At 46.5% G+C, this 72,089-nt stretch overlaps 1 protein-coding gene across 1 annotated transcript; it reads right to left on the bottom strand.

Moving 5' to 3' along the window:
* Positions 1–16,712: 16,712 nt before the first annotated feature.
* Positions 16,713–39,627, bottom strand: LOC144164350 (RING finger protein 151-like). Its single transcript, XM_077694867.1, has 2 exons — positions 39,292–39,627; positions 16,713–17,307 (listed from the first exon to the last, which is right to left on the bottom strand). The coding sequence occupies exons 1-2, from the start codon at positions 39,568–39,570 to the stop codon at positions 16,846–16,848; spliced, it is 741 nt and encodes a 246-aa protein (XP_077550993.1). The 5' UTR covers positions 39,571–39,627; the 3' UTR covers positions 16,713–16,845.
* Positions 39,628–72,089: the final 32,462 nt, after the last annotated feature.

The raw sequence follows: 72,089 nt of genomic DNA, 5'->3' as shown, positions 1-72,089 counted from the left end.
ATTTATTTATTTTTATTTGTTTTTTTAGTTTTGTATTTTCTATTTAAATTTTATTTATGTTATTGCTTTTTGTTACTTGTCTGTTTCTTTATTTGTTTGTTTCTTTGATTCTGTGTTCATTTATATATTTATATATTTGTTGATTTGTTTGTATGTTTGTTTGTTTATTTGTTTGCTTGCTCGCTTGCTTGCTGTTTTGTTCGTGTGTTTGTTTGATACCTGCATCGCCTTTGCATGCATTAGAGCACGGAGATGCATAACCCTAAGCATCAAATTTGAGACCAAATGACAAAATATTTCAACAACGCGCGGTGAAAATCGTCATTTTAAACAGTGGATAAAATCATACGTGGAAGATAATTACTCTCATGTTGATCTAAAAGACAAAATGAATCGCGCAAGGCCCCCGCACGGGCACCTTGAGCAATCTTGGTGACGGTACTGGCGATACCGCGGACCCCGAGCCCCCAAACATAAGCTGGATCCAACCGTGCCGATGTGTTTATAGGTGGAGGGTTAGAAACCCCGAACGGTGGCCGTCGGAGCCCAGGTCAAGCTCCGGCGGATGGGCTCCCTGTCTGTTCACCAGGCAGGAAGCTCCGGGACCTCTTTGACTACCAGGGTAAGGTCAAAGAAGAAAGTACCCCCGTCTCCCTGCTTTCCAAAGTATCACATGGCATTTTCCAACCCCCCCCCCCCCAACGTGATCGGCCCCCGAAAAGGGGCCGCACCGAAGTTTCGTTCCCACCTCTTTCAACAACTGTCTTGTCAACAACCATGAATAACTATGCTCGTTTTCTTGTGATTGAGTCAGCTGACTCAGCACGACCTGTCGCTTCCATGTCCGTATTCTTGATCTCTAAATTTCTGCAAAGCACCATAGGTGGCAAATATCAAGCTAAAAAGCTCAGGACCGGAGAAATCCTGGTAGAACTCAATGCCGAACAACAAGCCCGCACTCTTCTTGCACAAACCCGCATCCATGATCTGGACATCAGGGTCACGCCCCACAGGAGCCTAAACATCTCCCAGGGTGTGATTTCTGAGACAGATCTCCTGACAGAAACAGATGCCGACCTTCTCGAAGGTTTAAAGGATCAGGGCGTCACAGCTGTGCGGCGCATCACGGTGCGCAGGGACGACAAGATAATCCCTACCAAACACATTATCCTGACCTTTGACCGCTCGGCACTTCCACAATATATAAATGCAGGCTTCATTCGATGCTCCATACGTCCTTACATTCCGAACCCGCGCCGCTGCTTTAAGTGCCAGCGGTTCGGGCATGGAACCAACTCCTGCCGTGGCCGTCTGACCTGCGCAAAGTGCGCCCAGCATGATCACCCGTCGGACAACTGTCCATCATCAACCCTCACCTGTGCCAACTGCTAGGGACCCCATGCCGCCTACTCTCGAAAATGTGAAAAGTTCCAACATAAAAAGGAAATCATCAACATCAAAGTCACTGAAAACATCACCTTCCCCGAGGCGCGAAAGAGGTTTGCCTCTTTCCCTCTGGGGAGGTATGCCGACGCAGCTCGCCGGGGGGGCGGAGCGGCGTCTGGTTTCTGCGGGGACCCAGTACCGCGAGTCGGACTTGGTCCCGGTCCCGCCCCCCCCCCCTGGGTTGCCTCAGGCAGCCCAACCCGCCTCCGCACCGCTCGCTGAGCCAGCACCGGCTGTGGGGGCAACCACGTCTGGTGGAAGCGATGCTGCATCCTCCACTTCCACTCCAGCGTCCCAAGCCACAGGCGAGGGCTCAGAGGAGATGGACTTGGGGGAGCCAGCGGCAGCTCCCACACCCACCGCACCGCCTGCGCCATCCGAGGCGTCATCTGTAAGGAAAACGCGGGCAAGGAAAAGCGCGCCCCAAAGGGTTCGCGGTCCAAGGAGCCTGATCCCTCAGGCGCTCCGAGGACATTCGAGGATGAAATGGACGTCGGTCCGTTCTTATCTGCGGTGCACCGCAAGAAACGCGTCCCGACGCCAAAGCCTCCCGACAAGCCAAAAAAGACGAGAGTCACAGCCCCGAAAGACGACACATAAACAACACAGTCCAGTAACTCGAACACTTCATAATGGGAAGAGAGAACATAGTACAATGGAACTGCAGAAGCCTTCTGAATAATCTTGACGACGTGTATGAGATTCTGCATAGCAATCAGCCAAGTGTAATGTGTGTTCAGGAAACACATTTGAATTCTAAACACACAAATTTCTTGAATAGTTACCTGGTATACAGGAAAGACAGGGATGGCTGCACACACTCTTCTGGCGGTGTGGCCATAAGCGTCCAGAAATTATTAGCATGCCACCCTGTCACTTTAAACACTATCCTTGAGGCTGTAGCAATACGCTTAATAATATTTATTAGGTTGATAACGGTATGCTCCATATACATTCCTCCTGATGTTACACTTTTGAGTTCTCACTTCGAGGCGCTGGTTGACCAGCTGCCCGAACCATACATTCTAACAGGCGACCTTAATGCTCACAATTCTCTTTGGGGCTCTTCCAGAACGGATGCCCGAGGTCGCCTGATAGAAAAATTCCTTACATCTTATGGAGCATGCCTTTTCAACAATAAACAGCCTACATACCATAACATAGGTCACAACACATACTCACATCTTGACCTGGCTATTGGCTCTGGAATTCTCTTTCCATGTCTTGAGTGGGGTGTGGGCACGGACCCATATGGTAGTGACCATTTCCCCACTTCATTACGTATATAGGTACAGGCCCGAGCAGTCCATCTTCCCATAAAAGGTTTAATGAAGCAAGAGCTAACTGGAATACATTTACAGAGACATCCAAACTACACCACACATTCATAAGACACCTACACGTTGAATAAGCTACCCAACTGCTCACGGCGCACATCCTCGACGCCGCCGAAAAGTCCATTCCCCGCGCAACCAGCGGAGGCCGTGGTGGAATGAGGACTGCAGGCGGGCGCGAGAGGCCCAGAACAAGGCGTGGGGTGTCCTTCGTCGGTACCCCAAGTCGGGTAACCTCATGTTGTTCAAACGGGCCAAGGCGTTAGGAAAACGTGTGTGCCGTGAGGCAAAACGAGAGAGTTGGCGTTCCTTCATAACATCAATAAACTCCTACACAGACACACGGAAAGTATGGACAAGAATACGCAAACTCAAAGAACAACAAAAACACAGCCTGCCTCTGGTCAGCACAACAGGGGACACACTCGAAGACCAGGCTGACACACTCGCACAACACTTCCAACGCGTTTCCAGTTCAGCACACTACACAAACACTTTCATGAAACACAAATGGCCGAAAAGAAGCCTTTACATGACAATGACAGGTCAGCCACTTCTTATAACTCTGAGTTCACACTTCATGAGCTGAGGGGTGCTCTGAGCACGTGTAAACCCTCAGCTCCAGGCCCAGACAACATTACATATACAATGATACAGAACTTACACACAGACACTCTTGTAACACTTCTTCACCTTTTCAACAAGATATGGCTTTCGGGGCAGATTCCAAAGTCTTGGAGGGATGCCATAGTTGTAGCATTTTTGAAAGAAGGAAAGGACCCTTCTTCTCCCGCTAGCTATGGACCCATTGCCCTGACCAGCTGCCTGTGCAAGCTTCTCGAGAAGATGATAAACCGGAGGCTTGTGTACTTTTTGGAGTACAACGGTCTTCTTGAGAGCTACCAGGCAGGCTTCAGGGCAGGGAGATCCACAAACGATCAACTTGTGGCACAAGAGTCATACATTAAGGATGCCTTCATTCACAAACAATTCTGTCTTACGGTGTTTTTGACATAGAGAAGGCCTATGACACCGCATGGCGTTATGGCATACTTACTGACCTTAAGTCGTTCGGTGTCTCTGGTAACATGTTAAATACAGTTATTAGTTATTTGTCAGAGAGAACCTTTCGCGTCAGAGTTGGTTCTGCACTGTCAAAGGTACACGTGCAGGAAAATAGCGTGCCGCACGGTGGAGTTCTAAGCTGAACTCTCTTCATAGTAAAGATGAACTCCCTTGGGAAGGCACTGCCGTCTACAATTTCTTACTCCATGTATGTAGATGACGTGCAGATATCGTTTAAATCTTGTAATATGTCAATATGCGAACGTCAAGTCCAGCTCGGCGTCAAGAAACTTGCCAGCTGGGCAGACAAGAATGGTTTTAAATTGAATCCTGCAAAAAGCTCCTGCGTTCTGTTCTCTAGGAAGCGCGGGATCCTTCCAGACCCAGACATTATACTTAATGGCGTGTCGCTTCCTGTGAACAAGGAGCACAAGTTTTTAGGTGTTGTGTTTGACCAGAAACTCACATTCATACCACACATCAAGAAACTTAAACATAAATGTCTTAAAACAATGAATATCCTGAAGGTTCTCTCCCACCATTCGTATGGTTCCGACAAAGAACTCCTACTACGGCTCTATACTGCTCTGGTTGGGTCTCGTTTGGACTATGGCAGTGTGGTATATGGGTCGGCGAGTAAAACAGCATTGCGAATGCTTGACCCAGTACTACACTTGGGGCTACGGCTTGCGTCGGGTGCTTTTCGCACTAGCACTGTCGAGAGCCTATATGTTGAATGTACTAAGTGGAGCCTTGAGAACCAGCAAACGTACATATACTTACTTTATGCTTTTAAAATTTCATCTCAGAATAACCACCCTTTTTATCCTGTCCTTAACGATACATCCACATCTGTGCTGTTTGTGAATCGCCTGTCCGTTACTCCGCCTTTTTCACTTCGAGCGAGAGAGCGAGCCTCGGATCTTGGTGCTTCGTTTTTAGACGTGTACAGGTCATCCTCTTTAAACATTTTACCGCCTTGGCAAGTTCGCCCTGTGTTCTGTGACCTTTCTTTTATAAAGCTTGACAAAAATCGGGTACCGCGAGCTGCAATACTGCAGCACTTTCTTTCTTTGCAGTTCAAATACCCACTTGCTGAATTTTACAGTGACGCGTCTAAAACCTCCACTATGGTGTCGTGCGCTGCTCATGGTCCAAATTTCAATGCAGCCAGAACCATGAGCGTGCACACAACAATTTTTTCAGCAGAAGCGTATGGAATTTTACTGATTGTACGACACATACTTGAAAATCAAATTCCAAAGTCTATCATCTACACAGACTCCTTGAGTGTTGTTCGCGCACTGTCATTGCATACACCCCCCAAAAACCACATAGTTAATCTTGTATTTAACACTATCATGTGTGTGTATGCAAAGAAGCATCAGCTGCTCCTCTGCTGGGTTCCAGGACACGCTGGGATCGCTGGGAATGAGTTGGCAGACGAGAGGGCTGCGGCTGCTGCACTCAGGAACACTGTAGACATAACAACCGTACCCTACACAGACCTCAAGCCACACATAAGACAACACCTGCACAGAACATGGCAAACACACTGGGACGAACAGACAGACAACAAACTACATCTAATAAAGCCACACTTGGGACGGTACACAGCTGACTCACGCAACAGACACACGGAAGTCGCCTTGGGTAGGCTGCGGATAGGGCACACCCATGCGACGCACTCGTATCTGCTGACAGGATCTTCTATACCCCAGTGCAGCAGGTGCGGAGAGGCCCTATCCGTAGTGCACATACTAATCACATGCAAGGCACTTCACACAACACGACACAAACACTTCAGAGAACTCTACAGACAACATATTCCCCTACATCCATTGTTTTTTCTAGGTGACGATGCCATTGTTTCTATGAAACGTGTGTTTGAGTATTTGTCAGAGGTCAAGTTTCTAAACCTCATTTCCTATCACGCATCATGAAATCTGGCCCTATACACCAGCCATGCTCATTGTCGTTTCGTGATTTCACTTTTGTTTTTACTGACTTTACGTAGTGTTGAAGGTTTCACCCCTCATATATGACTATTTTTTTGGCGCTCTTTGCCCCATTTGGCCTTGCGCCATAAACATCCAATCATCATCATCATCGAATCGCGCAAGGCGTCACGTTTAAAGGAAAGTTATTAATTTGCTTTAAGATTGCTGTTCCACTTTTGGATATGTAGAATGGCGCTTGGATATACTTCTCCCCTTCGATTCTAGTTTTGGAATGATAGATATTGAGAAAAATTTCAACCTCAGGTTTCGTCTGAGGTCGTTCACGTCTTACCATTTAAGTTTACTTTTACTTTCCCTAATGCTTAGTTGAGACTTCCACTTACCTAATACGAATCGCACTGCCCTACTCCGTATGTTTTCGAGCGTATCAATCAGCTCTTTGGCGTAGGGTTCCCAGCAAACACATGCGTATTCCAATATTGAGCGCACATGAGTGAAATGCGGTTGTTCTTTTAAGTTAGATGGAAGTTCGTTAACACTTTGTCTCAGAAAGCCAAAAACACGTGCAGTCGTAACTTTTGTGTTGTGAACGTGCCTATTTACCTTCTAATCACTGGTTAAATAGACTCCTAGTTATTTATATTCTCAGATCGTTTTTAAAGCAGCGTAATTGAAGGTTTACCTATTCAATTGAAGTGAAGGTTTTCTTGTGAAGGGGACGTAACACACTTTCTAACATTTCACGACTTTTCTAAATCAGCACACCAGGATGTGTGAAATTCGAATCATGCTGCAGGTATTCGGAATCACCTTCACTCACTATAGTCGTGTAAACTGCACAGTCATTCACGAACATTTTGAACAAAGATTTAAGGCCAATAGGAATATCGTTTATATATAACACAAACAAAACAGGGCCCGAAACTGACCCTTGGGGAATTCCTGAGGTCACGGAACATACCCGGAAGAACAATATTTGCGAACAGCCGGCAGCTGTCTTAGAGAGAGATACTGGGCTATCCATGCAATAACCGATTCATTCAGTTTATACACTCTAAGAAATGTGGGGAGTAGTTGAACAATCAAACAGCTTTTCTATTCCTGCCAGGGTCGTTTGACACCGTCCGCACCACGCCCGGCGTTAGATTGTTTGTTCGCTGTACCAGGAAACCAGAATAAAACTGCTCGCGCATTCTCCCCACTCTTGATGAAGCTAAGCGGCGGTTGTACCCCTTTCGCGGGGGAGAATAGAACAGCGTACAAACTCTGTCTCGCATCGATGGAGTTCGTATATCCTCCGCGAGAGAGAATAGTACAGTATATCGATTCTATCAACTTCAGCTGCACGGTTTCAGGTGCTTCATAGCCACAGCACCGGGCCATGAAGCAAAGCGTACTTGAACTAAAGTGCAGCGTATTCAAAAGAGCGTGAGAGATAGCGTTACACGTTCAGTAGGAATGGGTCATTTGTGCGTCCTAACGCAATGGTGCCCGTCGGACTACTTGCGCGTTGTGCCTCTGTGCGTTCTTTCTCCGCGCGCGGGGCTGGTGGACGGACGCGTCGGTCCGACGTCTCCGTCTCTTTTGTGGTATTGAAACTGCCGTAGTACTCCTGTACATGTCTGTGAGGTGCGTTTTGGTGTCGGTGGCTGTGTTTGAAGTATACCTGACTGGTGGAATAACATGATTTGCGTGCTGCGGCCGCCGTGAAAACGTAAGTTACCATTTCATTTTTCCGTGCGTGGCATGGCAGAGCTCGCGCTTATTCCCGCCAAAACTTCAGCTGTCGTTTATATCAATTGGCTCTCGTGAGTGGTGCTTAGCGTTGTTGGTTCTTGCGAATAATTACGTGGTCACATACATGTGCTTCCATTTGTGTGACGCCAGTTCTAGCTATCCTTCTTCCGGCTTTGTGTTTTCCGATCAAGCGGCCGTGCTCCCATTGCAGGTTCACGACGTTCAGCATGCTTTGAAGCAAGGCTCGTGTGCAGTATAATAGTTGCGGATGTATTAAGCTGGCTTCATTAAACTATAGCTATAAATGAAGCTTTTGTTTCTGAGGTGTTCGCTAGTCGGCGTCCGAGGCAAAACTGTTAGCGGGGCTCTTGAGGGCGGTAGCGGATACGGGGAGTTTTGCAAACGCAGTCAGAGCGGGCTGAACCTACGTGCTTGGGACCGCACCGATCCCTTCCTCGTCGCCAGTGAGGTGTGCGCGAGTTGGAGTCTGAGGCAAAACTGTTTATTGGATCCAAGTGTAGGGTATACGTTGGGAGCGAGTGGGTCTCGAGAGAAGCGAGAACATAGAGGGCAAAGACCCGAGCGTGCCAGCGGCGGGCTGTAACACGAGACGTGGTTTCGAGGCGCCCGTGGAGCTCACGCAAACGGAGTGGCAGTATCCAGGTTGGGGGCTGCAGTTTGCGGGTACACAACAGTTTCATTATTTTCCTGAGCAACATACGTAAAGATATCGTCGAGCGACGAGGTAATTACACTGCCACTGGGCTTCTCCGTTGGTTCCGTTCGCATCTGGCGCGTCTGACTAGGCAGAAGTGAGCGACGGCGACAGCAACACCGTAACCAGTTTAATACCCAATCAGTTAGGTTTGTAGCGTCGCTTTATTTGGTTACCCCTAAAAATATAGCGCATTCAAAGGTCACAAGATTTCTATTCAACATCCAAGATGGCATAGATGTCTTGCAAAAAAAACATGAACGTTCGTGCTTTCCGAACCCATTGTGTAGTGCGTTGCCTTGTAGCCTCTGGTCCCGCGATGTTAGAAAACAACACTTACGCTAAAAGAACGTTGATGGCACGAAATTTCAGTCGCGAATACTTGTTTATGTGGCTACAGTAGCCACAACAAAATTTCATGGAACCGCTGGCGTGTTGCTTTGATTATTGGACTTTTTTCATATTACCTTGCGCGGCTGCAATAGGAGTGAAGCCCATTTCCGGTGAAATTCCTGACTGTTTTCTCAAGAACGAGCCAAGTAACTGCTACCGTAAAACGCAGTATTGAAAAATAAATAGTGCAGTACGTTTTATGTTTCATAGCGAGTATTAACAAGCTAGAACTTTAGGCTGAATATTTTCACGCGGACATGCGGTAATGCTGGTGCTAGGTGCTGTATTTAGTAAGCAGCGTGCATTTAGGATTATAGTGAACTATGTTTTTTACTTATTGCAGGCGCTACGACGTAAAGGTGTTTCCCGTGGACAAGTGCCTGGCGTTCCACAGCCGAAAGAGGGCAAAGATGCCTGATGCCGCAGACAGCTGTAAGTATTAAACACTTCATCTTTGGTCACTTTGCGATAGTCACCTGGCAGATAAAAATGTGTCTTTTAGCCTTCATGATGTCATTTGCATACACTTTTGCTTTCTAGCATCAACTGACCTTACTTGTGTTTTATTATAAATGTCAGTAGAGGCATAACACAACTGCATAACCAACTTTCTGCTTGGTTAAAATTGTGTCGCTTCCTCTGCATTGCATTAATGCTGTAGCTGTTGCAAGGTGCCAAACACTGCAGCATTTTTTATCAAACTTATTTGGTCACGAGTAAGATGCGATGTACAGCTTCATGATTGATGGGGATTAGGAATGCGGCTGTGCGGCATTTATTTTCTGCTAGCCTCTTGTTGCTCTCCATGATTCGGCCTTGTTACTGTTCACTGATCCCATGATTAATTCCAATAACGAGAGGCTGACAGTTTTGCTGTGAAATTGTTTGTCTTCAAGCCACCCATTTTGATAACACCAAGTACCTGCAGGTGGGCCTGAGGTTGCAGGTTCTCTTGTTGGTCTGGCTACTTTTTCTGGTAGAGGTTGAAAAAAAAGAGGACGACCCTGTTGGTTTAAATTTTAAACAGGGGATGAGGACCCCGATGCTTTAAATTAATCCGTGGTCTTGACCTTTTGAGATGGCTTTTCAGTGGCAGTGCTGTCTATCCTGCCCCTTCTGGTGAACGAAAAGCCATAGGCCTTGCTCTCAAAGCTGGTATGCATATTTTTCTTCTGTATGTTGAGTAACTGAAATCCAGTGTATTGCTTGTGAATTATGCTAGATATTCTATATGTAGGCCTGCCAAGCTGTATCTGTGTTTTATGTGGAGCGTTCATATTTTTTTCCCTCTACAACTGCTTAGGTGGGATTTTTCGGGCCGTGAGTGAGCGAAAATTTCCCATTGATAGGTATGCCGTGCATTTACTGGGTGCGGCAGAAACTGTGAAAACGGCTGCCGCCCCTGCTGGCTGGGACATCTAGTAGTGGAGCTTGGTATTTCGGCACCTGCTCTTGTTTGACAATCAGTGAAACTGCATTATTGTTCTGTGTGATCACAACAGCTGTTCAAGCAGAGCACTACAAAGTAAATGCAAAGTGAGCAGAAGTGCAGTCGCACATACTGCACATGTTGCTCACGCCGTACCTAGGTTACTTTTTTTGTGGGTGGTTGAGGTCAAACACTGATACAGGCAAGGCAAGAAATCGCCTGCAAACGGAAAATCGCACTGGGAGATAAATTCCCGTCAGGCATAAATTTAGCTTTGGTTCATTTGTCCCGACAACAATATTGCTATTTTTATTGCAAGCTTAAAAAAACAATCAGGGTATTAAGTGGAACAGATGAAGCAGGGGCTGGTCCCCAGCCATTTTGCTGCAACACCTCTGACATCGCAGCATTTTGTTTCTGCAATGGGCAGCCACTGACCAAAGAATATGCCAATTTAAACATGAATGGGTAATTGTAGTGCAATGTTCCTGATTGTAGGATTTAACGCGCCGATGCAATGCAGGCAAGGCATATCACTTGAATGTTAACGTACAGTTAACACACTTAAAACTATGCTTTTAGTGTTGTCCACTCTTTGTATCAGGCCTGCAGATTATCTGTCGCTGTAGCGTGAAATTTGAACGTTTTCAATATTTCCTGTGTTTTCTTCAGTTAAAAAAAGGTCTTCTGTGGCTGGAATGGAGCTGAGTGAGTTACCCAAAGATAGTTCTTCCAAATTGAATGAAGTTTCATTTTGTCTTCATGGCCTCTGCAACTGAAGGCTTGGGGAGTGCTAGGAAAGATGAAGCTAATACCGTAAAAATTGTGAGAAACACCGGGCTCAAAAAAACACAATTTAAGGAAGGCTACATATTAAGAACTGCCTTATGAAAGCATAGATATGGCTTTAAAATAAAAGATCCATAATTTGAACTCGAAGGGGACGATAAAATTGTTCGAATTAAGCGGAGTTCGAATTAGCAGGCGGGCACTTGAATGAATACACATCGTGCCACACTGCGCAGGCAGAACACAACGAAGCCACCTCTGGAATCGTTATCGCCGATTAGGCGCTACTACACGTTTGTTGCGCACGTCCCGTGATCGCAGGCCAAAGCAGCGACTGCGGCACAAAGAAAACCTGCACTGGTGTGCACCGTTGCAGCAAAGCGAGCGCGCTAAGCTGTTGTTTTTCTGCTTCATTGCGTTGCATTTCTTGTAATTTTGGTTTGTTTTGGATTTGCAACACATTGTAAACTCTTTCGGCCCACGTCTTCTGCGAGGAGCGAAGGAAACCAAGGGATCCGAGTTCGAATTACCGTTCTGGATAAAGCAGAGTTCGAATTATTAGGCATTTTTCCCCAGTGAAATATACAGGGCTTTGTCGGGACCAGGGCGTCAGTTCGAATTAACTGTAAGTTCCAATAACGAGCTTCTACTGTATTTGACTTTTAGCGTTTAGCTACTGTCATGGAAAAAATCTGCATGAATGGCATTGTAGACAAGTGTGCGACGCACTGGGGTATTAGATACAAAGCCTCTCTTTCTATTGGCTCGGTCGTCCGTCGTCCGTCGTCCATCCATCCGCCGACCCAGGAAGACACCGGCAACACTGCCCCTTCAGGAGCCCTTTAAAGGGAAGCGTGCTCGTCTCGTGCCGGCCGAGGAAGACACCGGCAACACTTTCGCTCCAGCATCTCATGGTCGGTGCTATGTCCCTCCCTTGTTGTGGTGCCGTCCACACCCCCACTGGGCATGCTCGGCTCGTCTCGGGCCCGCCCAGGAAGACACCGGTAACACTGTCGTTCCAGGAGCCATTAAAGGGTAAGAGACCACCGGGCGTTGAGCAAGGCGAGCATGCGCAGGGAGAGTGTGGACGCCGCAACAATTACAAGGAAGGGACATAGCCCCGTCGCATCTAATAAAATTACACCATCTTCCCGTAGGGGAACCCTGAGTAGTATGCGAAACAGCCATGGGCTCAACGCAATTTCCCATTTCGTAGTTCCGGTAAGTGAAAAGTGTGGTAGTTGCCATGAAAACGAAACTGTAAATATTAGGGTAGCTACGTACCTCAACCTAACGGAAACAACGAACTGTAAACTAATGGGCAGTGGAATGGACCCCATGGCTGCTTTGCATACTACTCAGGGTTCCCCTACGGGAAGATGGTGTAACTTTTTGCTGGACTTTGCTTGCCCCTTTTACTGAAGTCACAATGCTCGAAGCAATGACTCATAACAAACACCCAGTGAAAATATTCGAAGCATTCTAGGCACTCAACTAGCCAGCCATTGCTAGCACATGAGCAGTTTCTGCAGACGTTAGAAACTGCCTCATAGGGGAGTGCTGACCTCCAGAACTTCAGGGCCTGAAACTTTTGGTGTAGTAACCACCACAGCAATTCAATTTTTCAAAAAAAGGCAGCATTTTGCCTCATCATTGCCCAATTGTGAATATCACATTGCTGAATCGACAACATAGTCACTAAATTGTTGGCTTCAAGTGCATAGACAAATAATTAGCCATTCGTTTTCTCGAGAATCCCTTTGTACAGTGGTTGGGTGAGGCAGGTCATGCAGTATATGTGTTCACTGAGGAAGGAAGAGGGAAATACTGTTACTTGTGTTACCCCTGGTACTTGCATTTGTGTGCTTTTTATGCAGGAGCAAGGAGAGACTTCCCCTTACCCCAGGATCTTGTTCTCGGGCCAAACTGTGGAAGAATCTGGAGCCGTGACTATGCAGTTCGAAGCGCTCCAGGTGACGGCTACGGACATGCTGGACGGGTTCGCTTTGCTTTTGGCGGTCTACTGGACCTTCAATATCCAGTATGCCCCAAAGGCAAAGCGCACCTGTCTTTTTTTTAGAAGATTCTCGGCCTACCACCGACAGAACAGATGGTTTCGGTTATGAAAGCAGCGACTGCAATACAGGTGGAACGACGTGTGTGAGGAAAGCAGGGATGTCAAAATAAAGCATGAAATGCAGTGTGAAAGCGATTTGTATATTTTTCTTGTGTAACCACAAACGACAGCTTTTTTTCAAAAGACTCTTTGCTATGTTTACTTATGAAGTAATGTTACTGTATTTTAGTTTGGAAACTAGAAGGAAAGAGGGCTGACACTAAGGCTGCTGTGGATGCTAAAGTGTAGCCTAGTAAAAGGTAACATCGTGCTGCCTCTGAAGAGTAGAGTTCGGCAACTTGCAGGAAGTGCATAAATCCTGCTTCAAAAGAATACATTATTTCTCACAAAGAGTAAGCTATCCCTCCTCGAGGAGGCATTGTGGGACTCTGGTTGAAAGAATACAATGATTCTGAAAAGAGTAAGCTAACCCTTCTTGGTGAAGTATTGCAAAATGCTGTTTGGAGGAATAAGGTCATTCTGAGGGGGTGTAAGTTAACCTTCTTGGAAGAGGTATAGCAAGATTCTGGTAAAGAATTGTATAACTCCCTGACTACAGGAATTATTCGACCCGTGGAGAGGGAATTGCCCGATGCTGTTCCCGCTACTCCTGTGAGAACACCACGACCCCCTCTCCGCGAGAGGCTGGCGACTCCCTTGTGAAAGGTAAGGCTATTCTGCTAAAAAGGCACTTGCCTGATGCTGGAAAAGGGAATCGTATATGGGACAAGGACTTCTATTCCCTTTGGGACATGGTGGGAATCCTTTAGTTCTTAGAGTGTAGCCCGCAATGTACTAACAAGGAGGTCATATGGAATGCCGACAAATGCTTTTTTGCACACCAATAAAATACAGTCAACTACTTTATTCATATCTATTGCAAGAGCCAAATCGTGCGTGAACTCAACAAGCTGCGTTGAGAAAGAAAAACCTGACGAAATTCGTGTTTGCTAGGATGCTGGCGATTATGTTTACCCAAATCAATCATATCGCAAGTGTAGCTAAGCTCACCTTCAAACACCGCAACTAAATAACACCATGGTTTCGTAGTTGGCAACGCTCTGTTGTTATCGCATATTTAAAATCACACTTGTTTCAAAATAGGCAGTCAAAATCCGATGAAGCAAAACAGTTCATGGCTTGAAGTTGAGCCTGCAATTGCACTAGCTTAGCCAGTTCTACGTTTATCAGCAACAAAATAGAGCAACATTGTTTTTCGGTGTATAATTGTAACAAGATTAGCCGAAACCTTGCGCTTTCGGATGCTCCAAGGCCGTACTTCGGTCGTTCTTTTTCTCAATATCGGCAGCCGAAAGTGAACTAAATATCTGGCAGCCGGGTACCTGCCATTGTGTGTCTGAACACGGGCGGACGGAGAAATACCGCAGCGCTGGTTGCCGAATGTTGGCTGTTCAACGTATGATCAGCGGCTGCCAGAACCTGGATGCTGGCCGGACATGCCAGAAAGCGGCCATAGACAGGCCGGTATTGGCACACACTTGCTGTGCTGCCTGGGAGTATCTTTCTCAACCCAAAGTTGACGCGGGTGCCCCTTTTTGCTCTGCATATTATCTTCCGAAGTCGTTTCGGAATTTCGCAATCTCGAGCATCAAAAGAGAACTGAATGCGACAAGCTAAAAAGCTGACAAAGACAATCTTTTTGTCGGGTACGAGGACCTCTCCAGCTGTTAAACTTCAACAAAAATGCCCTGGGCGCCAAAATCGTCGGCTACACTGTTTCTTTTATTTATTTAGCTTGCCCTCGACAATGCACGTACGCATGGTGGTTAGAGACAATAAAATTAGCGCCTCCCGAGTGGCTACCGATACAAAAAGAAAATTCAGCGTTGCTAAGGTTCGTTAGTTTTATGCGCGTATTTTTTTTCACGTACGTTATTTTACGAAACGCTATTTCATCATCGCTGGGGACGAGGTTGTGCCCACCGCGTTTCGACGGCCATTGAAGCTCCCAACGGAGCTCCAGCATCTCTATTTGCTCAACTGACTGTTGAATTACGGCCTTTGAGGTGCGCCGGGTAGACAGGGCGAATCGGGAGTTCACTCGAGAGACAACGAGTTCAAAGGCGTTCGAAACGCCCGTCTAGCAGGGATATTATTACACGGCAGCGCGAACACTGTTTGGAACCCAACGGCGTCCGGCGCCTCAGAAGTCACCGGTCTCATTCCGCCGCTGTTTTGTCCTTTCAGTCACAAGATAAGCAAGAAGGCTGCCCCAGCGTCAACGTGGCGCAGCTGTACGCGAGCGCGCAGCCACAAAAACGCTTCATGTAGACACCATCGCCGATACATTTGCTAACTAACCTGTGGCAGGACAGTGGTGCTGCGGTTAGTACACACGACTGATCGTGAAATGGGGCGCTTCATCACGCCGAACCCACAACATGCGCCGAGCAAATTGTCACACGATGGATTGGATCGGCTAAATCAGGTTTTCAAATGCTACTGAAAACATTGTTTCTCAGAGTAAAATAAATACCGTGCAGCATGCAGTGCCGGAAATATTTAGAGAAAAACATTTTTTGTGTGTTCGCAAAGTAAGCTTTAGTGACATGGTAGATAATTCATTCAACGTAACTGAACATGGAAAGTGCCGTGTGAGCACAGCCGCCATTGTGAAGTTCCCACGACCGTTACGGAATTCAACAACCGTTTTCGTTAGCGGCCGTTGCAGGTGTCCGTATAACAGGGGTATTAAGCGCTTTGAACAGTGCGAAACCATTATCGCTTCACCTGGCAATGTTTATCGGTCTTATGTACAGCTTTGTCGTGTTGTCACCTCCTTCTTCGCTTGTTCCTTCGTCGTTAGGTGTGGTCGCTGCATCCATCGACTCCTGTGGTTCAGCCTCATTGGCGGGCTTCCGTGACTGAATGTGAAGTTTCCGTAATCCAAAATCCAAAAAAAAAAAAACGTCGGAAAACTTTTCCTTTCAAAAATATTGACTTCCAGACACTTACGCGCGTTATTTCTGCCGAACATAGCTTTTAATCGATGTCATCAATGTTACATCAGCTTCCGATTATGTACACCGGGTCCACATTATTGTATTGACATTATTTGCAGGGTATCAAACACCGCGACTGAGTTTAGGGCTGCACCTCAAACCGTAAGAATATTTTGTCATCTTTGACGTAGCCCTGTTCTTCTAACTCTTTAAGTTTCAGTGTCTCCAGACTCCAAGCCTCTCCGTTTTTTTCAGCAGTAGGCATTCTTAGCACCTCCAAGGCCTTCCCTGTGGTGTCTGCCGCAACAAACTTATTTTTTCCCAGCTCGGTTGAATGAAGGAATCGTAAGTACAGTTTTTTCTGTATTGGCCATGTGAGTATTTGGTCGTACACTCCCCTGCATATCTGAAACACCAAACCAAGCGACTGGACATTCCCTTTTGTTTCTAGACGTACTCCAGGAAGAATGCGGTACCCGTAAAAATATTCAGGGCTTCCAGCGAAAGTGTTTTTATCAGCTTCTTTTTTAAGTTGTGACACTGACTCGATGTTCCACTCTAAAGGTTCGGCACCGTTAATCTTCTTCATAAAGGGCGAATTTGACGCAGCCTCAAGGACTGCGAGCTTTGCGCTCGCTTCCTTGTAAAAGCGTTTGAGAAGTTCTTCGCTGGCTGCCTTGGCCTTGACTTCGTCCATTATTTTCTCAAGTACGGCTAGTTTTTCGTCATTTTTCTGTCTTTCTGCAGACGAAGCAACCCTTAGCGCATCGACGTCACGCTTAACTTCTTTGCACGCTACCGCAGCTGCGCTTTCTGTTTCCTGTGTCTTTCGGCTTTCCGATGCTCTGAGGTCTGTGACAAGTTCTCTGATACCTTGCAGTGAAGTGTTCGTCGAAGCTAGTTTGTCCTGTAACATAGCATGAGTTTTTCCAATTTCGGCGAGGGCTTCTCTGTTGAGTTGCGTGCTCTCTCTGACCGTGTTCTCAAGCACTGATTGGACTCAATCAGGTGTAAGTCGGGATGCGGTGTTTCGGCGGCTTGTTGCATGACATCGGCCATACGTTTCAGGTGTCCTTCTAACGAAGCTTGAAGCCGAGAAACTTTTTGTTCTAGCCTTCCGAGTACGCTCGTGATTTGGTTGACTTTTGGGTGACCATTGTGGGATGTAGTGCGTTCGTCGGTGTCTGCCTTTGCACACGAGCCAGAGGAAATGTGCCCGACGACGTCCGTGTGAGCGACGCTGCTGTCGCAGCGCGAGCATGTGACGGCGTGGTACTCGCACTCTCGGCTGAAGTGGTCAAGGATCTCTCGCGCCGGACCCGAAGCGCTGCAGCCGGCAGGCGCGTTCCAGCAGTGAATCTGTAAGAACCAACAAAAAGCGGAATGAAAAATCACTTTAAAAATCACAAATACTATTTCCAGAGAATTCACAGTCAGGAAACCCCTGAAGCACCCTCATTGTACTGGCGGCTTTTTTAGTGTTAAAGGTCGTTTTCAACCTATTGTTATCGAAAAAGTCTACGTTGCCGTCCATCCGAATAGCCTAAGTGCGAAGTTCATTGCATTGGAGCTTTTAAGAGCGAGAGCATTTTTGGAGGGGCACTTTACTTTGTTTGGAGTAATGTTAGGTGTTACGTGACTGCCGTTATTGAGAATCGTTTACAGTATGGATAGTTGGTCGTGTTGGTGTCGATTCATCTTGAAAACAGGCGCGGAAAGACGTTGACCACCCGACAAGTCGTGCATGCACTTGATGGGCACTAGTTTTGAGTGCCAAGTTAAAAGATTCAAGAGGCGGAGTTTCCGAATGCCGCAATTACAGCCACACGCGAACAAACAAGACGTGCCATAAAGCAATCCAATGACACGGCTGTTTCGAAAGCTGCCCCACAAGAAAGAAAAAGAGGGGAAAAAATCCGTTTGTTCATTGTCTCTATCATGGCATAAAGAGAGGGGGTTGCGATACGGTGCGAACGTTGTGTTTTCTGCCGAACAAAAGTAGGCCAGATATGTTCTTCCGTTAGCAGACACATTCATACGCCGTGGTGGCATGCAATTAAAAAGAGGCTGCTACGTGAAACAAGCAAAGAAGTTGGTTCCTTGCACCCAGTCAGTGGTGTATCGCCTACCGCTAGCTTGTGGCAAGGTCTACATCGGGCAAATAGGAAGATGCCTGAACATACGGTTACGGTAACATAACAGTTTGCTGTTGGGCAGGCTAGGTACAGAAGTGTAAACCCATTTTCGAAAAAAAAACGTGTAGTTTAGGCACAGGGGCAGGACGCAAAGGGAGATTATGGAAGCTGGCAAAATCAGCCTGGAGTGATCGATGTGCGTGAGTCATACTTCGGTCAGTCTGCAAAACGCCGAGTTGGCGTTTCTGGGACGACACTTGCGGTGATAGCGCACTATACCTAGTAGGTTGTGTTTTCTATGTCGGGGGTATTTTTATTGGTAATCTCTGTACAAGCCTTAATCAGTTGGATTATGTCGGTTGGTTGCCCCATATATTTGTTAATTAATAAATGTTGCGAGTTGCTTGTAGCGCATCGTCCTGTATATTTTTTTTATTGGTCAACGTCTTTCCGCGCATTTTTTCAAAATGAGAATCGTTGTAAGGTTCTGCTGCTGAGCCGAAGTCACGGATTTAATTATCGGTCGCGGGAGCAGCGTTTTAGACGGAAGCAATGAGAAAAAACTCCCACCTAACTTCGCGGGAACCCCTGTGTAGATGCGACGCATAGGCGGAGCGGCGAAGGAACCGCGTTTTATAGCGCGCATAACGTTGAGGGGACTGCGTGAGCCGGTCCCAGTCGACCCCTAGAGTCCAGCGGCGTGGACTCTAGGTGTTTGAGCCAAGGGTGGATGTTGCTTCGCCGGAGAACGGCACACCGGTTATATGCGCAGCGCGCCCGAAGGAGAGGAAACCGCGGAAGAGAGAGTACTGCACATGCGCCGGCCCCAGCGCGTCTGCCGCGGCTATGACGCAACGTGCCGCGGCTATGGCGCAACACAATCCAACACAATCCACTTTATTCCAATCCAATCCAAATCCAATCCAATCCATTCCAATCCAATTCAATCCAATCGGATCCAATCCAATGCCTGTCGCGAGAGAGAGTTCTCTATCGGATAGGAGAGGGGGAGCGGCGGAAAGCGCAGCTGGCGCGGCGAGGAGAATGAGGGAGGGGCAGACAACGCCAACGACGCCGGAGGGACAAGGCGAGTGAATCAGATACTCTGCATCTAAAAAACTGGCGAGGTGTACGAGCTCATCTAACCGTGAACGTTTGCAGGGGACTTCCATTACTGCACAGCCTCCTCAGAGGTGTACACATAGCACTATCGAAACTTTACCCCTGTGCTTACTACTATCATTTGTAAAAAAAAAATTCTTGCATTTATTCCAGCCAATGGCTGCGCCAATTCCATTACTAACCGAACAAGGATTGCGCCTACTACTGAATCTCTTATTGACCTTTTTATTACAAACTTTGATGAGAATCGTTATTTAAGTTCCGTGGTTGGCTACGGTATCAGCGACCGCTTTCCGGTTTTATTTGCAGTTAACACACAAGTAAACAAGACGGTGCCGATGCCGCGTCTAGTACAACGCGTTACCGGAAATGTACTTGAGTCCCTTAGGGAGGCAGTTGCTTGTGTGAATTGGGCTCACGTCGTCGCCATTACGAATGCAAACGTCGGAAACAACACTTTTTTTGGAAAATTTGAAGAAATCTACAATACTTATTTTCCAACCCGCGCTTGTTTTCTTTATAAAAAAGCAAAAAATGTTGGTTTACGTCGAGCTTACTGAAAAAAATTAGGAATAAAAATCAAATGTAAAAGAACTTTGTTGAACAGCGTAATCAAGAACTATTTTCACAGTTCAAACTATACAGAAATAAACTCAACAAATAATTAAAACAGGCAAGAGATGCGTACTATTACGCACTGTTTGAACCCTGTCATGATGACTTGAAAAAAATATGGACTAAATACAATAGCTCTGCATTCGAACAATGTCATAGCTCCCGTTGAGATAACTGTTGATGGAGCTAGCGTAGCCGGCAAAGACATGTGTGATGCCTTTAATGATTATTTTGTTAGCCGAAGGACTGAATGTGCTACACCGCCAAATAAATATTCATATTTTTATAACAGTAATTGCATGTTTATGAACCCAGTGACATGCTGTGAAGTTTATTCTGTTTTTATGAACATGAGAAATTTTCAAAGCCGGGATGCAGATGACGTCCAGATAAAGTCGGTGAAATACGTCCTTGATTTATTAACCCCAATACTTACACACATCTTTAACCGCTGTCTTAATTCAGGCGTTTTTCCCGCCGAAATGCAAAAGGCAAATGTGTCCGCCCTCTTCAAAAAGGGAGAGAGGAGATGGGTGTCAAACTTTAGGCCCGTGTCGATATTGCCGGTATTTTCTAAAGGGCTTGAAAAAATAATTCAAATTCGGATGTTATTTTGTAAAACTCATATGTTAGTTTCTGATTATCAATTCGGTTTTGTAACACACAAATCTATGTAATTAGCACTACTTCAGCAAAAAAAAAATACGTATTACGCTCCTTCGAAGAAAAGAAAGTTGTTCTTGGCGTGTTCATATATTTTTCACAGGCATTCCCTTGCATTATTCACAATATACTTTTATCAAAACTTGGTAGGTATGGTTACCGCGGTTGCGTTCACGCATTATTCGCCTCTTACTTAGCCAATCGTACACAGTATGTTTGCATTGACACCCACAAATCATCTGTTAAGGATATAATAGCTGGCGTCCCACAGGGTAGTAAATTAGGTCATTTGTTGTTTAATCTATATAATAATGATATTTTAAGCTTATGTCAACAAGCGAAGTGCATTTTGTATGCCGATCATATGACCATACTTTTTTCGTTGGACTCGTCAGACCAGATCGGATGGAAAACTAACGCTGTCTTGCAGTCTATTCAATCCTGTTCAATTACTAATCGATTAAAAATAAACCCAAATAAATTTAAAGCTATACTGTTTCGACCCCGAAATAAACAAATCATTGTTGCGCAGTATGTTAAATTTGGTTCTGACTGAATAGAAATTGTGGAATGCCTAAAGGTAATAGGAGTGCACTTCAGTAGTCACCTTACTTGGGATGACCACGTTAATTCTGCAATTATAAAATTGTCTCGCAGTGCAGGAATTCTTAGCAAACATCGTCGCTTAATTCCAGTTAAAGTTAAGTAACTGCTTTATAAATCTTTGTTTCCATCTTATTTAAATTACGCTCACCTAGTTTGGGGAACTACCACACTTGCTAATAAAAATAGACTTCATGTACAGCAAAAAAAAAAAAATCCTTACGTTCCATTTGGAATATCAGCTTCTCGGCCCACACTGGTCATTTATTCAAGAAATACTGCATTACCAAATTTTTTTATCTTTATAATGTAAGATTAGCTCTTAGCTTTAAGAAAGAACTGGCGAAAAAGTGCAAAAATTTATCTGAGCTTACCAGCCTTTGCCCGAATTCGCCTGTGTACACTCGCAGAAACAGGGAACGATGGCACGTACCCAACTTTCGTACATCATACGGTCTGCAAACTTTATCTAATACTTTACCGCGCTTACGAAACAAACTGGAAGCAAGAAATATGGATATGACGCGTACTTCCAAAAAGAAGTGCGTAGATTTATAGCGTCATTCTGGTAATGTTTCTTTTTTCTTTACGTCGCCCATCTTGTTATCGCCAAGCTAGTGCCTATCAATGCTGCCTTGCAAAACGCTTCGTTGCGGGCCTGCCTTTTATTCTTTCTATTTGCTACTCTTCAATTTTGCGGGACTTCAATAACTAGCAATACCTTTTTTTCCTATGTATACCGTTTTAAAGGATTTTGCATCCAATTTTTCGGGCCTTCATTATTAGCATTACTGTTGTTCCTATGTGTAACGTTTTATTGCATTATACCTCTCACAGTGGGTAATACCCTGATTGGTGTAACCATTTCTCTTTAAGCGCTTGTTCCTGTTCTGTTGTATGCAGTAGCTCATACGTATACTTTTTTATTATCACTTTTGTTTACCGGTGCATTTTTTGTAAACTGACACTATTTGCATTTTGTATGTTTCAGTATGTGCCTCGTCGTTCCTCTTTCTCTTGTTTGTCTTTTTTTTCTCAGCAAAAAATATGATTTTCATGTAGCGTCCTCATGTTTTTCGAATACAATATCGTTTCTTTGTTTAGTTGTTTGCGGGCATATATTTTTTTTACTTTGCATGTTTTTGTTATCGCAACAGAATTTCGATACTTTGGTGTGTTTTGTGTTTATTACTGTAGAAGCTTCACAGCATGCATATTTGCCGTCTGCTTCTGACGTTTGAATTGGGCTGACGGGCTTGCCAAGCTGCTTCTATGCAGTTTTTATCGTCAGCTTTGCGATACCTCACCTCACTCTGAAATCGGCGGAAGCCTGATAATACGCCTGGCCAGATGAATATTTTTATGCTCTTTATGAAGGACAGGAACAAATTATACCAGTTCACAGCAATTCACACTCGAATTTCGGAGCTCCACGTGTGGACGTGCGTTAATTTTTTTGTAGTATTCCCCCATTGCACCGCACGTTTTTTCCTACTCCTTGTAATTCAACGATTCAACAAGCCAAATAAATCGACAACACGGAGAAGTTCTAGCGACACTTCAACGCCATACCATTGCATGTTAGAGGAGAGAAGGACAATGCGTTTTTCAGTGAGAATCCCAACATATCCTTAAAGAGGGAACTTCTATCGGGTAAAATCAGTTGGAAACTGTAGGCTATGTAGAAAGTATCCGCGGTGCAATGGGAAAACGTGCAGAATGAGATGAATAACCTGTCTGGCGCAGCGAAGCTCGAAAAAGGCTGACAGTGCTATAGACTCAAGGCAGTGTTCCACCGGGTGAAAGGTGCAAGCGCTTCCCCAGCTGCAGGCTTTACTGGAGAAGAATCTGGGGCTGCGCTTTGTGCCTGGAATCATAGCCGAACCGCCACGTTGAATGGCAGATTGAGGCTGCTGTGTGGTGTAGGGAAGCAGACCTGCACAACAGCGTTATTTCAGTTTGTTTTCCGGGGAAACTGCTCTGGCGTTAAATCAGGTGAGATATGTCATAGGGCTATAACTCGCAGATATATTTCAGCGTGTTTTCTTTTTTACTTTCCGTTTCTATCCAACCCCCTTCTCTTCTTACCTTTCTCTCCAAAGTCCCATTCCTTCCAATCGCTGCACCCTTCCCCTCGCTTTTCCTGTTCCCCTTGAATTCCCCTCACTCCAATTGCCGTTTTCCTTCCTATTTCACCGCTCCCTTCTCACTCTTCCCTCCCGTAACACTGCCTATTCGTCTCTCGCTCAGCTATTCCCTCGTAATCTTTGCAACACTTTCCCTCCCAAAATTCGTCTCGCTATGCTTTTGCTCCGCTCATCGACCACTCACCCACCAAATCCTAGTGTAATACACTATTTTAATGCACTATTCTGCAATAGGCTATTTAGCAGCGCCCCAGGAACCATTCTAGCTAATTCGAGTGAGACATGCTAACTGAACACCAACATTCTTTTGCTTAGGTAGCTCAAGAAGTACTGCCGCCTTTTTCTTCCAGCGGTATTTATTTACTTTAAGGGGGAAGGTGAAAGGAGTGCGCGTGGTGGGCCTATATAATCGAGTTTTAGAATAACGTACGCAGTCGTACTCAAAAAGTTAGCGAACGCTATTTCTTTGCGTCGTTCGCACTGCGCATGCGCCGTAGGCTAAGCCGGTTGTGCGCTTAGCGGACGGAAGGCGAGTGGACGCTATTTCAGCAGAATACGGTGCATACGCGAGGCCGCGTGCTTTTCTAACATGGTGGCAAGAAGCGCGAAAACCATCGACGGTTCCGCTCTTCTGCAGACAGTAATTTGCTTCCTATGAACCAAGTTCTTTTCTCTTGCGCTTTTGAATACGTGGCGTGGTTAGCACGTCGCCCCCGGGAAGCTCGGCATTGTAGTTGCATCGCTCCGTGTCCGAACGAAGCTTTGTAGCCGGCCAGCGACCGAAGCTGTGTGTGTTGTGGACGCGTTCGCTTCGCGATGAAATGCGCCGTTGTGCTTCTGCGGATGGACAGTGATTTTCATTCTCTGTATTGTCTTTCGAGCGACGTACGACTCAACCTCGCATCGTGCATGTACAGTGTGCGTGGCTAAAAGTATTTTAGGCCTGCCCCCCAGAGTTAAGCTACTTACAGTTCGTCACCGCAAACCGCGTATGCGTATGCGATGCAGGCGAAAAGCAAAAACGCCCGTGTGTACGAGATTTCGGCGCACGTTAAAGATCCCCAGGTGGTCAAAATTAATCCGGAGCCCTCCACTACGGCGCGCCTCATCGCCTGCATTGCGTCGGCGAGTTAAACCCTAAAATCAATCAAATCAATAAAATGTATGCGTCAAACCCGGGCACTTAGTTAAGGCCGTTCTCTGCAATCGCACGAAAGAAGTGTCACGCGGCTTCACAGATTTCTTTACGGGGCGTATTCAGATAAGGGAATATTCATATCATGTTATGGACGTGCTGCATTCAATACTAACGGGAAAGCGTTTGTTTGCACTTGTGTGGATAGTAAAATGCCCAGGCAATCGGCCCTCTGCTGGCAGATCAGCGGGCGAGTCATTTCGAAAAACATTCGAAAGATGGCGCCGTAAGCATTAGCGTGTCGCTACGCAAAACTGATGAGGCGCTCTACTAAAACTCCCCTCGCGGTGTTTACGTAGCGTGAAGCATAACTTTAGCGTTTAGCGTGCGTAAAAGGAATTAACGCTGTACTAAAACTCCCTATCGCCCCGCTCCCGCGTGGTCAGGTCGTCTTTATCCCTGAGCTGAGAGCTGGATAATCTCTGATCTCACTCCTTGAACATGGGTGACGGCAGTAGATAGGGATGTAAATGTATCTATCCCATACGAGGCGATAGGTGGTGCTTAGTATGTTACGACTTTCAAAGTTGCAGGCACAAATAATGAACCAGATAATTTTCGGGGCGGGGGCAACATACGTTTAACAAACCATAACTTCTCTCCGCCTTTTTGCAGACGCAAGAATTCGCCTACCATAGATGCTGCTCTGGCGAGTTCTCGCGTGGTTAGGGTTAAGCGAAAACCTCTTGATTCTTGAAAAAAATATTATCATGAGGAATAATGACTGCTGCAACAGCCTTTGCTTCAGTTTCTACGTGTTCCATCACAAACACCTTGTACGTCAAATTATCAGCAAGGGACCGAAGCTAACATGAATTTACTAGGGAAAAAGAAAATCGTGCCACAGTATCTGACTGCCTTAAAGAGACTGACGTAAAATTTGTCAAACGTCTGTATTTATTTAGACTGGGTCAAGTAAACACACTTTGCATGGTTTCTCCGCCGGATAAAGCAGTATTTATTATATAAAGCATGAAAGAAGAAACTACTATATGCTGCATTTGCTGCGTCCGTAAGAACAGAGATGATCCTTATTCTTCTTGGCATGTGATCTGACGATGTCCAATGGTGGAGGTCAAACTAATTTCTGTTTCAGTTCCGTGCAGTGAGGTGATTGCATTCGCAGTGATCATCGATTGGCCATGCTGAATAATTGAGGAATATGCATAGCGTGCTTCTGCCGCATTGTCGGCTGTACAATGGGGCAGGTAAGCTTTCCAGTACCTCTTAGAATAGTAACGTTCACTAGGCGAGGCATACGCTGTGACTAAATCCCTCCGCCTATACTGACTTGCCTAACAGCAAGGCGCTTCTACCCCACTTATGCGGACCTCTGCAGGCTCGTAGAGTGAAATGATTTATTAAATTAAACACGGGAGTGGGTGCCGCTCACAACATGCAGAGAGGTATACCGTATGCCTGGCGCACTCACACAGTTCGTACGTTAAGAGGACACCACCCTGATAGCGCTTGATGGCAAGGTTGTCTGCTGCGATAGTTACGCCAGAAGATTTGGAAGCGATTGCAGCGCAGATCCTTGCAGTGCGGCGGTTTTTATCAAGCAACAAAAAACAGCTATAACCAAACATTCGCTTTCGCCGTACGATTGAATGACAAAAGGGGTGTTGTAAATTGTATTTTGAACCTCGCGCTGAACTGTCACGTAATTCGAATGAGCCACGCAAAGAGGACGATGAAGATATGTACGTGGAGCGCGCGGCGCGCACAGTGCCTTTTTGCTTTGACTTTTGAAAAAGAACACAACGCTTGCAGAGAGAGAGAGAAAGAGAGAGAGAGAGAGAGAGAGAGAGAGAGAGAGAGAGAGAGAGAGAGAGAGAGAGAGAGAGAGAGAGAGAGAGAGAGAGAGAGAAACTTTGAGCCCCATGGGGCTGGTCTGAGTGGAGGGTGACCGGCGGTGGTAACCGGCCGATGACCATTGCAGCTCGTGGATGACGTTAGCGTGGACCCCGCTGTCCGAGCTGCGCAACGCCTCCGCCCAATCACCACGTATATCTTACCTGTCGCCATTGGGTTTCTTAGGCAAAAGAAGCGATGGAAAATGTGTGGTGATGCTGCTGACCGCTGTGTAAGTCCCCCATTAGCAAAAAATGCTTGCCATACCTTGGTTTTACGCTTTACAATGAAAGTACCAGTGGATTTTAATTCATTCTTGACTATTTTATCTTCACCAAATCTTATCTCACCTTTAATTGACCTGAGCTTTTGTATTAGCGTACCAGTCGCACAATCATGTGCGGCTTACGGCTCGAACGAAGTGACGTCAGCGAAGCCTCGCATGTACGCTTGGTGAAGCTTCATAACTTCATAATAATTACAAATCTCCATACAGTCTCCAAACCAGCAATCTAAACCGCATTCTTCACGGTACAAATTTGTTCGTGGGTTAGTTTGAACTGAGCGAAAAAATTGCGGTGTTCCCAAAGCGGCCGTCTGTCTGATTGTGTCGGAATACAAATAGATAATTTTTTTAATAAGACATTAAAGGTCAGCCCTGCATAATGCTGGGCTTGCTACTTAACGTGATCAAAAAACATGTGATGGGGGTTAAATGCTAACATGAATAATACAAATAAGCAAAGGAAAAACGAAAGAATAACCGCCAAACAGACACGCGCACATATTAAAAAAATTGAAATAGGCCGTAACAAGCTGGAGTCGAGTGCACAGTCTGAAAAAAAAAGCGCACAAGAGCTTTAAAACCCCGCACCGCACTGTCTTCGCTGTTCCATTGGCCCAAAAAGTCCTTCATGTTGAGAGTTCTGGCCCGTGGTAAACTTCGCGCTGTCATTCGCGCTGAGTTGAAACGTGGACAAACAAAGAACAGGTGTTCCGTGTCCTCAGGTACACCGCAAAGGGGACACGGAGGTTATACCACGAGACCGATTTTGTTAAGAAAGCTTTTGGTATAGGCTATTGTGAGGCGCAGGCGATGTATAACACGCATTGTTTGCCTGGATAAAATGTGAGGTATACGAAACGTGCACGGGGGGTCGACAGCGTAAAGGGGACCGTTCGGCATGTCCGGGTTCCACCAGTGCTGCAATTGCGTGCCCCATCCGGGAAATTCGAGTGTTTCGTTGACCTCTTCCTTGCGTAAAAGGAGTAGTTCTGTTGAACTCGTGTAATATCCCTCGTGCGCGAGCTGATCAGACATTACATCCCCTGATACCACAGTGTCTTCGCAACTACTGCAACAATATTGCGCAGTGCCTCGGGTTTTATGACGTTGATTTCTTGAATCAGTTGGCCTTGATTACTTCCTCGCTTGAGAAGCGCTTGTAGCGAAGAGCGAGACTCCAGGATAACTATCGAAGGTTTTGGAAGACAGTCCTTGACAATGTTCAGCGCAGCTGAAGATTGGCAAAGACTGATTGAGGGAGCACGACAACAACGTCAAAAATGCAAACGATGGATTCTTGGCCTTGCATTGCAAATCTTGCTGGTGCAAAGCTCAGTTTGACATGTGCGAGGTGATAGGAAGAAGCGGTATACAAACTACGCGAGAAATATCCGAAGCCGACGAAAATTAATCCGGGTGTAAATTGCGTTGTCAAAAAAAAAAAGAGTTGCTTCCGAACACATGTTGTACCTCGGGTATGACTTAATACGGTGTCTGTATAGATTGTGCCAAGGGCGTGAATGCGTGTTCAAAGGGATTGTGATACTACAGATTATACGTCTATTTTCTGTTGTTTTCAGTGGATTTTTTAACAGTGTTGTGGTGTTGACATGAAGAGTGCAAAAAAGGTGCAAGGTTATCGTATTCAATTTAGTTGGAAGTCAGCGCTCGTCTAGTCGTCTTTTTGTGTCCTTGCTTAGATTCGCGCTGTACAGCCGTGAGCTGAAGTAAACGGACCACGGGAGCGGTGGCCAAAACTAATCGCTGCGCCGTCTGGTTGCGCGGCGTCTGCAGTCGAGACCGCGTACAGCGCAGGCGCGGCCTAGCATTACAGTACGCATGCCGCTATCGCTCGCTTCTTCGCAATTGTCTCACGCTCCGATAAAATGACGCCAGGGGAACCGCGCTGCCCTTTTGCTGTCTGCTGGTCAACACACCAGTGGAAACGGCGCGCTGGCGCAATTGACGCCAACGCGGCTCCGCTGGAAGAGTTGGTGATAACCTCGTGCTTGAAGATGTTTTTTTGCACCCCACCCTACCCCCGCGTCGTATATTGAAGCAGAAAATGGAGCAGAAAAAAATCACTGTCCAGTCGAAGAAAATAAAACGACACACCATCTTTGTCGGTTTTGAGGATAGATGATAAATTATAGCGTCCCGAGAATGTAGCGAACTCGAAAAATTATTGATGCTAACCTTAGATGCTAAGGTTTTTACAAATACTGCGGTGTTTAGGTATGTACTGCATTGCTTTATGAAACTTGCCTTGCCGTATGCGGCATATGTGCCATTTCGCAATTGCTCGGGAATATCCAGATTGACATTTTTTTCAGGTTCGAGGCACCGACACATACATTTAATGTTCAAAAACTACATTGCGATACGAGATACCTATTGAACCATGCCTTGAATGCCCAGCGACTATCGAAGCGCATGCAAACTACATTTTTCTATTAGACTTATTTGCACTTGAAAACATCACTGACAATTCTTGCGCACTTCTGTGACACGAGTTGAAATTGAAGGATTTGATCCAAAGGGTGGTCGTTCCGTCGATGATTGAAGATAAAAAGATTACTATCTTATGGTGTAGGGTATGCGGCAAACAAACGACAGTACACTTCAAAACAGCCACGTTTATTTACACGTATTATTTTACAAAGCATTGCACAGGGAGGGCCGTCGTTCTCAGATGGGGGTCCGCAGACAAACAGAGGAACGCGAAGACACTTCGGACTCTGTGGGTCCCTCCACGATACTCCCAAATTCCTTTTTTTTTTTCAAACCCTGCCGCGAACTAAAAAAAAGTAGATTTGCCGCATGACATGTTTGAATAACGCCTCCGCACATAACAAACTTTACAGCTGGCTTTCTGAACAACGTATCAGTTATGCAGAAAAGCCACACTCAAAAGGTGGGCATGGAGATATGTGTATGAGCGACTTTGGCTGCAAGGGTTAATTGTGCGACAATAGGACACGTATCACCGTATTTCATCGTGGGGTCCCCCACCACTTTTACAAGCCCAGAAGGAGTCTTCGGCGCGCTACCGGCCGAGTACCACTAGCATAAAAATTCAGAGGTCACAAATCCCAAGTCCTGCGGGCAGCTAGCCCTATTTCCTTCACAACGCCATGCCCTTAAATTTAATTACAAAATTCCCCCCTCCCAAAGAGACGTCACACCAGAGAGTGACGAGGACCTATCAATTAGTCAATACTAGGCCGCTGAGCGGCCACAAAGGCAGTAAATTAGGGTGTACACAAATAGCCATGGGACCCAACTCTGTCTCTCTCATGCGGAAATTTGAAGGCGTTTATCAATACCACGCTACTGAGCAAACAACAAGACAACAGATCTCAACTGAGAAACTTCATTATTTAACAAAAAAACCTCGGGTGCTCCGTATAAATCCCCAGCCATGCAATGCACGCCTAAAATTAAGCTTCGCGCACAAGATTACCTTCTTTGATTGCCGGCGCCAGTATTCTAAGAAGACGGGCTGAACACGCATTACAAAAGAGCCATCACTCACTCCGCAAATATATCAAAACAAGCAAAATAGTCGGTACACCATCTTGAGCTAAGAGAAAGCACCCACGTTGGTTGGCCATTTTTTTCGGATGTATTTAATGCAATGCTTTCCCGCTGCGACCTTGTGATACCGAAAAATAAAAAAAAGGCTATGAGCCCAACGCAGACAAAGTACGCTGTGTGTGGCAGCGAAGCACCACTTCCGCATATCAGGTGAGTCGCATCGTTTCAATGATAGGGCGGTGCCCGGCAGTGTTCCTCTAACTGCGCGGCGTGACTCCCCTGGCGCTGATTTATCGAAGCAAGAAGCAGTCGCGAACGAGCGAGCGATAGCGGCATGTGTGCTGTACTGCTAGGTTGCGCCTGCGCTGTGCGCGGTCTCGACAGCAGACGCCGCGCAACCAGACGGCGCAGCGATTATTTATTCATACTGTAAGCCTAATTAAAGGCTCATACAGGAGTGGTACAGTGCAAAAAATATGAAATATTTGACAGGTCAACACACTTTCATTATTATTGAGAGTTATACAATGTTTCAACTTTAGCAACAAACATGTCCACAGAACGCGCTTCAACAATTTCACTAGGTAATTTATTCCATGTTCCTATGGTTAGTGGAAAATAGGAAAATTTGAATGTGTTACTACGAGGAACAAAAGGCCTGATATTACAGCTATGGCTGGTTCTACGTGAATGATAAAAAGGAGGCCGGATATACGAGTCTTTGTCTATGTTTAGGGCGCCGTGATAAAGAAGATAAAGGAACTTTAAGGATGACACCTGTCTGCGGCATTTTAATGTTGGTAGGCAAGCTTGGTTGCGGAGTGCGGTTATGCTATCGTACCGTGAGTATTTCGAGTAAATGAAGCGGAGGGCCATATTTTGTATGTGTTCTATCTTATCAATGAGGTATGCCTGGTGAGGGTTCCATACTACGCTGGCGTATTCAAGAACGGGACGTACTAGCGTTGAGTACGCTGCTAGTTTTGCTTTAGGGGGGGCCGCTGATAGTTTTCGTCGCAAAAATCCTAGTTGTCTCAATGCTTTAGCGCATATATTGTTTACATGTATATTCCACTTTAAGTTTTTAGCAATTGTTACACCTAGGTATTTTACACTGTCCGTCTGAGTTAAAATATGACCTTCTATATCGTAATTAAAGCATAGGGGCTGTTTTTTCTGGGTTATAGTGATACTTTTTGTTTTGGTTGCGTTAATCTGTATCCCCCATTTTGCGCACCAGGTAGAAATGTTCGCTAGGGAAGTGTTTAGTTTCATTTGATCATCAATGGTCCGCACAGCCGTATAGATTATGCAGTCGTCTGCGAATAACCTCAGTGTTACTCTCGGATCAATGCAGGTATGTATATCATTCACGTAGATCAGGAAAAGAATGGGGCCTAAAACGGATCCCTGGGGTACTCCTGAGTACACTTCAAGTTGGTCCGATCTGATGTTATTAATTTCTACATATTGGATACGGTTGCGGAGGTAGGCTGATATCCATGAGATAACTTGTGAATTAATGCCTATTGCTTGAAGTTTACCAATTAGTTTGCAGTGGGGGACGCGGTCGAAGGCCTTTGACAGGTCTATTAGGATTGCATCTGTTTGTTCATTGGAATTAATTGTCGACGAGAAGTCATGGATGATTTCAAGCAGTTGGGTGACTGTCGAAAGCCCTTTACGGAAACCATGCTGTCTATGATAAAGTAGCTGGTTTTGTTCAAGATATGTAATTATTGCCTTATTGATAATATGTTCTAGAAGTTTACAGCAGCAACTTGTTAGTGATATCGGCCTGTAGTTATTTACCAGAACTTATTCCCGTCCTTGTGAGCTGGTTTTATTTTAGCGCAGAGCCAATCTGATGGGAGCGAAGCCGTTGATAGTGACGTTCTGAAGATGAAGCATAGAAAGGGTGTTAGTTGTTCTGCATATCGTCTTAAAAAAGAGTTCGAAATATTGTCAGGGCCAATAGATTTTTTGATGTCAATATTCAGCGACAAGTTAAGAATTCCCGGTTCTGTTATCACAATTTCAGGCATCGCAGATTCGTGATAACATGGGATATGGACTGACCCGGGCATGCGCGAGAAGACGGACTGGAAAAACTCGTTAAAAGAGTTGACGACAACACGAAGGTCCTGTACAACACTTCCATTGACCTCTATTTGCTGAACAGCGTCATCACGTTTTGACAGATAGCGCCTAAATTTTTGAGGCTCATGATTCATAAAGGTAATTAGGGTTGTGGAAAAAAAGTTGCTCCTGGCGTTTTTCAGTTTAGCGCGCAATTCGTTGGAAAGTTGACGAATTATTGCGGGGTTATCTCTACGCTTGCGCATTCGTTGCACTTTTCGTTTGAGATGAATGATGTCACGTGTTACCCAGGGTGTGTCACGCTTTGTTCTCTTTGTTTTAGATGGAATGAAAGTTTTGGCCACCGCTCCCGTGGTCCGTTTACTTCAGCTCACGGCTGTACCTGTTTTTGCATTATCACACCTGTCAGCGGAGAAAAAGACGAGAGTACGAAGTATAGGCGGGCCAGTGTAGGCTGGCCAGCACGCGCTTAGAACTATCTGCTCTATGAGCGCCGCTGCTACGGTGTTCTTAGAGCAAAACATCCCGTGCTTTTCTTATCGGCAGTGGACCCAAAACAGTGGACCCAAACAGTGGACAGTGGACCCAAAACCTGCTTGTAGTCAGCACGGCCCATGAGGAGCTGATCAACCAACTCACAGCAATCCGCCAACTACAGGTGGGCCCGAACATTCACAATTTCACTCCATATCTCAAACCATTGCCAGACACGAGTGCGGGAGTAGTAGTAGGAATCACCGATTGGCTGACCAGTGAAAACATTATGGAATACATTGCGGCAGAACGTCACGAAATCGTATCAGCAAGACGCCTGGGAAACTCGACGGCAGCGGTAATACATTTCAAGGGACCGCACGTGCCCTTTTATGTAAAAGTATTGGGGACAATAGCCCGTTGCCGTCCGTACCGCAAATCCATTCAGTACTGTAAGGCATGCGGTGATATTGGCCACAGACAGGACGTACGCCCATCGCCCAAACCGGACGTATGCACCAAATGTGGCACTAGAACAGCCGCTGCAGATCATACGTGCAACCCGAAATGTAAGCTATGCAATCTAGCTCACGAGACGGCCAGTAAGGAATGCAAGAGGCGTCTGAAACCAGCCCCACCACCGTTGCACGTCAGACAGGCTTGGGCACAGAAGAGGGACAATGCGGCGTGGTCGACACCCTCCTCAGACCGCAGCTTCACCAGTTCAAAGAGCAGCATAAGCTCCGAGCCGTTGCCTTTGAGCATTCTAAAGGCAACCACTAATGGCTCGCCTACTTGCTTAACCTCGGGGCGCAGATCGCGATCCCGTTCAAAGTCGGGGACCAGAAGAAACTCGAGGTCCAGGTCGCGGTCGATTTTAAGAAGGGACTGCAGTAGAGGTGACGACCAGAACACTAACAAAGTTGTGTTCTCGGATAAACATTTCCCGCCTCTGTCTTCTGCTACATCCTGCACTGCAAATAACATCAAAGGAGGGAAAGACACGCCTGACTGGCTAGCCCCTTTTGAGGCACTCCGGCGTTCCATGGAAGAGAATACGCGAACAACCAAAGAATTGATCAAGGAAAACGTTACGACGAGGAAGTACTTAGAAGAAATAATGAAAGATATTCAACAAATCAAAATAGAACAAGCCCGACAAGATAAAGAAATTGCACAGATGAAACAAGATCAGGCCCAAACGAAGCAATGCCACGCCGAATTTCAACAAGCGGTCTTAGGAACTTTCCAAAATATCCAAACGCAGATCCAGAGCATAAACGAGTCTCTGAAGCAAACCCATGAAACGCAACAGAAAATACAGGAAACTATGGCAGCAATAGTGACGAGGATATCGGAGCTAGACAAACGAGTCACCGCTAGCGAGGAGAGAGACAAAGTTCGCAAGAAGCCTAAGAACTACCCAAGCAGAGAAGCAAGGATGGAAGAGATGCTCGAAAGTGATGAGTAACAACTCCCAGAAAAAGAGAAACAAAGCAAATCAGGAGCATAGGCTCAAAATTTGGCAATGGAATTGCAGGACCATTAAACAGAAGCGACAAAATTTGTTGCAATTCAGCGAGAAAGAGAAACCGGACATTCTGGCCCTGCAGGAAACCCAAACAAAAACCCTTAACTTCAGAGGTTACGATACCCACATTGCCGAAGGCAAGACCCGCACTGCCATCCTCACCTCGAAGAGCCTAACGACGCAACAGCACCTAATTCAACACAGGATGGAACACACGCTCGTTGAAATAATACCAGCGAAGAAAAATCTACAGAGCCTCTTTCTACTCAACATATACAGTCCACCCGCCGACAACTTGGGAGACTTGAATGGATTCTTTCGTACGGTCCTCAAAGTGACCAAAGGACATAGAATTGTTGTTCTGGGCGATTTTAACGCTCCCCACGTAGCGTGGGGATATTGTAGAACACTAAAGAAAGGAGAGCAAGTCCACAACTTTGCCCAGCAACACCACCTGACCCTTTGGAATGATGTCCAGTGCCCGACAAGAATCGGCAACAGTGTGTCTAGAGACACTACTCCAGACCTGACATTTTCGAGGGGAATTCCCTACATAGAGTGGATGAGGTTGGATGAGACACTGGGAAGTGATCATTATATTATCCAACTAAGCATTGACCACCACCATACCCGGACACTTACCAGGGTGGGGAAGGCACGAATCACGAATTGGAAAGCCTTCAGAGAAGAAGAGGAGGAGGTAGAAGAAGACGATCAGTTATTTGATCTCGAAGACTGGACCAGACGATTGGTTGAAAAGGCCAACAAACACACAAAAGAAATTCAACTTACGGCAGATAATCCTAACGCGGATCCCCACCTCTTACACCTTTGGGAGGCTCGACGAAGCCTTACCCGAAGGTGGAAGAAACAAAAATGCAACAAGAAATTGCAACGTCGCATCGCCCTATTAACAAAAGAAGCAGCAGAGTACGCCAATCAATTAGAAAAACAAAATTGGAATCAACTGTGTGATAAACTACAAGGAACCCTGAGCACTCGGGGAACATGGAACATTTTGAGGTCGCTCATTCCATACAATTCGGAGTCAAAGTCCACGACCAGAAAAAACGTGGAGCGACTTATTCACAATTTTCCGGGCACAGAGAAAGACGTCCTCGAAGCGGCAAAGAAGAAATTTTTGGGCGAAACCACGTCAACAGCCGTCACCCACCCGGACTACAATGGAAACCCCAACCCAGAACTTGATCAGCCATTCACGCGGCCAGAACTTGATGCTGCACTGGCCAAGCTCACGAGAAACACCTCCCCGGGAAAAGACAAAATAACAAACAAGATGCTACGCAATACCAGCGAAAAGATGAAGGTTGATCTCTTGGGGAAAATAAACCTGATTTGGGACAGCGGCAGGCTTCCGGCCATGTGGAAACACGCAGATGTCACCATGCTTCCAAAACCCAACAAACCCTTGGGCATATCGAACCTTAGGCCGATATCTCTGACTTCGTGCGCGGGCAAACTAATGGAACACATGGTGCTAGACAGGCTTACATCTCACATGGAGGAACCAGCAGAGGGACGAAAAGGATTCCCTGACACCATGTATGGATTCCGCCCCAACTTGTCCACTCAAGACATCCTCTTACAAATTAAAGAAGAGGTTATCGACAACCTAAGCACCTCACAAACAAGCGCCATCCTCGCCTTGGACGTCAAAGGGGCTTTTGACAACGTGTCGCACGCGGCCATACTTGAAACCCTGAGGACTACCCATTGCGGAGAGAAAGCCTATAATTACATCAGGGATTTCCTCTCGCATCGCACGGCAACCGTGGGACTTGGCAAATTACGGAGCGACAAATTCGACGTCACCGCGAAGGGCACTCCGCAGGGCTCCGTCATCTCGCCATTACTATTCAATTTATCCATGATGCACCTACCTGACCAGCTAAATGCTATCCCAGGTCTCAGGCATGCCATCTACGCCGACGACCTGACCTTTTGGACTACCAAAGGTCCAGCAGGCATACAACAGGACGCCCTGCAGGAAGCTGTTAACTGTACGGAAACCTATCTGAAAAGATGTGGGCTCTCTATTGCACCGGAAAAATCTGAACTTCTCATACTCAAGAAGCGAACAAGAGGTAGACCCCCCGCCGAGACCCCCGACCCAGAAGTGACGTTTCATGGCGCTACCATCCCAAAGGTCGATACTCTCCGAGTATTGGGTCTGACGTTTCAAAAAGACGGGGCAGGGGCTGCCACCCTTCAGAAACTACAAAACACTGTCACCCAGTTAACTCATTTAATCAGGCGAGTAACAAGCAAAAAACACGGGTTGAAAGAAGAGGACACAATCAGAATGGTACAGGCCCTGGTAATTAGCAGAATCACCTACGGTACCCCTTACTTGGGGCTCAAAATTGCTGAAATAAAGAAACTGGACATTTTAATTCGTCAAGTCTACAAATTAGCACTGGGACTGCCAGCCAAGACCTCCACAGAGAAACTTTTTCAGTTAGGAATTCACAACACATGGCAAGAACTCATCGAGGCGCATAAAGCCAGCCAAATGGAGCGACTCAAGCTTACCCCGACCGGCCGAGCTACCTTGTACCGCCTCGGTTACGAGCCAAGCGTGGGACCTCAAAACCAAAAACGACGCATCCCCCATGCCTTGAGGGAATACATCATGGTTGAAAACATCCCACGCAACATGCACCCGGTTCACCACAAGGGGCGAAGGGAAGCCAGGGTCAAGGCCTTGCGAAAAGCCTACAGCAAGGACAGCTCAACAAGATACGTCGACGCTGCGAGGTACCCGGCACGAACCAAGTGGGCGTACGCGGTTAGTGTGACAAGCAGTAAAGGAGATGAGTTGTGCTCAGCAACGGTCAACACAGATGACACCGACTCTGCGGAGGAGACAGCTGTCGTGCTTGCCACCACCACAGTACCAGATACCCAAGGCCGGGTGACCGTCATCACCGACTCGCAAGCGGCCTGCTGGAATTTTCAAAAGGGCCGTATCTCAGCGATGGCACTTGATCTACTACATAAGGCTTCAAAAGCACGGAAAACTCCACTGGACATTTATGTCATTTGGGCACCAGGTCACGAGTCCTTAGAGGGTAATGAAGCGGCAGATACCGCAGCCCGAGGCCACTCACACCGGGCTTCAACCCTCATAGGCACTCACCACACTGCCGACAACCACCCGTCCATCCCCAAGCGCAGCAGAGACATATTAGAGCACTACAGGTTATCAAGAAGACGATACCCGCCACCCCACCCGAAGCTAACCAAAGAAGCCACACAATTCCGGAGACTGCAGACAAATTCATTTCCGCACGCCACACAGCTGTCCAAAATACACCCCACGCTCTTCAGCTACGACTGCAACTTCTGCTCTGGGACGCCCAACACCCTGTACCACATGGTGTGGGAGTGTAAAGGCGTCACCGAACTACCTGAAGTCATCGCACCGACACAGGAGCAGTGGGAGGTCCTGCTGAGTAGCGATGTCCTGGAAAACCAGCGTGGCCTGGTGACCAGGGCCATTCGAGCTGCAGCTGGCCATGGCATCCCGGACTAGGGACGCCACCCACCATGGATGACCGACAACCATCCCGCGCTCCTTTCTTCCCGTTCAATGGGAGCAATAAACGTTTTTTTCCTCCTCCTTATCGGCAAAAGCCGTTTGCTATAGGCGCTAAAAAAAGCTAAGTACCGTCAACCTTCCTGGTGAACGTGCCTGACAATTCATACGAAAGAAACATCAAACGCCCATTGGAGACGAGCATGGGGTTTAAATAACCACTGTTTCTTGTAAGCGAAGTTATGCGGATATCATAGGATGGCGTATACTGCTCGCGATGAAACATCGTAGCAGACGATGCTGACACAGGATAGGGCTTTATGTGCGTGCGCGTACTGTCGCCTATTTCGCCACTGGACGCCTTGAGAAGGCGCTGACACGTCGATCGGTCGTCGGCCCCGTGATATTTTTTTTCGATGTTGGGAGGCTGTACAGGCGGGAACACAATCACGCTTGCGCGTGGAAAACTTCCCCTGCTCTGTCCGGCTATAGACGTGGCGGTTGCGGTCGAGAGAGACCTGCCGTGAATGCGCATCCCTGCTTGCTCGCAGGCACGCAAATTGTCGGTAACGTGCCACGGGGGACGCCTTCGTAGCACAATTTTAGCCTAGAAGAAGAGGCTACGGCCACACTGGCCAATTTAGCGGACGTTTCGCAGGGGTTTTCAATTTGTAACTAATCGACCATCGGAATGCTTTTTTCCTGTCTATACAGTTGGGTAACAACCAGCAAACGTCAAAGCGACTGTCAGGGAACAGGTGTGCAAGAGCCGGGGCATTCGGCACGTACGCAAGGGCGCAGATATGCAATCGAAGGGCACGGTATTGCCAAACGTTATCGCCCCGTGGCGCGTTACAGACAGTCGGAGTGCGACTGTCGAAAGAAACAAAAATTGCGGGTATTCGAGAAAACAAGGGCGCTCACGCGCGCCGCGTCGGTCTTGACAGCAGGCGCCGCGCCTCAAGAATAACCGGAATAATGTGTCCCCGCGTTTTCAACTGATTATGTTCTTGGTGGAAGACCGTTATAGGAATATATAGCGACGGAATTTTCTTTGCGCGAGAGGCGAAGCTATGTACCCACCAGCACTTCGGGATATCAAGAATGAGTGCTTGGTGCAAGATATCACACTTGGGGTAAGAGGCGCCCAGGTTTAAGAGATTCGGACAAACATGCCGCTCTTGCCCGCGTAACTTCGAATAAATGGCGTAAGCAATCTTTTGCATTAAAAGAAAAAAGAAAACAAGGACAGCCAGCACTGTTAAGTTTCGGTACATTAACGTACGTTTTAGCGACAAAATGCCTTCTACACAATTAAGAGCACCGCTAGGGGAGATAAATGATCCATTAGTTCAAATTTCAGCTCTCAGCGCGGCCGTACTTTTCAAGGACTTAACCTATCAATAAAAAATAATTACAGCAAACTGCTTTCTGCGCTGTCCGGTTCACCCATATCTTTAGCCCTCAATTGCAAAAGAAACGGTCTTCCAATGTGCGTTTGCTTCCCAATCACTTGGCGTACCTTTCGGCGAAGGAGGCTCTCCGTGGTGAAGGTCGACCACACCACGTCGTCGCACTCAATGGCGACTCCGTCCAGACAACAGCGGCCGTCGCTGGCAATGGTCCGGTCGTAGCAAGGCTGACAGAGCACGTGCCGACAGGAGAGCATGGCGGCCGTGGAAGGAACGAGGCCGCACGCGTCACAGACTCGATTGGATGACATGCCGTCTACGAACACAGTGGGTCGCCAGTCGAGGCCGCAGTCGAATCCGAACGCCGTGAGGGTGCGTCCGGCCGCCATGGCTGTCGAAGGAAATGTCCGACGAGCGAGTAACAGGCGCCTGCAGATAAGTGTGCCGGACCTAATATCAGACTACATCTAATAGCACATCTGATAGCACCGTCGGCATCGCTTATCGCGTTGACAATGAGCAGCGCCCGTGCGGCTCCCCGCACTTGTCTGAGAGCTTGGCTGAAAAAAACTTGGTGTAAAATGATTTGCTTTAACAGTAAGACACTTCGCCTAAAGAGGAAAGAACAAAATGTTATTCCGTAAGCGCGGATCAGCTCTAGCTTGCTTCTCTCTAGTTTGTGCGTCATGCCACATGAAAAAAAGAACAGCGCTGAAACATCACACAGAATTGAAACGCTAGGACAATGGGACAAGCGAGTCAACACACACAAGGCACTATTTCCAACAGTTTTATAAGCAGACGAATACACATATACATGCATGAACACCGGCCCACGTCATAGTACAATTTCACACGTCACACTCGATAAACAAAAAAACACGCTCTGTCTTTGATAAGGCGATAGGCGCAGTGCTCACACACTCGTGGTCCGCTTTCGCAATCACGTGAGCTTCCAATATCTCTCGCGTAAGCTGGTTCTTATACTTGGCAACAACTGCGCACTTCTCGAACAGGGGCTTGCAACCATGCAGCTTTGCAGTGTGACGCAATCCATCCCCTCGTGTTGTTCTTTACGTTATTGCTGTGTTCACGGAAGCGGTCATTGAGGCAGCGCCCTGTTTGGCCATATACCTTTTCCCACAGTCCAACGGAAGGCTGTACACAACGCCTTCTGCGTGAGCTACAAAGCGTTCTTTGTGCATTTTATTGCACGTCGATTTTGTGGGAAGGCTGGAATCTGTCAGTCTGCATAGCTTGCCCAATTTGTTGGGAGCCGAAAAAACAAACCTTACTTTCGACCGCTTGGCTATTTTTGTTTCGATTGTGGGAAAGTCTGTGTATGTAGGTTGTAACTGCTCTTTTTTGCTTTTCCATGGGCGTTGCCTCGATCTCACCATGGCCTCCTTTTTTCCGTTTCTTGAGCAATGGTTCCGCTACCGAAACTAACACTTGTTTGGGGTACCCGGCCTGAGACAAGCGCGCATATTGATTGCCAAGGCTCTGACTTATAAATGAGACATGATTTATTTAACGCATTCCCAAAGCATAATTTTACGATCCCCATTTTCACAAGCTCGGAATGCGCAGATTTGTAGGGGAGGAGCGGCTTAATTTTTCGTGGTGCGTAGCACCAGCAGACATGTTTATCGTTCAAAAAAAGACAAATCTAAACACGCGATTGACCCATTGTCAGAAGTTCATGTGTTAGTTGAAGCGGTGCGAGGCAGTGCTTAACTTTTTTTAATACATTAAATGACTCCGTCTCAAACATGTCACGCTTGCAATTCAGAATAATTAAAAACATCGACAAACCTAAAGATCTTAACCAGCTTAAATAAATCATGTTCTCTTTTAATTGATAGTGTTTAACGCGCAGATGCAACGTAGGCGATGAGGTGCGCCGTAGTGGAGGTCTCCCGATTAATTTTGACCACCTGGAGATCTTTAACGTGCGCCGAAATCTCGTACACACGGGCGTTTTTGCTTTTCGCCATCCGCATTTAATAAGTCAGAGCCTTGCCAATCAAGATACGCGCTTGTCTCAGGCCGGGTACCCCAAACAAGCGTTGGTTTTGGTAGCGGAACCAGTGTTCAAAGAGCGGAAAAAAAGAGGCCTTGGTGACATCGAGGCAACGTCAATGGAAAAGCAAAAAAAAAAAAAAAAACCGGTGGGTATACGCTACGTTCACTAACTGTCTCACAATTTGAAAAAGATGGCCGAGCGGTCAAAAATAAGGGCTGTTTCTTCCCGCTCCCACTAAATTGGGCAAGATATGCAGACTGACAGACCCCAGCCTTCCCAGGAAACCGACGTGGAATAAAAAGCACAAAAACCGCTTTGTAGCTTGCGCAGAAGGCGTTGTTTACAGTCCTCCGTCGGACTGTGTGAAAAGGTATATCGGCCAAACAGGGCGGTGCCTCAATGATCGTCTGCGTGAACACAGCAATTACCTAAAGAACAACACGGGGGGATGGCTTCCGTCATTCTTGTGTGTCTCGCTGACTCGCGTGTCCCATTGTCCTAGCGCTTCAATTCTATTTCATGTTCTACCAACAGGTTCAAACCAGCACCCTCGTGAGCGCTTAAACAGGACCTACGGAAGAAAAATACGTGCGCTGGTAGGCAGATATTTATGTTTGAAGAACAATGAATATGCATCTGCTTTTTCCGATTTTCCGGAACTAGTATACATCATATGTTTTCCACAGGCTGGAAGGTATATATGTGAGACGGACATGACGAGGGGCGTGTCATTTATGTTATTGCAATACTGCTGTTTAATTCGCGCGTGACTATTGCGCTGGGCCTTAGAAAACGATGTCAGTGCATTTATTATACATCGTTCACGGGTTTTGTTACATCCATTACTGGCACTATGTGTGTTGGGTTTTTCGGTCGTGTGCAAAGCGGTTTTTATCAAGGTGGGAAATTTGGGCTAATCGGAGTGCGTACATCTTGCACAGCATAAATAATGGGACGTCAATAATGATATAAGAATTGAATGCCATGAACGCTGGGTAATAGAGTTCGTTGATTGATTGATTGATTGTTTGATTGATTGATTGATTGATTGATTGATTGATTGATTGATTGATTGATTGATTGATTGATTGATTGATGATGATGGTTGGTGTTTTATGGCGCAAGGCCAACGAGGGCAAAGAGCGCCAAAGAAGTTATTGAGTTTTCATCGGCCGTAAGTACTAAAACATGTAACTAAAAGTAAAGGTGATGCAAAACAAAAGACAATGGAGATGGCTGGTGTATAGGGCCAGGGTGATTACACATGATATGACAAGAGCTGCAGAAAGTTTACCTCAGCTAAAAACTTAAAAACACGTTGACTAGAAAACATTGGTTCGTCGGCTAAAAAGTATGATGGGTGCAAAGGAATGTGTTGTCTGTATAATTCAGGGAAATGTTTGTGTCGTGTTGTGTCAAGTGCCTTGCATGTGATTAGTATGTGGACTACGGATAGGCCCTTTCCACACCTGCTACACGTGGGTCCCGAAGTACCAGTGAGCAGGTGCGAGTGCGTCGCATGTGTGTGGCCCATCCGCAGCCTAGCCAGGGCGACTTCAGTGTATCTGTTGTGTGAGTCAGTTATGTAGCGTCCAAGTTGTGGTTTTATTATGTGTAGTTTGTTGTCTGTTTGTTGACTCCAGTGTAATTGCCATGTGTTACGAAGCTGTCGTCTGATGTGTGTCTTTAGGTCGGTGTAAGGTACTGTTGTAACGTCAACTGTAGTCATGAGAGCAGCATCACCAGCCATTTGGTCGGCGGCCTCATTGCCAGGGATTCCACAATGCCCTGGTACCCAGCATATAGTTATTTCAAGATTTGAGGCATATGCAGACATTAGTACCTTGAAAAGAGCATTTATGACATAGTTTTTAGATGACCTTCCTAATGACAGTGCATGTACAACGCTTTGAGAGTCTGTGTACACAATGGACTTGGGAATTTTATGTTTGATGATGTGGTTTGTAACGAGTAAAATGCCATATGCTTCTGCCGTGTAAATACTGTTATGAAAATTCATTGTTTTGCTTACTCTAAAATTTGGTCCGTGCGCTGCACAAGATACCGTAGAACCAGTTTTCGACGCGTCGCTATAGAATTCTGCGCACCTGTACTTGTCCTGCAGGAACAGGAAATGCTGCAGAATTGCATTCTTGGGTACCCTATTTTTTTCTACAAGAGTGAATGACAGGTCGCATGATACAGGACGAAGATGCCATGGTGCGATGAAATTTTGAATGGGTGTCTTGTGCGTGTCTGAAAGAGGGACCGTGAGTGCAGAAGCCTCCTCCCTAACTCTGAGAGAGAAAGGTAAGGAAACGGATGGCCTGTTTAAAAAGAGTTGCAAGTTTGATGTATTGTTCATGATGGGATTAAAAGGATGGTTGGTAAGGGACACAATCTTAGATGCATACAGCAGGTCAACATACTCCCGCTGATGCCCTAGACACCACTTGTCGCACTCGACATAAAGGCTTTCGACAGGGCTAGTGCGGAAAGCGCCGCATGAGAGGCGAAGGCCAAGATGCAGCACTGGGTCGAGCATTCTCAGTGCGGTCTTTGTCGCCGACCCATACACGACACTGCCGTAGTCGAGCCGGGACCCCACCAACGCTGTGTACAGGCGCAGCAGGAGTTGTTTGTCGGCCCCATAAGATTGATGCGAGAGAACCTTAAGAATATTCATTGCCTTTAGGCATTTACATTTGAGCTGTTTGACATGAGGAATGAATGTAAGTTTTTCATTGAATAAAATGCCTAAAAACTTGTGCTCCTTGTTCACAGGAATTGGCACATTCGCAAGAGTGATGTCTGGGTCCGGGTGGACCCCACCCTTCCTGGAGAATACAACACAAGAGCTCTTTCCGGGATTAATTTTAAAACCATTCTTGTCTGCCCAGCCGGCAAGCTTCTTGACGCCGAGCTGGACTTGACGTTCGCAGATGGACATATTACATGATTTAAAAGATATCTGCACATCATCTACATACATGGAGTAAGAAATTGTAGGCGGCAGTGCCTTCCCAAGGGAGTTCATTTTTACTATGAAGAGAGTGCAGCTTAGAACTCCGCCTTGCGGCACGCCATTTTCTTGCACGTGTACCTTTGACAGTGCAGAACCAACTCTGACGCGAAAGGTTCTCTCCGACAAATAGCTAGCAAGGGTGTTAAACATATTACCAGAAACACCGAATGACTTCAGGTCAGTAAGAATCCCATAACGCCAAGCGGTGTCATAGGCCTTTTCTAGGTCGAAAAACACAGTTAAACAGAACTGTTTATGCACGAAGGCATCCTTAATATACGACTCTAGTGCCACAAGTTGATCATTCGTGGATCGCCCCGCCCTGAAGCCTGCCTGGCAGCTCTCGAGAAGGCCGTTATACTCCAAAAAGTACACGAGCCTCCGGTTTATCATTTTCTCGAGAAGCTTGCACAGGCAGCTGGTCAGGGCAATGGGTCGATAGCTAGCGGGAGAAGAAGGGTCCTTCCCTTCTTTCAAGAATGCTACAACTATGGCATCCCTCCAAGACTTTGGAATGTGCCCCGAAAGCCATATCTTGTTGAAAAGGTGAAGAAGTGTTACAAGAGTGTCTGTGTGTAAGTTCTGTATCATTGTATATGTAATGTTGTCTGGGCCTGGAGCTGAGGGTTTACACGTGCTCAGAGCAGCCCTCAGCTCATGTAGTGAAAACAGGGAGTTGTACGAAGTCTGTGACTTGTTGTTGTCGTGTAGGGACTTCTTTTCACAAGAGGCTTTATGTTTCAGGAAAGTGTTCGTGTAGTGTGCTGAACTGGACACGTGTTGAAAGTGTTGTGCGAGTGTGTCAGCCTGGTCTTCCAGAGTGTCCCGTGTTGTACTGACCAGGGGCAGGCTGTGTGTCTGTTGTCCTTTGAGTTTGCGTATACGTGTCCATACTTTCCGTGTGTCTGTGTAGGAGTTTATTGATGTTATGAATGTACGCCAACTCTCTCGTTTTGCCTCACGGCGCACACGTTTTCCTAATGCCTTGGCCCGTTTGAACAAGAGGAGGTTTCCCGACGTGGGGTACCGACGAAGGATACCCCACGCCTTGTTCTGGGCCTCTCGCGCCCGCCTACAGTCCTCATTCCACCACGGCCTCCGCTGGTTGCGCGGGGCACCAGAGACGTGGGGAATGGACTTTTCGGCGGCGTCGAGGATGTGCGCCGTGAGGAGTTGGGTAGCTTCTTCAACGTGTAGGTGCCCTATGGATGTGTGGTGTAGTTTGGATGTCTCTGTAAATGTATTCCAGTTAGCTCGTGCTTCATTGAACCTATTATGGGAAGATGAACTGCTTGGGCCTTTATCTATATATGTAAGTGAGGTGGGGAAGTGGTCACTGCCATATGTGTCAGTTCCCACACCCCACTCGAGAAGAGGAAAGAGAACTGCGGAGCCAATCGCCAAGTCAAGACATGAGTATGTGTTGTGTCCTATGTTATGGTATGTAGGCTGTTTACTGTTGAAAAGGCATGCTCCTGAAGATGTAAGAAATTTCTCTATAAGGCGACCTCGGGCATCCGTGCGAGCAGAGCCCCAAAGAGAGTTGTGTGCATTAAGGTCGCCTGTCAGGATGTATGGTTCGGGCAGCTGGTCAACCAGCGCCTCGAAGTCAGAGCTTAAAAGTGAAACATCAGGAGGAATGTATATGGAGCATACCGTTATCAACCTATTAAATATTATCGTTCGAATTGCCACAGCCTCCAGGATAGTGTTCAAGGTGACAGGGTGGCATGCTAAGGATTTGCGGGCGATTATGGCCACACCGCCAGAAGAGTGTGTGCAGCCAACCCTGTCCTTTCTGTATACCAGGTAACTATTCAAGAAATTTGTGTTCTTGGAATTCAGGTGTGTTTCCTGAACACACATTACACTTGGCTGATTAGCATGCAGAATCTCATAGACGTCGTCAAGATTATTTAGAAGGCCTCTTCAGTTCCATTGAACGATATTTTCTCTTCCCATTATTATGTATTAGAGCTACTGGAGTGTGACTATTTATGTAGGGTCTTTCGAGGCTTGGATTCTTGGACGGGGTTTTTTTACCTCCTCTGGAGGTTTAGATGGGGGGACCCGTTCCTTCCGCTGCGAAGCAGACAGGAAGGGTCCCACATCCATGTCATCATCTGATTTGGAAGGGATACCCGGCGTACCGGACCCCCCGGACCTGGCACCCTTTGCGGTGCCCTTCGTTTTGGCCGCGACCGCCGAGGGCGTCAGGAGCGCCCCGGGTGGCACAGGCGGTGCGGCGGAGGTGGGAACTGCTGCGGTTTCCTCCAACTCCATCTCCTCCGGGCCCTCGCATGTGCTTCGGGCCGGTGGAGAGGAAGAAACAGAGGGTGCAGCAGCATCCCCAACGGACGTGGATGCCACCACAGCCGCTGCTGACTTAGCAGGCGGTGTGGTGGCGGGTTGGGCTGCCAGAGGCAACCCAGGGGGGGGCGGGGGCGGGACCAAGTCCGACTCGCGGTACTGGGTCCCCGCCGAAACAAGACGCCGCTCCGCCCCCCGGCGAGCTGCGTCGGCGTACCTCCCCAGGGGGAAAGAGGCGAACCTCTTCCGCGCCTCTGGGAAGGTGATGTTTTCGTTGACTTTCAAGGCAATGATCTGTTTCTCTTGTTTGAACTTTTCACAGCTCCTAGAATAGGCAGCGTGTGGTCCCTGGCAGTTGGCACAGGTGAAGTTCTCGGATTTACAATTGTCAGTTTGATGATCATGTGCTGCACATTTCGCGCACGTCAATTTACCACGACAAGACGTTGTGCCGTGCCCAAACCGCTGACACTTGAAACAGCGGCGTGGGTTTGGCACGTAGGGTCGGATTGGACATCTCAAGAAACCTGCATTGACCGACTCAGGAAGGCTAGAGCGGTCAAGTGTCAAGATTATGTGCTTAGTTGGAATTATTTCATCATTTCGGCGTATGGTGATTCGCCTCACTGCTGTCACGCCCTGATCTCGGAGGCCCTCGAGCAGATCTGCTTCAGTCTCATTCATTAGATCCCGATCAGAGATCACGCCCTGGCAGCTATTGAGACTGCGATGGGGCGTGATCTTGATGTTGACATCTACCATGCGTGTTTGCTTGAGGAGGTTAGACGATTGCTGTTTGTTTTCTACTTCTATCAAAACTTCTCCAGCCTTGTAGGACTTTCCCACAAGGCTTTCAAGATACTTGGAGATTAGAAACACGGACTGCGAAGTGATTGGTTTTGTCTTATCAAGAGATTCTATGATCAGAAAGCGCGAAAAATTATCGGGCTTTGGGAGAGAGATCGATTGCAAAGGAGGAAAAGATACTTCGGTGCGGCCCCTTTTCGGGGGCCGATCACGTCTTGGGGGGGGTTTGGAAAATGCCATATGATACATTGAAAAGCAGGGAGACGGGGGTACTTTCTCTTTTGACCTTACCCTGGTAGTCAAAGAGGTCCCGGAGCTCCCTGCCTGGTAGACAGGCAGGGAGCCCATCGGCCGGAGCTTGACCAAGGCTCCGACGGCCACCGTTCATGGTTTCTAACCCTCCACCTATAAACACATTGCCACGGTTGGATCCAGCGTATGTTTGGGGGCTCGGGGTCCGCGGTATCGCCAGTACCGTCACCAAGATTGCTCAAGGTGCCCCGTGCGGGGTGATTGATTGATTGATTGATTGATTGATTGATTGATTGATTGATTGATTGATTATAGGGTTTCACGCCCCGATGGTACGCTCATGACGAGGGGCGGCGTAGTTTATGGCTCCGGATTAATTTGCACCACCTGGGGATCTTTCACGTGCGCCGAAATCTCATACACACGGTAATTCTTGCTCTTCGCTTCCATCAAAAAAGCGGCCTCCGCGACCGGGAATGGAAAACTCCACCATGGGCCTAGCAGCCGAACACCTTAGCCACTGAGCCACAACGGAGGTTTTGTGGGTTTGTACGTAGCGTCTAATTCGTAGTCAATTTGTACCGTATTTTTTACCGTGTTCAAGGTGAGCGGCTTTTATCTAAACACTACATATTGCTAAAACGGAAGACTGGGCGAGTTGGTACTTGTTTATATTAACAGCGCTACCGACACAGACAAAAAGAAGAGGGCACAAACATGGCGCTGACTAACAACTGAGTTTTATTGCTTAGGCCAGTGGTTTTTATACACACATGGGCAAAAACAACAAAAAGGAAAAAAGAGAAGGAAACACTAAATTAACACGTGAACATATGAGAGAGCGCGAGCGTGGCATCATACTGACTTTACGTTTATTCACACGTTAATCTACGTACGGGGCAAGAAGTGCAATCAACACAAAACACACGCCCATTTCGTAATCAGTTTGGAAACAAGACAAAGATTACCAGGGTGGGCTTACTGCGCTAGGAATCTACACTCTTTTTTCGTGAGGGCCATAGCTGGGGTGCTTATGTATTTATCACCTAACTTGTTAATTTCTGTGGCCTCTAAGATTTCTCGCGCGATTTGGCTGGCATGCTCACCTATCACAACGCTCTGGTCCAAAAGGGGCTGGCATTTGCTAACGCAAACGCGACAATGCTGGGCGAGGTGACCACTGAACGTTTTTGAAACATTTTAGTGGTGTTCCCTCAGCCTATCGTTCAGGCATCGGCCAGTTTTGGCCGACGTATTTCTTGCCGCATTCATTCATTCACTAAATTCATTCACGCATTCATTCATTCAATAAATTCATTCATTCGTCCAATAGACCATTATAACTTACGTTCTTAGAAATTAAATTAGCATATGATAACGTAAATAGAGAACTGCTGTGGTGAATGCAGAAACTCCAGGGATAAGTTGACGAGTTATTACAGTTCCTTATCGGCATCAATAGGGTGTCCCAGATATCATGCACCAAGGTTTAAAAAATAGCAGTGTAGTTATTAGAACAAAACCTAGTGGATAATGTTTGCAGTACTATGTTGGCGCGAACCGTGATTATTTATTATAACATTTAACGAATTATTTGCATATAATTATTTAAATTGAAAATTGCTGTCCTAATGACTAAACTGTCAAGGAGGCACTTGTAGGTACCCACGAGGGGCAACTAACTGTGGTATTTTAGGCCACGAACTAATTGCGTACTCAATTATTCTGGCTGATCAAGAAAACCCGCGAAATATAAAAAAATACCAAGTGACAGCACTTCCGCGCGAATCGTCCATAAGTTGACTGAAAGCAACTGCTTTGCGTGTCACCCGCCCGAAGAGACAGTACATGGCCTTGATAATGGCATGCATAGAATGAGTAGAAACAGCAAGTATCGCGGGGCGTGTGATGCAGATGAGGCACAAACTCAATCGTGATTTCTTCTTTCTTTGTGTTGTTTATTATATTCTGGCTTACTCAGAGGCAGCCTGTTTGAGAGCATTGCTTTGCGATGCGCGCGGAGGCGCCATCACATGGTATTTTTCATCTTTTGTTGGGTTTTCTTTATCAGTCAGAATAAATGAGTCCGCAAATCGTTCGTCGCTGAAATTATTGCGGTTTTTTTCTTTTCGTGGGCACCTACAAGTGCCTCATTGACAGCTTAGTGATTAGGACAGTAATTCCGAGTTGGATAATCATTTACAAACAATTATTTTATCTCATTAAGAAAACAATTGTTTTCTCCTTCTCCAGTGTACTGAAAACATCATATGCTAGGTTTTCTTCGAGTAACGCTAAAAATCTTAATTTTTACTTGGGGCATGATAGCTGGGACACCCTGTGTAACAATAATAGAGTGCACCTCACATGGGCAAAGACAGAAATGCGCTCAGCCAGTCAACACCAAACGAAGACTGAAACAGGGATGCCCTATGAGCCCCATACTGTGTATGGTTTACATGGCAGAAATACAAAAGAAACTTGAAGAAAGTCAGGTAGCGAAGTGGTACAACAGCGTATTCCGGGAATGTTATACGCAGGCGACATTGTTCTTTTAGCTGATAACCTGACCGATATGCAACGACTCATCAATATTAGCGGTCGCGAAGCCACTGACCTCGGAATAAATGTTAGCGCGGAAAATCGGGAATAATGGTTTTCAATGACACTAGCGTTGAAGCAGAAGCAGTGTCCATCCAGAATTGCGAAATACCGAGATTGAAGGAATATAAAAATTTGGGAGTGTGGCTAAATGAAGGGGATAAGTACCTAAGAATTCACGAGGCGTAACATAAGGGTAAGGGAAAGCGAAATGCGCCTATAATGACCATAGAGCTCTGGCGGCTATAACAGATATGAAATAGTGAGATGAATGTGGAAAAGAATAATGGTTCCGGGTCTCACATTTACCGATGCAGTGCTCTGCCTAAAATCAGACGTTATAGCTGGCCTTGAGTGAACAAGGGAACTGTAGGCCGTTTGCCCTTATCAGCGCATGAAAAAAGAACTAACGAAGCAGTGCAGGGACATATGGACTCGGCGTCGCTTGATGTTGGAGAAGCGCAGAATAAAATATGCTTTGAGAGGAGGCTGAGAGCAATGGATCAACGTAGGTAGACAGCTAAGGTATTTAGGTACGTATACTTGAAATCGTGTACAGGCAGTGGCTAAGGAGGACTAGAAGGCTAACGATGAAACACAGAAGGAACGGTGGAGAATCCAAAACAGCCAAGTTAACCTAAACAGAGGTAAGGCAGATGGAAACAAACCAATGGAAAAAAAAATGGAAGCTAAAACTTCATTAGAGATGTACAGGGCTGAGAAATCGGACATCACAAAGGAAAATTTCTATGATAATTCTCAGGGCAGTGCTTTGCTTTTTGAGGCTAGAGCAGGTTGCTTGCTAAATAGGAGCTTTGTTAAGAAGTATTCACAAATGACAAGGTATGCCTTGTCTCCAGAAAAGAAACAGAAACTATGCGGCACATAGTGTTAGTATGCGAGGGCATTCATCCAAATCTACATGAGGGAAATATTCAGCTTTCACAAGACTTAGGCTTAAGCTAGCCCAGGGGGAGTTAACTTCAAGGCATTGGAGACGACGAAAAGAAGATTAGCATGCTGGTAGACGAAAAGCAGAGAGGGGAATTTTTGGCTGGTACAGCTACCACTTGTAACAAAAAAAGTATTTTGTGCGTAATAAGTTTATTGTGCCGGTCCTAAGAGCTGCGCTATTATTAAACGAAGAGTGTGAAACATAGCTAAATTTGTTTTTTTGGTAAGATTACACGTCATCACCATGGCACAAATGGTACACCAATAGCAATCGGAGTTCTGGTTTTTATTGATGATGCCCGTAACGACGCGGCATTCGTTCAGCAAGGAACAATACTGTGGCTAACCAGTTACAAAAATTTCCGCACAAGGATCATCGAGGGCTAGGTGCATCTAAAAGCTCATTAGGAGCATTTAGGAATGAGAGGCAACAGAAACGCCTCTATTATACAAGCACAGAGCACTATGGATACATAACAAATATAATTTAGGAAGAGGAATCTGGAAGGGTGTAATGGTACCGGCACTCACTTTTTCAAACACAGTAGTGTGTGTCAAATCAGGGATTCAATCAGGGCTAGAAGAAAATTAAAGGGCTGCAGGTAGTTTGAAATTAGGAGCAAACAGCAAAACAAGAAATGTAGCAGTGCAGTGGGATATGGGATGGGCCTCCTTTGAAGTGAGACAACCACAGAGCAAAATTTGTTTTGCTGTGAGCCACTGGTCGGTCAAAACATCTGTTTTGACCGACCATGGTGGTTCAGTGGCCAAGGCGTAGCCCTGCTGAGCACTAGGACGCGGGTTCGGTACCCGGCCGTGGCGGCCGGTTTTGTGATGGAGGCGAAAAGCCAAAACCTGCGTTCGTTCGAGATTTAGGCGCACGGTAAAGATCCCCAGGCGGTCAAAATTAATCAGGAGCCCTCAACTACGGCGCTCCTCATTGCCTGTGAAGTGTCGCAGCGTTAAAGCCCACAATGAAACAATGAATGAATGAATGAATGAATGAATCAATCAATCAATCAATCAATCAATCAATCAATCAATCAATCAATCAATCAATCAATCAATCAATCAATCAATTATAAACCAATCAATCAATCAATCAACCAACCAATAAATCAATCACTCAATCAAAATACATTTTGAAGAACTACTTATTAATATTGATGAGCGGAGATGGGTGGCCAGATCATGACGATATCCTTACATGGAAAGTACGGGCTCCCACAGGAGGAAAAAAACCAGAAGGCTGAGGACAAAGTACATGAAATCTGGAAGCGCACAGGAAACGACCAAGGGCAATAAAAAGTGAAGTGAAAGAATCAGAGGCAACGGCCTGGGAAAACAGAATGGGTGCAAAGAAGCCCCTAGATATAAACAGAATCGAGAAGCGGCAGATCACAAAGGAAACGTTCTCTGGGAATACCCTTGGCATTAAGGTTAACGGAAAAGTGAAATAGACAGCAGTAGAGGTTAGTAACAGAAGGTTAGAACTTTGGTGGGAAAAGGTAAAGGGAACAATCTATACGAAGACACGCGAACATAGAAGCCGACTAGCACAGTTCTTCTATAAAGGGCCTTCTTTTTTTGTGGCGAGGTGATTGTAGAGTGGCGTTACGATTAAGGTCGCTGGACAACGCCATCCCGTTACAAAGGGGAAGCTACTATGTATCATCATGATCACCACCGCCAGTAAGCACGGCGCAGGCCGCAGGCGATATCCGACTGAATAGCAGGTGTCCGAATCGAGTGAAATGCACCGCTGCAGTAGCATGCAGTGCGGCGGTACAAACGTGCAAGCGTGCTCTATGACCTTGTTTACTGCAGTCGCGCTGCTATAGGGGCGGGTGGCTAATCGGCGTACGAGGCAGCCATGTTTTCGTCCCCTTAGTCGCGAAATAGCTTTTTTGAACATGGTAGCGTGCGTCGGTCCAGCTAAAGGCGGTTTCAACACCAGGAAAACGATACTGCCGCTCTCAGCGGGCGCCGCTCTTTCGTTCCCTCACATGTGGGGACTAACAAAAGCTAAGCCCAACAAAAGGCGCTCGCAGAGACGCCTCTTGTATCGCGGTCAAATCCATCGTAGCGCCGTCCCAGTGCGCTGTGCGTAGAGCAGCAGAAACAGAAGTGGCGCCTAAAAAGGGTGGCTGCGAGCTTTATTAAAGCTGGATAGCAGCTTCAGCGTTCACGCGCTGGAGAGGCCATACGAGGTCTTAAGGGAGCACTGACAGAAAACTTTTGCATCTTGCTTTTTTTTTTTTGCATTAAGTAGTTAATGACCAACTTATCACGTGTGGAAACATAATTTGCTTCAGATTGAGACGGTTGTTTATTTAATGCAATTTCAATGTGGCCATGCGCAGTTTCGGCTTCAGCGGCTGCCGAGAAACGCGACATTTTGCGTAAGAAAGCTGACCACGTGACCGTCGGATGGATAACACAGAGCAGAGCTGCCATAGCCCCGTCGAATACGCGTTTCCGGCAGTTTCTGCTGATGCCCCCATGTACTAATCTCGTGGCCGCCTAATTAAAAAGCGACCGTAGACGTGACGCATTATCTGCGAGTTCAAATTGCTGCCGCGGCTAGGAAACGGCGCGCTATGGTCCAGACGGTGGGGGTGCATAGACGCGCGCTGGGAGCCGCCGGCCGGTCTACCTACAGTTCCACATAAGATGGGTTCAGCTTAGCACTACAGAGGATATTCGATTGCCGCTCTCGTAAGCAGTGCAGGTGGCATTTTTAATGTAACCCGCCATCGTATCATTAACTCCTTTCTTACATGGGCGGCCCGGTTAGGGACTTGGGTCCTATTTCATGCAGCGGTAACAAGCTATCACTCGAGCTACATGCACGCCCTCCGCCACTTTGAGGCCGTGGCCACCGCCTGCGGAGTGACCTTGCGGCTTGCTGAGTATGCTTTTCGTGTCCCCGGCGCGTTTTCGCGTCCAGTGTAATAAACAGAAATGAAAATAGAGTGTCTGGAATTGCTGTATAGCATAGATAGCGGCCAGGTGCACGATGAGCCGACAAAATCACGGCGCATCCGCCGTCAAACCAACGGTTGTTCGTTGTTCTAGAGCAGAAGCTCCTACCTCTGATTTTAGCGGCGAGCCGGCGGAAAACGCCGGCAGTGCGGAAGTAGCTAACACAAACTCGGGACGTGTTTAGATGTTGTTTATTTACAAAATATCCAGGGAAGGTCGATTGCGCGACGCCCTCTGCTGGCTGCTCGGTTGCGTTTCGCACACTTCAAAACTGATTTTAAATATGTTCCAGTCTGTATTTGCCGCTAATATTTTGCAGATGATGTATGTGCGTTCACATCAATCTATCTCCGAAGTTGTGTTCAAAAGTTTGTGTCAGTTCCCCTTTAATCGAAACAGAGCACAAGCTGTCTGTAGCCACTTCAAAAGTGCTGCCACTCCGGTCTCTCCTGCCGCAGCTTTGGAAGGTCGGAGCAGAGGCGAAACTCCTAATTCACCTACCCCCTCTGCAGGAGTGTTGTAAGCTGGGCCAGTTGGTACTTTTCCATGTCGGCTGACAGCGCGAAAACTGGACGAAAACACGAAATGGGGGAGGCGGAAAGCGCTCACTTTCAAATGACTTCATTAAAAAAAAAACAAATATATACTTATGTCGCAACCTCAGAGCATGTGAGAGAAGAAAAGAGAGAGAAAGAAACGCCCTAACTGCGGACACCAGCGGTGCGGATTATAAAATTTACAATTCAACCTATGCCCAGATAAGAAATTTTTTTTTTCATGAAAAAAAACAAACAAAAGGCTGACTGACACAATCTGTCAACCGTTTAATGGTGTGCGCGGCCTCTACCAGCTCCCTGGCAGTCTGGTTCATATGAAAGAACAAAATCGAAGTGTCCACAAAGCGAGGTGCGCAAGCGCACTGCTTGCAATGTGCCGACGAGCGGGAACTTGCAGCCCCTTCGATTGAATTTTAATGTTAGACGCTACTGCATCTCATTCACTCACCTTGTCCCTGCATCCAGCGTTGGCGTTGTTGTCGGCGTCCACCCATCCCCCATTCTCCTCGCCGCGCCAGCTGCGCTCTCCGCCGCTCACCCCTCCTCTCCGATAGCGAACACTCTCTCGCGAGAGCATTGGATTGGATTCGATTGGCTTAACTTGGCTTGGCTTGACTTGGCTTGGCTTGGATTTGGATTGGATTGGATTGGATTAAAGTGGATTATGTTGGATTGTGTTGCGTCATAGCCGCGGCAGACGCACTGGCGCCCACGCGTCCCCTCACCGTTATGCCCGCTATAAAACCCGGTGCCTGCGCCGCTCCGCTCCATCGTTCCAGCGCCGTTCCTCCGCTGTCCAACGCTGCGACGTGAACCCCCTATGCGTCGCATCTACACAGCGGTTCCCGCGAGGGGAGGTGGGAGTTTTTTCCTAATAGCTCGTTAAGGCACCACCCCGTCTACCCTACATAGATACACTAGCAAGGCAGAAGAATGAAATATACGACGGAAGTACGACAAAGAACATAGCTATGAATATGCTTCACCATGCAGCCAAGCGTGGCAGCGCCCTGCTTTTTGTTTACGCGGTGATCGACGTTTGCACATAATCGGCCCAACCTATTGCGCGCAGAAATTAACTCATGTACACCATAGTAAGATGCAAACTTTAGTAGGCCATGAGTGAAGCCGTGTATGTAGAGAAATACATCAATTTTCTTTAGATATTTTTCGGCGGATGAAAGCTCGGTTATACCACCTTTCCTAATGTTCTGAACCAGCTTTTGGCATGCCAAAGAGAGCATGTCCAGCGGAAAGCCAGCGTCTTTAGGTTTCTGCGGCTGACCGGTGTGGCTCTCTTCCATAAAATGACGGAACGACTTAAATACCACCGAAAGAAAGGGGGAAATATTCAGGGCCTTTTCCACTAATCTGGTATACCTTGATCTGCACTTCATAGAATAGGTTTCACCCACCTTGGAACATACATCCAGCAAACATGGTCCGGCAAGAATTCCAGTTTCACATCAAAGAATTGGATACGTTTCCTTCATGTTCTCAGCCGGAGCCATTCCATTCCACTCCACTCCATTCCGCTCCATTCCATTCCGCTCCATTCTCAGCCAAAGCCGAAGCCATTCCGCTCAAAGAGAGTCAAGAATTTAACCGACATAGGGTCACAGACATTCGTATCGAAGATAACAAGGTTAACATTAACGTACTGGTGCACTTTTACTGTCAGGGAATGAAATACTACTTCTAGTGCCCGGTCAACTTTTCTCAAGATGAGGTTACTTAGGACTGGGGCCATACCAGACACTATGCAGATTCCAGCTTTTGGTGTATAACCCTTTTTCGTCTTCTTTATTACATGGCGAAAAAATAGGAGAGGTTGACGCCTTATGGGAGCGCCGGCTACTCCTTCTCGCGTAAGGTACTGTTCTTAAAAGTCAGTTCCTAAGTCTCAAACTCACTTCCCAGTTCGATGAAGGTGAGCACTTCCGAGGAGTTGTTGCAAAGTTCATGGAGTGAAGTAGAGCGCACACAATACACTGCAAACACAAATTTGTCCTCGGTGTCCCTTAATTGAAGTGAATGATTATGCTAGTCACTTGATGTGGGTCAGGGGAAATTCACATAAAACAACAGATAACAAATCACCCAGAAGATTACAAACAAATCACACACTAGAGAAGTGACGTAGACAGTAAAGAATGGAGAGGGAAAAACTGCACAACAACAAACGCAATAAAAAGTAATGTGGCTCGTCAAGCTTGTAGACTCTAAGGGGCATTAATACCGAAGGTAGAGTAACAATTCAAACTAATGAAGTACTAATAAATCGTAATAAAGCGGTCTCTAGAAAACGTTTAGGTGCATAAAACAAACGCCCTCGCTGACTCGGTGTTCGCCATTGTCCGAGAACTTTGGAGTTGTTAAACGGCCGATCGTATAGAGACATGAGCACACTTTTGAAGTGCCTCCTCGCATCGTCATGACGGGGACAATCTAAAATGACATGATGAATTGCTTCATCTAAATCACCACATAAACATCTTTCACTCTGAACTTCACCGATTTTGTGGAGAAAATGCTTTGTGTAAGCAGGGCCAATACGCAGGCGGTGCATTAGCGTCTGTAAGCCTCTGGATGTAGGTGTTGGAATTTGTAATCGCAATAAGGGATCAATCTCGAAGAGCAGGCTGCTTTGTGACCGTTCGTCAAACCATGTGGTATGGCAAAGGCTGTCGAAAGCTCTCGTTAGATTATGTCCCAAGTCTGAAATGTATAAAGGCAATATGTCTGTGGCTGCAAACTGGTGCGCTTGGGGAGATGCCACATCTGCCTCTGCACTGCCGGGAATGAAAAAGTGGCCAGAAATCCACTGAATAACAATATTGTGCACCTCAGAGGCTCTAGTGAATGCTTTCAAAGTTTCATATACTAATGAATATATTGAAAGCATTGCTAGTGTGTTTCATAGATGCTAGTGCTGCTTGAGAGTGATAAAGAATAAACCAACTTTGAGGAACTCCACACTGTAGATAAACCGCAGGGCCAACAGAGCAGCGTAATGTTCTGCCGTAGTTGCGAAAGTGTAATGGGAAAGTTTAATTTTGTGTTCGTAATCCAGGCTCGGTATTACAAATGCAGGCGAAGGGGACGTATATAGGCATAGACACGAAGGTATGTATAAACCTTGTTCTATGTGTTATAAAATTGTTGTAGGAAATAAACAAAGACCCCTCTCGATTGCCACGAAAGCACCGCAGGCGCTTTCTTCAGAGGCCAGGATGTTACGTGGGAAGGTTCGGCGCGCAGGGTCCCCGATAGCCGTTCTCCGCTCCTTTCAACCGTGCGACGTATTTGTGAAGGCCACATGGGTCCGTTAACGTGCCCTGCTAGAGAGGAGATACTCTTACGCCTGATTGGTCCTTGGCCGAGGGGGCGAAGAAAACTGCAGGGGCGCCTGCGCAGAATGGCTCGACAGCGGTTACCTCTCTTCCTCTCACGCTAGGCAGCTCCGCCTTGTGCTTTTGCTGCATCGGCAGTAGGCAGAGACAAACATTCGGGCCGAACCCTCTCTAGTGAATACTCGCGGGTTCGTCGGGCATGCTTTTATTTCCACTCCATGTTTCTGCCAGCCGAAATCCATCTGGAGCGGCCCCTCTCCTGGCAGGCTGCCCGACAGGGCAATCGCAATGCATAGCACGGCTGCCTAAAGGGTCACAAAAGAGCCAGACAGCAGCAAATAAAAGCCCTTGCACTCAATCTGAAAGCTGTTGGAAGGGCACAGCAGTGATTCGTCGTAATGGGCTGTAGCGCCGCTGTCGGCTCATTGCTACCACCCGATGCAATTCACATTTCCCGCCTTCGCAGTGCTCGCGTGCCCCCTTCCTGAAACTGCGTCAGCCGGGGTTCTGTTCTTTTTGTGTTTGCTTTTCCTGCCATACGTGCTGGCGTTGCAGAGCCACTGTTTTTCGCTTACTATCTTAAAAGCCGCCCCAACGAGTGTCCCTAACTTAATGAACGCTGCCGCCTAATTACGCATTTTTTGCCTCAAATGTACCGGCAGTTTCCTTTGCGCTAAACAACGGGGACATTCATCACATGCGCCAGCGGGCCACGAGTTTCGAATGGTTCTGGCAATATAAACCATTCGACCTTCGAAGCCTCCTGGTTAGACCACTACGACAGCCGCCACGACGGAACGCCGTGTGACTCTACTTGGGTCCAGCGAGCGAGTTACGACGACAAGGCGAGCCCCAAAGTGCTTTGCACTTACCAGACGTATATACAGTAATCCCTCGCAATAACAAAATTTTTTTGGTTTAAATATCGCTTTATTCGAACTTTTTGTTGTCCTAACCCAAACGCATGCATTTCGTGCCGCATTACTCGAAGCGCACGAAGAGCTGGACCCGCTTTGAGCGAACTGGCGAGCGGAGGTGTCGACAATCAACGGCGACCCAGCTGTGAGCCAGGCGGTCATATGGCAAGTTAACAAGCTGGCGTTTCTTCGGCGATTTCCTCAAGCCAGTCATGCTCGATTTACGCCACTCGAATCATAACAAACAGTTAAAATGCGTGGTAGGGTGATTGAATTTTGTTCCTAGACATTGGTCAATGGCGTGGACGCGACTGGGCGCGAACACTGACACTCAAAGCGTAGAATTAGATGTGTCGTTGAGAGCGGGGCGCCCAATACCTCATGTTTTCCTAACGTCATTATGCACAGCTCAAGAAATAATTGCCCAGGAATTATGCAAAGCTCCTAGTGCAAAACCGGTCAGTGTTTATGATGACACTGTGTACCCAGAATGAGCGGGTAATTGTTTTAGATGCAAAGTATGTCTTGCTCAGGGCTATGTCCGGCGTCCGTCCGCTGTCCGCACTTGCTCCCCTACACTATAAAAAAAGAAATAGTTAGCGGCGCCGGGTTTCGATCCCAAGACTCTCTGGCCGCAACGGCAGGTACGCGGTCCTCTTCCCACTACGCTAGAAAACTCGTACAGTTGAAGTGCTACGCACGCGCCTTATGTCCTTGACTCATTCAAGCGACGTCAAGAAGCTACTGATACAACGAAGGCAAGCGAAGCTGAACGTCAACGGAAACGACGAACTGAAAACTTTATTGGAGGATGTTGAATTTCCCGTGGGAAAGCTGTGGCGGGAATGGCCACGCGCCTTGCAGCTCAACCAGCCCCGTCCGCAGCACCTCTGATAATGATTGTGGCAGGATACCCCTAGGGATTGGCCAACCAAATAATCCATCGCGAGATAGCTTCGCGTTTAACCACCGTCGTCATCTTCCCGTAGGGAAACCGCCGAAGAAGATGAAGGAGAAGACATAGCTACGAAGAGGGGGGCGTGTACATTGCTCTTAGCCGGTGCACCAATGTCAACAATCTTTACCTCACCAACGCTGACGGAGACTACCGATTCTACCACAGAGATTACAACATCGACAAGAACATGATGGACGAGTTTCGGCGCCTCGAGAACCACCGCTTAGTCACCGTAACTCAACAGTACTTGGGTGCCTTTGCCCCCGGTGTGGACCCGGACGCGGAATTCCCTCTGGCGCTTGTAAACACCCGATCACTCAACATAACGGCAACACAATGAAACCGCACGGAACCGCCACGATGCTTCGCATCCTCATTAGAGTTCCCCACGGGAAGATGGTGCAATTTTTTTAGCTTAACAAACACAACTTCAGATTGAGATGGACGTGGCCACTGCCTTGCCCTCCTTATTCGCTCTTAAGCCTGCGAGGCGTTCGCACGCCAGTCACTGATTCGTCAAATTGGAGCGGTAGTTGCTCGCGCCCGGCGAGAACATTAAACAGCTAGAGCTCACTGCCTTTTTGCACCTGAATAAGGGTTTGCTTCCCTGAATACATTGTGGTTTCAATCAATGTACTTGTGGCGCAATTAAAGGCGAAGGGCTTTAGTTTTCTCAAGTTGTCCCTTATATCAAAATACCGCTTATAACAAAATTTTTCGCCGTCCAGCTGACTTCATTATAACGAGGGATTAGTGTATATCTAGACCAAGCACCTCCTTGTCCCTGACTTCTGACAAGCTGCTCTGTTTTTCCCGCCGCACTATCACATCTGGTTCATGAGGCGCGCTCCTAATGGTGATACTTCTGTTACGAGCGCGACAGCCGCCAATATTCGGTTGTTAGTGAGCTTGAAGGAGCCGCGTTAGGGGACAAAGATAGTACTGCGTATTTCTGTGTACCGCTACGTATACGGCTCTCATAACATTTTCAAAAACGCCGCGAGCATGTTGCCGGAAGCCTATGCTGTATTCGGGTGGTCATTATAGAGCGCTCTGGAGCACCCCGGAAGGCGACTCCGTGTTCGGGTGGTCGAAATCAAGCACTCGACGTATGTTCGGTTTGGTCGTCTCAGAGCGTCGCCCTCCACTCCGAGCGCCTCCGACGGCACTGACTCCGAAGTGGGAGCGCCGCCGAAATCTGGAGGTGATTGCCTCGCGTGACCGCGGCCACCACACTCTAAACTTTTTTCCTCCCATATACTCCCTAGAGGTTCTTTTTCGCCTGTCCTCTAGTGGTCCTCCTTGTAGGAGTTTTTTTACTACATGGAACAGGGAGGTTTTGTTTACCTCCTTAAAACAGGGTGTTTTTAGGTTATAGAAAGGAGGTATTTAGGGAGTGTTAAGAAATGTTCGGGAGAATTTAAGGAGGTCAAAATGGAGTATTCTTTACTTCCTGAAGGGCGTTTTCGAGTGATGTTTATGGAATTTTTAGGCGGTTGAAAAGGAGCCTATTATGGCTCCCTTTGGAAGTACATATGTTAGTTTAGGGGCGTTTTTAGGAGGTTCAAGGGAAGCATTTATTTCTTTTGAATGTAGTTTGACGAAAGCTTGGGGAGTTTTGTAGGCCTTCCGAAAGGAGGTTTTCAAGGCCACAAGGGAGAATTTCTAGTTCCCTGCGGGAGTACTGATTTCACACGGTTTTTCTCGATTTCAGGTTTATTTCAAATGAACTTTCGCAGGCAAGTTTACATGGTACATGGTGTACACAAGGAGGTTTCGAAATAAATACTTATGGCGACCTCATATTGGAAATCACAAATGGTACATTGCTAAATAACACGCTAGTTAAGAATTGAAGACCGCAATACGATGCTAGTTGAACAAATTGTAGAAACAATATTACTACAAGAACTGGAAATACGTGAAAAACAAAGATAGGCATAGACACAACCGCATGGTAAGTGAAATCATTATAGAATACTATCGGATCGATAACGCGTCAGTACTTATCAGAACTTATCAGTACGCATCAGCGCTCAGTACACAGTGAAAAAAATGGTTGCAGTGGTTTACAACAACAACAAAAAAATTCAGTGGGTGGTGAAATGAGCGAGAGCTGTGTGCTAGTTGAACAAATTGTAGAAACAATAATATTACAAGAACTGGAAATACTTGAAAAACAGATAGGCACAAACACAACCGCATGGTAAGTGAAATCATTATATAATACTAGAGGATCGAGAACGCGTCAGTATTTATCAGAACTTATCAGTACGCATTAGTACTAAGTACACAAAGTGAAGAAAAAATGGTTGCAGTGGTTTACAACAACAAAACAATTTTTCCATTTGTGGTGAAATGAGCGAGAGCTGTGCAACGATTTCATATTGAAAGGTAACAAGCATTTTGTAGGTGGTAAAGGCACAAGAGATAAATGATGTAGGAGACAGACTGCAGTGAGATGGCTATGGATAAATGAGTAATATAAAGAACGAAAAATATGCTGCGGAAAATACCAGTGCGTTTTGATAAAGACAAAAATGCGCCAAGAAAAGTGACCGAGTCTGACGGGTTAATTGCAATGATATAGAACAGAATGGGTGGTATCGCGACAGCTTCTTTAGAGTGAGAACAAAAAGCCATGAAATTCGTGTTTTTCGGATCATTTTTAGTTGATTCATTTCGCACAAGTTGCCAATATTATTTAGATAATTGTTTCAAGGTAAATTAGTCTGTTAATATTATTGCTTCACTGAACGATAGCTGTGTTATCAGCATACAGAACGGCCCATCAAATATCCCCTTTTCAGTAAAAAAAGAAAAAAGAAAAAGTCAGAAATATAATACGGAATTATTTTTGACTACTATCCAATGATTACAGGATTGAAAACAAATATTAGTGAGCGATATTGATGCGATAAAAGTTAATTAGTTCTAAATCCTTCACACGTGGTTTGGTGCTGGCAAGGTCCAAAAAGGCATGTTCCACAAACGTTAGAGCTCTGTGTGCCTTCTTGGGATATTGAATGTTGAAAATCCAGAACGATGCAAACAGACTACACAGTCCTCCCAGGAAAGATGATGCAGTCAAGACACGCTGGCCATCGATGTGGAGGCTAACTTCCCCGTTCACGGAATGCAGGCAGGGAGTCAGAGGAACATCTGCCTGAAAAAGCAAAAAAGAAAAAAAAATGTCCCACACGTAAAATTCAAAACAGACACTATGGTTAAATGAACTTAATAATTCCGTACAGTAAAATTTTAAGGCCAGGTTCCCTGCGAATTCCAGTACCTAAATTAGGAATGCAAAGGCTTCATAAAACCAAGTGCCAGTACATTAACCGTTGTGGCTTTGGCAGCAATAAAAAAGATATTACTTCCGCACAATATACTAGAGCACAACTTTAAATGACAGTGAAGATAAAATGCAAGTCTCTTTAGGTTGATAGATTAGTTTTTGTTTTTGACTGAAAAACACTTTGGTATTGCATGATTTTGTTAACTGCTGTCTCTTGCTTTAAGATGCCAGCTTGCATCTATTCAAGTGAGTGTGCACACAGTTAAAGATGCAAACCCTTACACTGCCTCTCCCCTACCATGGTGGCTCACTTTCATAGAAAAAGTGCAGCTTTTTCGACCTGGACGGCTGTTCCAAGACGTGGCAATACTCACTTCTGCTGGAGGGGCCAACTTGGTTTCCGAATGCAGCCTTGCCTTGTACAGCACAGCCTATCCTGCCTTAAGATCTATGAAGTCATTCAACTCGATCATGTATCAGGATCTGCAGAAGAAAATCGTGTCAGCAAATAATGAATTAATGCCGGACAGGCACCCACTGTTTCAGTTATACTTGCAGATATCTCCACCTATTTCCCTCCTGGTGTTACATCCAAAGCTAATTTGTTACGGCTTGTCTCATCAAGTATGGTCATCTGTCTTAACACAGCTAGTCTTACAGGAAAGTCCTTCACTGGGTCAGAAAACACTCTTTTTTTACAGTAGTGATAAACTAGGCGACTCAGTAATCCGTATTCTGACAACTTAATATTCTGTGTCACCGAGCTGACAAGCATGATTGATGCATAAGATCATTGTAGCCGCAACCGTTACTACAGCCTTGTTAGCTAACGTAAACCTCGTTCATGGCACCAAATTACTTGTGATTGCATGGCAACAAAAAAAACAGCTGAAATGGAAACGCAATTCTCGGAAACTTACCAACGCTGCATGCCACACACACCTGCCTTAGTTAATTTATCGTGATTGTAGAAGTTTCCGTCACGCAAAACCACAGTGCACTTTTTGGAGCTGCAAGCTCCGTGTCAAAATCGAGTGTCAGATGAATCGAGTAATTTTGTGTATGGTCTTACTATTGATTAGGAAAAGTTATTACCAACAATAGAAGCGTGTGTGCATTGTTCTTCTAAAAAATGATATCCTTTTTTATGCCCGGCAGACTTGTGTCATGCTACGGCAAACTCGGTTCTCTTCCGCATAAGGGCATGAATTTGTGTTTTTAATTACGTGGCTTTAGCTGGCGACTGACGGGCCCCGATTGTATACAGACCCCTCATTATCATCCGAAAGGGAATAAAAACATTTCGGTTTCGAACCACGTCGCCTTCGTGGTCCACACTATATGCATTTAATCGTTCGATAGGCTCATAGCATCTTTTACGCATGTCACCGTTTCCTTAATAGGGTACGCTGTTAGATGTGAAGAGTCGACTCAAGCGAGCAAACAACCCCACCGAATCTACAGGGCACAGTTTTCGAAGGGGGTGGCCGTCTGATCTGCGGCTTTCGCCGACCAGAGCGCTAAGAATGAGTCAGAGCCTTGAACGAAAACACCACAAAAGACTTATATTTGGACAGGCAAGCCATCAGGAGCGTTAACAAATAGATATTACAAAGTAGAGCAGTTAACTAAAAAGAACACGAGCAGTTCGATGCATATGAGAGACAGAGTCCCACAATATTCACCGACCGGGACCGACGATGCACCGCTGTCGGAGGCGATTCGGCTACCTGAGTAACCGTCACGTTGCTTTGAAATGACTCCGCGTGCGACAAACGATTTCATCTCGAATGCCCTGTTACAAACCGGCCTACAAAAGAATGCGAATGCATACCCCAAAAGCCACAAACAAGTACAATAAAACGAGTGTGCGCTTTTTTCTTTGCCCGTGCGTGTACGTGCTGTGCGGGGCACGGGTACTTCTCAGTTAACCCTATCCAAACGTTTGACAAACGGATCGACTGATAACAGACCACTTACCAGCGAGCTGTCCACAGCTGTCGCCGTATCCAAGTGCTGTTAGCGGCTGTTCCTCGTGTGACAGGGGCACATAAAAATCTTTCCACCAAATGGCACTACTAGTCCTTCTCAAATAAGAAAAAACGATGGCCCAAGGCGAGGCTTGAAGCTCCGGCCGCACCGAGTCACCGGCCACGCTGCGTTGATAGCACGGAGGTTGTTTACATCCGGGCAGCAAGTCGTGCCGCCAGGGCAAGTTGAGTCGCTGCAGTCGGGTGCGTTGGCGCGCTGGCACGAGAATTTTAATCGTCTATATATGCGCAAGCAAGCGAAGCAGATGAGAATTGCAATTGTGTGCAACGGCGAGAACTGTCTCTTTGTTATCACCAGAGTTTGACAACACCTATCGCCAAAATAAACAGATTGAAACAACACCGCCGCGCTGTCTGCATGTGATCGCGCTGGCTGAAGCATCTATACGGGTATACGTACGGTATGGGGTTTGTAGCTGCATGCGACCGTCGCGTCCTGCTTACTCGTTCTAATTAGCATTAGGCCACGGTTGAAGTGCTGATACACGGAAACGACAGAAGACTAACATGGCGACTGTTCGCTTGCGATGATTATCCCAGATTGGGAGTTTATTTTGGATGTGGTACTATTGAAGGAACCGAACGCCATCTCAGAAATGTTGTTAAGTGGTTCTAAATCCTCCCTTTTGCTACACGGATGGGCAACGGTACTACCATGGAGGTTCGTCCACATTTTTAGACCATGCCTAGGGAGTACATTTTTTGCTATATGTACTTATCTGGGCACATTACTTGATTAAAACTCCATTTCCGGCTAGTTTGCGTTTACAGTGCACGGCTCACCCCGCTCGTTCATACTCGCCTTCTTAGTCGGTGGCGTTCGCTATGGCCTAGCCAGCGGATTGTTGTCGGGGTATCTTACGTTTTTGCTTCTCCGGCTATTACTGAAGGCATCTCCGCATCATGTCGAAACGGAGACGCCTGTGGAGTGTAGGGGAACCGTCTCCGCTGCTTCTGCAGCTCGAAATCGACGCCGAGGAAGACAGCAGCTGAGACGACGACGACTCGCACGTTTACGCGACAAAGTTCCCCTAACTGTTTGCCGCACTGTTTCATGTGTTCAAAGTGAAGGAATACTTTCGCAAGGTTGTGCATCCGTATTCTGAAGAGCAGGTAAGCTTAGAACCAAATTATTGTGTCGAGGTCTAACGCTCGTTTCAATTTCGCAGGAATTTCCGCCTGCCTCGGAGAGCGACCTTATCAGGCAATTCGAGAACTCTCATTTCTTTCCCTTCGAACGGCACCACGGCGGCGCTCCCGCGAAGATGCCGGAAGGACACATTATTTTCTTTCTCTGGTAAGCCAGCTATATCTCGCCTCTTACAAAGCTGGTGGCACAGTGTGGTGCTTCGTCTTTGCGCATTTCCTATGGGTGTTAGAGTCACCCGGTCGTTAGTGTTTAGTAGCCTTGGTAATATTAATCAAACGTGGAATATTTTTGTGTGTGCACTAGAGCGCTAAGATGAAAACTCGCAGGGAAAACACTGACTCCCAACTGTTTATTACCTATCTTCTTAGCATACCCAGCGTAGATAAAAATATACCGAAATTTAAAACACCAGTTGGATGCTACAACTCCTTTGCCGTAGTTTATTAATATTTCAGGTTCTTAAAATGGGTTTTGTTGGGGAGAGTATAAACAATCGGAAAGTCACCTCTTCATCTGTTTGTTTTCAAGATTGTGGTGCTGTGTGGCTTGTTTGGCAGGCTTGTGGTTCATTGCACAAAAATACCTGCTTTTGATATTTTCGTAATAAGGACTTCCTGTTTTCTCTGATGCTGTTTACCTACTTGAAATGTTTTGTAAGCAGACGTAAAGCAGCCAAAATCACTCGTACCTTGCAGTTGCCTTTCATTTTAAAGGGAATTGTGGCTTGTAAGCAGAGTGTGAGTCTAGCTGCAACTCTATGCCCTAAAGCAGTAAGCGTAAAACTCTAGAAAACATTCTTCTCAGTGTAGTAAGTGCTCTCTGTTTTCAAATTGTTCAGGTAAAATGTTTTGATGCGTACAGGGTTTTTTTTGTTCAGCTTTCGCAAATGACTTGCACTTCATTACAGAGGTGCTGCGTTTCTCCCTAGTCGCCCTTTGTGTTTAGTGGTACAAGCTTAGTGAGCCTTGTATTTTACGTCAACGTCGGCATTGCGAGAACGTGCAAAATTTGTTACTTACGTTGGCAGCAAACTGGTTACGGAGGTTAGACTCCTTTCAGATACCGTTGTCGTGAGCGCTGACCCGCCACCGCGCAACGACGTTTGTGATCTTCTCGTCTGCGTCGCAGACCAGCTGAAACAAAAAATCGTCTGTGATGTATTGCGCTTAAGCCTAACTAAGTAGGTTCGGTCACCTGAACGTTCAAGAAGTGGAAGTTCTGGCGGCAGATGTAGAGGGTCTGTGTCTCCTCCAGGGTTCTTTATAGGTATGTGTGTGCCGTCGATAGCGTCGACGACACCGGGGAAACCGAACATCTCGAAGAACACTCTGGCGGTCTCTCTCTCTTTTTGCCGGCTCTTCGGGAAATTGACGAATTGCGTTCGCCGCTCGCACAGCGCCTGCGAAACTTTCCGCACGATTCTTGACTGTGCCGGCTGGCTTATGCCGTGAATGTCCACACTTCGTCTTGGTAACTGCCCTTTGCAAAGTAGCGCAGCGCACAGAGCACTTGTAGAAGGGGCGGTACGGCGTAACAGGTCACTGTTTTCGGTTCTAGGCTTCCGCTTAGAAAGTGCGTCAAGAGCACGACAGTCCGCTTAAGCAGACGGTAGCGGCGTCAAATGCTTCCTCGCTCCACGTTTCGGGCGGGTTGAGGCGATCCTGCAAGAGTCGCGGCGCCGTTGAATGAGGGAATTCATCGCAAAATTTATTAAACTGGTGCAGCTCATTCAGCTGGCGTAGGTAGGCCATATTTAGTCACTGCCAAAACAAGCCCCGAGCACGACTAAAATTTTCCTAGTCGCGCGCTAGTTAGTCACGGCTACTAGACCCTAATCACGACCTCTGAATACAACCAGCGCTAGTAGAGGCTACTAAACGGGTCACGTGTATTATTTAGTCAGTGTCGTAGAATAGTCGGCCGCTAGTCACGAGACGTGAATACGGGCATTACCTCCAGGATCTAACATATCTACTAAATCATAACCGCGCCTTCTGATATTCAGAGAATTCTGCACAAGCTCGCACGTTTTAATATGCACTAATACCAAAGTTTACACAAACAAGTAAACAAACAAGCTGAAAAAAAAATACTTCTTCTGGAAAATAAAATTTACAACAAACATTTTACAACATTGTAAAAAGAAATATTTAATTTAAAAATTTTTTCTTGTACAAAAAATTAGTAGTGCGCCCACTTCACATGATTTTTGAAACAAAACAGTTTTGCACACGCATTTTTTGTTTCATCTTTGTTATGTCTCTGGATATTTAGAAAGTGGTTTACGTGCCTGCAGAACATTCCCTTATCAATGCCCAATAAATGTTTTGTTTGTACGCTGGGGGATTTTCTTGAGACAAAAATCGTCCGCTAGGCGTGTGCGCCCACAACGTGACTATTGTCACCCGTGTCCAAAAGGAACAAGTGCAGATTTTCTCGCAGACCGAATAAATGTCATTGCCGCCACCGGTTTCCTTTAAAAGTATTATTCGCAATCAAAACAGACCGATTTCATTAAAGAGTAAGCAATGCACGCATTGTGACACTGAAGTAGCCGAGCATGTGTTCAACTAATATACGCATTCGGTACCGGGTACTCCGTATTAGAACAGAGGATCTCTGATATTTGAAATGCTTTATCTGGTTATATCACAGTTACATGTAGTGCCGCAGTTTTGGAACAGACTTTTTCTTCTGTAACTTTCAATCTGCGATTCTTTATTTACAAAACGAAGTCTGCTCCCTGGTTCGTAATATTCCCATATCTTGTTTTCTTTGGAAAATGCTGTACAAATACATGTCAATATTCTTATCCTTATCCTTGTTATCACTAGCGCCTATTTTATAAAGCGGAAACCGAGGATTTCGTTTACATTCCGCATTCAGGAATACTGGGAATATCCACAAGAGTTAAATTGGCGGAGTACCATACAAAAAATATATCAACGCCACAGAGTAGACACACCATAATTAATATCGCCGTGGAGATGGTGAAAAAATGGGCAAATGTTTTCTAGGCTCCCTTGGCGAACCACTGCTTCGGTGGGGTATTTGAATTTAGAAAGTTACCCTGTTGCGTAATTGTCGAGTGCCAACTTTTTCCCACCAAATAAACACAAATTCCACACGACGGTCACTTCTTTCTTTTAGAGCGCAGCTTCTAAGCACCCGGTTTATCGCTCTCCGGCGTCCCTCGCCGTAGGCCTTGTTTTAGCCAGAGAAAGAGGACCACACCGAAGGTAGCGGGAGGTGTAAAGTGAGGGATGAAAGAATCGCGAAGTGGGAGGAGGATGGCCGTTTTCCTAATGTGATGCGCGAAACGGCTTCCCCGGAGGCCACCCGCTAAGCAATAATAATAGACTAGCAGGCGCCTTCCTGCGTTTACCGATGACACGATCATTTCCTCTGAAGAAGCATCATTTCCCCTGCCCCACAGCCAAACGGGCTGTCCGAGCAGGAGTTCAGCGCCGCTGACGCCACCCTCCAGATGTGCGCGCCGTCGCAGCTGCACTTATGCGCCGCTCCAGGAAGACTGCAGTTTGCGTTACGTTGAAATTCTGATTGATCGTAGGGTTTACGCGCACACTCAACGCAGGCGATGAGGCGTTCCGTAGTGAGTCACTCCCAATTAATTTTCAACACCTGGTGCTCTTTAACGTGCGCCGAAAGGTCGTACACACGGGCGTTTTTTTGCTTTTCGCCTTCATCAAAGAAGCGGCCGCTGCAGCCCCACACCGAACGCGCATTTTCGTACTCAGCAGCACAACGTCTTAACCACTGAGCTACCGCGGCGGGTGTTACGCTCACATTTTGCATTATGGAAAATCACAATCGTCGGCCATTATTATGAAAACCAGGGAGAGGTATATTTACACAATGGCTAATTTATGAAAAATTGTTTTGGAGGTATATCGAACAGCCCACAAAAGAAGAAGCGTTGCGATAAAGCAAGCTTCGTCCTGGCATCGTTCGACAGTAAACGGCGCAATTAGGAAAGCGGACGTCGAGCATCGCGAGTGATTAAAGGAGTACAGCAGTGCTGAGGATGCGCTGATCAAGGAGAAGAGCTCGGAGAAAGAAATATTCAGCGAATTCCGGAACAACCTAACAGCATGGACCAAGGTGCCCTGGTTGCAACTGCCGCAAGTGCCGTATAGGTTACCCATAGAGGTTTTTATGTCGGCACCAGCAGACTGCATGATCCTATAAATGGCAAGCGAGCTGAAACCTGCTGCTGTGGCCCAAATCGCTATGGCGTTGTGCTGCTGAGCACAAAGACGCGGATTCGACTCCCGGAATCGGCGGTCGCTCTTTCTGATGGAGGCGAGAAGCAAAAACGCCCGTGTGTACAAGATTTCGGCCCACGTTAAAGATCCCCAGGTGATCAAAATTAATCCAGAGCCCTGCACTACGGGGCGCCTCATCGCCAGCGTTGCGTTGGCGCGTTAATCACAACAGTCAAGCAAGCGAGCAGAAGGGGTTTCTGAGAACCCTTTTCAAGGGGTGGTATGGTCGTGGCAGGAGGCTCGCATATATCAGCAGAAAGTTTGAGAACATATCAACAGAAAGTCGTACTACGGTTACGCCTTCACATTCTACGATTTTTTTAATCACTAACCGAGTTTTTTAGAAATACGTCATTGTATCGATGGCAAGTATGTTAGCTCCCCCTGGGGCCAATTCCATCAGCCAACTCTCAAGATTCATTGCAGACAAGGGTGGTGGTAATATTGGACAGCTTGATGTTCGTAATAAACTGTATTGGAGGACACTAGAAGAGACTCTGGAAGGGGCTGGCAGGCACGCTGCGCCGTGATGGCAGAATTTGAGGTGATGGTAAGCTATTTGCTACTATATTAATGATGGAGGAGGAATAAACTTTTATTGAATCCCAATCTGACTCCGAGTGTGGAGGCAGACCAGTGAAAGGACGCCCTAATAAATTGGTGACGGAAAGATGTTTTTGGAATTAATGATGGCAGCAACCCCAAAATTGATTCAATAGGACAGCGCTTGGAAAAACAGAAACACAGCGGTGGCATCGAACATTTCGAGAAACAAAAGAAAATTAGAAAAAAAAACTTCCTTGTTTAAATCTGTGGGCGAAAACTTGGCCTTCTCCGTATAAGCTACTTTGCCTAGCACATCTTGTTTTTAGGCCGGAAATTTTGAAGATTGTACCTAAATGTATGCCCATAATTCGCCGTTTCATTGGTGTGGAGGGAGTAGTGCCGAGCCCCTCGCTCACAAAACATTGGCCACTTTTTTTACTCTAGAGGGTCGAAGCTACCATCATTTACGCTTTGCTTCTATGCCCCCCGTCTTAGCCCATGGAAAAGACCATCCATGGCCTGATTTATATAAGTGCGCAGCAAAGACTACGGTCCTCCCTGTTGATCATCCCTACTTATAATCAGCGGCCTTTAGCCCAATTCAACCACAGTATGATTACACAATGGAATTGTCATGCTAGTGGCGCGTGTCATTTCATTCGCAGATACGTTGGCTTTCGTCATAGAGAACGGGGATGTTCAATATTTCCTTGAGTTGGAGATGGCTAGTACCTACATCGCTTATATGGCTTACGATGGGGCTGGTTTTGGAGATAGGTGCACGAACGACAAGCAGCATGACTGACCCAATGGCTGACATGCAAAAAACTCT

Source organism: Haemaphysalis longicornis, unplaced genomic scaffold, assembly GCF_048455015.1.
Source record: "Haemaphysalis longicornis isolate Haplotype H1 unplaced genomic scaffold, Haemaphysalis longicornis Haplotype H1 scaffold_13, whole genome shotgun sequence".
In the NCBI taxonomy this organism is placed as follows: domain Eukaryota; kingdom Metazoa; phylum Arthropoda; class Arachnida; order Ixodida; family Ixodidae; genus Haemaphysalis; species Haemaphysalis longicornis.
Note: the sequence above shows the minus strand (reverse complement) of the source record. Positions and strands in the feature narration are given on the sequence as shown.

What these genes read in the sequence shown, in the direction of transcription:
- LOC144164350 (XM_077694867.1), bottom strand. Translation starts at nt 39,570, where the DNA reads ATGGCGGCCGGACGCACCCTCACGGCGTTCGGATTCGACTGCGGCCTC. An exon ending in AGAGCCTCCTTCGCCGAAAG is followed by an intron (nt 17,308 to 39,291) that starts GTACGCCAAGTG and finishes TGGTTCTTACAG; the next exon opens with ATTCACTGCTGGAACGCGCC.